At 46.0% G+C, this 72,089-nt stretch overlaps 2 protein-coding genes across 2 annotated transcripts in view; both read left to right on the forward strand.

The window, feature by feature from the left end:
* The window catches only part of LOC311104599 (uncharacterized protein), a 9,403-nt gene extending 5,969 nt beyond the window's left edge, over positions 1-3,434 (forward strand). Inside the window, exons 9-11 of the mRNA XM_084146471.1 lie at positions 39-131; positions 255-408; positions 553-3,434. Of these exons, the coding sequence (XP_084002597.1) occupies positions 39-131; positions 255-408; positions 553-773 (468 nt within the window). The 3' untranslated portion in view covers positions 774-3,434. The remainder of the gene's footprint in view (positions 1-38; positions 132-254; positions 409-552) is intronic.
* Positions 3,435-9,815: 6,381 nt separating this feature from the next.
* LOC311104902 (amyloid beta precursor protein binding family B member 2-like) lies at positions 9,816-49,322 on the forward strand (the record flags this gene model as incomplete). The annotated part of the gene is made up of 13 exons (XM_084146874.1): positions 9,816-11,055; positions 16,201-16,382; positions 16,772-16,909; positions 17,478-17,563; positions 17,822-17,879; positions 21,845-21,991; positions 22,066-22,193; positions 42,202-42,316; positions 43,533-43,608; positions 46,826-46,915; positions 47,034-47,149; positions 47,348-47,530; positions 47,764-49,322. The coding sequence occupies 13 exons, from the start codon at positions 9,816-9,818 to the stop codon at positions 47,935-47,937; spliced, it is 2,733 nt and encodes a 910-aa protein (XP_084003000.1). The 3' UTR covers positions 47,938-49,322.
* Positions 49,323-72,089: the final 22,767 nt, after the last annotated feature.

A 72,089-nucleotide genomic window follows, 5' to 3' on the forward strand; every position in this document is an offset into this window, starting at 1 on the left:
CTTCAAACTTTCTTCGTTCTTCTTTCTCTCTCTCTCAGGCCCAAGTGTACCTGGGGTCTCTGTTCTCACAGGAGCCAGTCAGAGATGGCCGTAAGTCAGTGCACTACCTGAAGATGGCAGCAGAGAGCGGAGTGAGTGACTTCCACTACACTTAAACTCTACAACTGTAATTATAGTCCACGGTCTCAATCATAACCTGGTCTCAGTTCAGTGTAATGTGATGCTGATGTGTGTTTCTCTGTCTGTATGTGTAGGACAGTGAGGCCCTGCTGTTCCTGGGCCAGTGTTATGAGACTGGGTTCGGGGTGTCCCGGTGCTTCAGAACAGCAGTAGGGTTCTATCAGAGGGCAGCCCAGGCAGGAAACAGCCAGGCCAAGACCTTACTGGCGCCGCCCTTTGGACTGGAGGGTAAGGACACAGTCCAATACACACACACTTCAGATCTACACTTAAGCCTATTTGCACTGATACATGTTATTTACACAAATCTGAATGAAATACAGAGATGGCCTTAGTCCTATATTATAATGATCTTCTTCTCTCTCCCTCTAGAAGATGCCGTCCTGCGCTCTATCCGTTCTTCCCCATGTTTCTCCGTAGCTGACCATCTGCGTAGACCTCTCTCTACCCTCACCTCCCCTGTCCCTCCCTCCAGTCGCCCCACCCTCCCCCACTCCTGGAGCACAGGGAGCATGGGCCCCCCACCCATGCTGTCCTCCCTCACCCCCAGCTCTGAGAGGAACGCCGTGAGGTGGACTATAGGAGTGGGATAGTTGGCGCCACAATCATGACTCATGAATAATATAATGATAATATATGCCTTTTAGCAGTCACTTTTATCCAAAGCCACTTAGTCATGTGTGCATACATTTTACATACAGGTGGTCCCGGGAATTGAACCCACTATCCTTGCGTTGTAAGCACCATGCTCTACCAACTGAGCTACAGAGGACCAATGTGGTTATCTATTGCATAAGGGTGAAGAGGGATTGCATGGTCACATGTTTAAACACTGGGTTACTGTCCCTCTTTCAGCACTTCTAACTAGATTTGTATGTATGTGTGTATATTTGAGCACAGGTCAATTTTTTGAGGAAGTATGGGAGATAGCAATATGTCTGAAAGGCAGGCATGTCAAAGGTTTTGTATGGCTTTAACTGTTAGCTTGATGCAGTCTGGGATCTTAAGCACTTACAAATTCTTAACATATTGTACGAATTGCAAAAAAATGTTTGCAGGACGTAACATCATGCGAAATGGTTGACGTTACACAATTTTCAGGGACCCATTTTGGCTCGTGAGCGCTACTTTAAAAACTACTGGCTGAAATTCTGCAAAAGCTCTGGTGCATGACTTTAATAACTTTAGTATTGTTCCTACAAAATGTTCTCATGGCACAATCTTGGCCAGTTTTTGTACAACAAACTGCCCTATGGGTAGAAAGATGGTATTGCGATATAATATGTGCCTTACTAAGTCATTGTAAGTACAGGATCTCTGGTATTTACTTGATCCTCTTGATGTGAGTATGTTTCATCTTAACTTCATTCGTTTGCTATTTCAGTTATGTCTTTGTATGTGTGAGCTGTTCTTGTCTACCCATGGCATCCAGTGAGGTTAAAGAATGTCAATGGAAAAAACGCAAGTACCTTTATTTTTGTTTATCATGAACTATCGACAAAGTCGTCATTATTATCAGAGCTGAACTATCCAACCCTGTCCAATGATGCATAAAAGCAAGCGATACATAACATCTTTACAATAGGTATCTTTACCCATGTGGTGGTGCATTCGGAAACTATTCAGACCCCTTGACTTTTTTCACATTTTGTTACGTTACAGCCTTAATCAAAAAATGATTAATACATTTTTCCCTCATCAATCTACACACAATACCCCATAATGACAAAGCAAAAATGTTTTTATTTTTTTTATTTTTTGTGCAAATGTATAAAAAATTAATGACAGAAATACCTTATGTAAATAAGTATTCAGACCCTTTGCTATGAGACTGGAAATTGAGCACAGGTGCATCCTGTTTCCATTGATCAACCTTGAGATGTATTTACAAATTGACTGGAGTCCACCTGTGGTGAATTCAATTGATTGGACATGATTTGGAAAGGCACACACCGGTCTATATAAGGTCCCACAGTTGACAGTGCATGTCAAAGCTAAAACCAAGCCATGAGGTCGAAGGAATTGTCTGTAGAGCGCTGAGACAGGATTGTGTCGAGGCACAGATTGGGGGAAGGGTACCAAAACATTTCTGCAGCATTGAAGGTCCCCAAGAACACAGTAGCCTCCATCATTCTTAAATGGAAGAAGTTTGGAACCACCAAGACTCTTCCTAGAGCTGGCCGCCCAGCCAAACTGAGCAATTGGGAGACAACCTCCTTGGTCAGGGAGGTGACCAAGAATTCCATAGCTCCAGAGTTCCCCTGTGGAGATTGGAGAACCTTCCAGAAGGACAACCATCTCTGCAGCACTCCACCAATCAGGCCTTTATGGTAGAGTGGCCAGACGGAAGCCACTCCTCAGGAAAAGGAACATGACAGCCCGCTTGGAGTTTGCCAAAAGGCACCTAAAGACTCTCAGACCATGAGAAAAGATTCTCTAGTCAGATGAAACCAATATTGATCTCTTTGGCCTGAATGCCAAGCATCATGTCTGGAGAAAACCTGGCACCATCCCAACGGTGAAGCATGGTTGTGGCAACGTCATGCTGTGGGGATGTTTTTCAGAGGCAGGGGCTGGCTCTGGGAAAGGATCGAGGGGAAAGATGAACGGAGCAAAGTACAGAGAGATCCTTGATGAAAACCTGCTCCAGAGCGCTCAGGACCTCCGATGGCCAAAGGTTCACCTTCCAGCAGGACAATGACCCTAAGCACACAGCCAAGACAATGCAGGAGTGGCTTTGGGACAAGTCTCTGAATGTCCTTGAGTGACCCAGCCAGAGCCTGGACTTGAACCCGATCTAACATCTCTGGAGAGACCTGAAAATAGCTGTGCAGCGACGCTCCCCATCCAACCTGACAGAGCTTGAGAGGATCTGCAGAGAAGAATGAGAGAAACTCCCCAAATACAGGTGTGCCAAGCTTGTAGTGTCATACCCAAGAAGACTTGAGGCTGTAATCGCTGCCAAAGGTGCTTCAACAAAGTACTGAGTAAAGGGTCTGAATACTTATAGAAATGTGATATTTCAGTTCTTTTTATACATTTGCTGAAATTTCTATTTGTAAAAAAACAAACCGTTTTTGCTTTGTCATTATGGGGTATTGTGTGTAGATTGATGAGGGTGGAAAAAACAATTCAATCCATTTTAGAATAAGGCTGTAACCTAACAAAATGTGGAAAAAGTCAAGAGGTCTGAATACTTTCCGAATGCACTATGTAATGCACAAGGTGTCTAACACCAATAAAAAAATGAAGCTCTTTTCTACAACCCGGCCTGTGTGTCACTGAGATGTGCAGACAATGTATTGAAGTATTTTAAATTGTACATTTTGTCCTAAGCTATGACATAGTCTCTGTCATTGCACCAAGGGAAGAGGCGCTACAGGTCTATTAGGCTATAACGTCATCTGTGTCTAGAGTTAGACAATAGCCTGTGCCACTGCAACAGTTGAAGGTACTGTTTGTTATGCCGGATTATGAATGGTTTATTGGAATCTGTACACTCTTGAGGTGCTGGTTCTGGCTGAAATTATATACACAAATCACTTCTTCGATCAATCACTTTTTACATAGACGCCAAAATGGTACTCTAGGCAAAAGAGTTGATGAATTGTCAGTGTTTCATTACACCAGTTGAATACCACTATAAACACCAAAATAGCAGATTTATGATGAAGCTCTAGCTCTGCGTCTCTTCTGAACCTCTGCGCACACAGCGTCCAGCGCTCTGATTGGGTCCTGGGCGCTCGGGAGGCAGTGGCGCAGAGAGACTAGCTGTAGGTACCAGCACCGGAGGAGACCAGAGAGTGATGTGATGTGATCTGATACGGGTAGCTACGGGAGGACTCGCGCTTAAAAAGCCGGCGTCACTTCTCTGTCCTATATCGGTGTCGTCGTTGAAGTGGCATAGAAGCACGATTGTCAAACGCGGTGAGTGAATGAATGTAAATAAACTGTGTGTGCGGTGCGCGTTCGCCTTCCAGTGCGGTGACGTGATGGGGAGAATCTTGGGTGGGAGAGAGACGTCAGAAGATTAACTGCGTCTGATATCGATAGCCTACTGCCTTTCTAGCTTGTTTCCAGAATTCGCAACAGATTGGTGTTCTCTTTGCAATATAGGACATTTCTGCTTGATTTACTGGAATAGGTGAGGCTGCAGAACGGATCATAAGGTTAGAAAGGTATAGGCTAATGTAAGGCACGAGAAGAGGATGCAAACACTCCACCCATTTAGTGACATCATCTCCTTTTATAAGTTGAAATGTTCTAGCATTTTAGTTGAAGCTTTATGTTGGTGGCATATGTATGAAATGTGTAGTATCATGTATTATTAAACTCCAGTTATTAGCCTACCACACCGTTTGAAAAATAGTTAGGTCTACCTTCGAGGCCTACACAAATTCAAGAAAATTATTTCTTAATATTCCTTAACTGGAGTAGGCCCAAGCCTGTTTCAGCAGTATAGGCTACAGTACAGATATATTTGAGGTGACTATTTTAAATATTCATATCGATGCTATAGCAGCATCTGTTCACCACAGTGTGTGAAAGACATAAAACAACCCACCTCTCCTATTGCTATTGAGATGTGCTGTTTATGTGTGCTCTTCGATCACACTGATCAAGCTATGAGAACTCACCGTCAATGTTCCCTCTAAGCTGTGGGCGGTCGCGCACCTCCTCCGGGACTGCGGCGCAGAAGAAATGCCATGCCGCGCAGAGACGCAAGAGATTGAACTTCACTGAGTAAGACCCATTAGTTTTCACTATATAGATGAACTTTTTTTCTGTGATCGAATCAACATTATATCAGCCCTTTTTCAATGCAACAAACCTAAACAATGCTAACTTTGCCAGATTGAGTCTGTGATTTTGTTGTAGGAAGAGCCAGAGCGCAACGGAGTAGAATTCTATTGGCGGGGGTAGCCCACAAGCGGTCTTTCAATCAACCGCGAGTGAATGCGCTTTTCTGATCAGTTCAGATTAGAGCGCAGAGCCGCGCGTGTGCACATTTGTTGATATTCTTTGTTAGTTATTAGCCCAGTTATAGATAAGTATAGGTCAGAAATGGGGAGTTACTGATTCCTACAAGAGCACAAACGTGTAGGCTACATTTTAATATGTATTTGAAAAGCCAGTCAGGTAAAAAGCTATGTCTTAATTAAAGGGGCAGTGTTTTATTTGGAGACGGGCTTGAATATGCAAGTAAGCCAATAGGCAGAGGGATAGCTTACATGGTCTAATTCTCTTTATGGTAATAATAATTAATTTTATTTTGTAAAGTGGTTTCTGCCATCATACAATGCAATTTACAGTCACCAATCTGGCCCATGGTGTTAAAGACCAAGTAAAAAAATCATGAATTAATGTAAAAACGTATTTAGAAGTCTCATGCAATGCAGGCCTGCATTGAACACCCACATATAGGCTACTGTAGGCTATATCATAGAAATCAAAAGCTATTTCCATTTGAAAATGTTATGGGATTTGCTCCATTGGTTTTGTTGGTAGACTTACATTATGCTCAAATAGCCACAATAGCCTATTGGCTACTGTCTAAAACTGTAATGGTACAGCCTCAGTGTTCACTGTAAACGCAAAATTCTCACAACTTTCAAGTTTCCGCTCGCAAGACCTAACATTTGCTCAGTGCCCCAAACAATTAGAAGGAACATTTCTCGCATTCGGAACTAACTTCTAACCTGTGTGAGTCGTGAGTTCTGCTCTGACACCTGTCCCACCTACAGTACATAGAAGGCTGTATCTCATGCCTGACTGTATGTTATCTACAGGAGTCTATGATTATTCTTTCAACGCCAGCTCCTTATTCCTGCAGTAACTCTGAGGGCTGGTTTCCCAGACACAGATTAAGCCTAATCCTGGACTAAAAAGCATGCTCAATTGAGAATCTCCATTGAAAAAGCTATTTAGTCCAGGACTAAGTCGAAGATGAACCTGTGGCCAGGAAACAGTCTTCTAGACATTTCTCAGCTGTAAATGACAACACTGATAGTTGACGTCCTCTAATATGGGTCGTGGTACCATGTTTGGTAAGGTCTCATGAATGACCTAAAGTGATGGGAATACAATGTGTGTGTAGTAAGACAACAGCTGAGCTGAGTGGTGATGTGAACTCAATGTCCCTGCTGAAAACTGCTGTGTCATTGTCCTATCTCACTCTGTCTCTAATATCTATCTCTCTTGTATTTGTCTCATGCCCTTCTGCTAACTGAGGTTTGCAGAGTCAGAGGAAAAACACACTATCTCAGTCTGGATCTAGCAGCTCTCTCTCCAGCTCTGAGATTTATGCAAAGAAAGCAGGCATTTGTGCATTTGCATATTGCACAGTTACTACCTTATCAATTGCTTCCTCCGTTTTGGTGTTTTCCCAGGCCAGGGTATTTATTATGTGAGAGGATAGTGAGGATAATGAGGGTAATGCAAAGTGAGAGAAATGTCAAAAACGGTCTTGAAATCAGTAGCAGAAGGTATAATGTCACTTCGTATAGAGAGCCAAAATATCCTTATGAGTCATGTTTTGTGTTAAATATCTGGTAACATTTTAGTCTATCATAGGTGTAGGCTGATTGACCTTGTTTGACATTATTTGTGTTACAGAAGCTCTACAGGTTAGTTCCTGAGTGCTCTCTGACACCACAACACCACCCAGAGAAGGATGAAGGGCCCTCATGAAAAAGTGCATTGTGTGGAGATATTTTGTCTTAAAATGTAATCTCTTGCTTTTTCCAAGGGCTTGTCTTGTTTTCAAATCTGCTGTGTCCATGTTTTCCATCTTTCCATGAAAGAAGTTAGCATTTGTGTTTGTTTACCTGTGTATGTGCATGCTTCCGTGTGTGTGTGTGCAAGTGTCTGTGTGTGTGTGTTCATTTGTTGGAGAGGGGTATGATTGAATTGAAGAACAGAGTATGATAAAAACCAACCACTGAGCCCTAAACTCAAAGCCCTGTCTCTTCCTGATTACATCTGAATTGACAATTTCTCTGGCTGGGTCCAGTTGCCAGCACAAAGCTGATCACCAGGGAGATACAAGGGTCAGCTAGAGAGTAGGATCTGCTCTGCAGCTTGTCAGCATCTGGACCTAGCATTGGTACACCTTCCAACAGCCTGTCTCTAGCCTTGGCATGGTGTATCGGTTGTGGATGAATACATTTACAGCAGTAAGCCTCATGATTGCCAAGCATGTCAAGAAAATAAGACCCAGGTTATAGGTTTGGCACCATGTTTTAAACAGTGTGACATATTCACCAGATGTGAGAAACAAAAAGGGAGAGAGAGGGTGTTACTGTATTGGGACACAGTTACAAAACACACCACAGAGTGCGTCAATAAAACCCTCCGCTATTGGTCGATGGGTTGCCAGAATGTTGAATAGTTGAGGCTTTTCATTTTGTGTGAGTGCCATGGCAACAGATCAATGCCAGAGGAGTGGCTGTGGGCCTGATGGTCTGTAGGACTTTATAGAGCCATACGGAGTATCTTTATTCATACAGTGGGGAAAAAAAGTATTTAGTCAGCCACCAATTGTGCAAGTTCTCCCACTTAAAAAGATGAGAGAGGCCTGTAATTTTCATCATAGGTACACGTCAACTATGACAGACAAAATGAGATTTTTTTTCTCCAGAAAATCACATTGTAGGATTTTTAATGAATTTATTTGCAAATTATGGTGGAAAATAAGTATTTGGTCAATAACAAAAGTTTCTCAATACTTTGTTATATACCCTTTGTTGGCAATGACACAGGTCAAACGTTTTCTGTAAGTCTTCACTAGGTTTTCACACACTGTTGCTGGTATTTTGGCCCATTCCTCCATGCAGATCTCCTCTAGAGCAGTGATGTTTTGGGGCTGTCGCTGGGCAACACAGACTTTCAATTCCCTCCAAAGATTTTCTATGGGGTTGAGATCTGGAGACTGGCTAGGCCACTCCAGCACCTTGAAATGCTTCTTACGAAGCCACTCCTTCGTTGCCCGGGCGGTGTGTTTGGGATCATTGTCATGCTGAAAGACCCAGCCACGTTTCATCTTCAATGCCCTTGCTGATGGAAGGAGATTTTCACTCAAAATCTCACGGTACATGGCTCCATTCATTCTTTCCTTTACACGGATCAGTCGTCCTGGTCCCTTTGCAGAAAAACAGCCCCAAAGCATGATGTTTCCACCCCCATGCTTCACAGTAGGTATGGTGTTCTTTGGATGCAACTCAGCATTCTTTGTCCTCCAAACACGACGAGTTGAGTTTTTACCAAAAAGTTATATTTTGGTTTCATCTGACCATATGACATTCTCCCAATCCTCTTCTGGATCATCCAAATGCACTCTAGCAAACTTCAGATGGGCCTGGACATGTACTGGCTTAAGCAGGGGGACACGTCTGGCACTGCAGGATTTGAGTCCCTGGCGGCATAGTGTGTTACTGATGGTAGGCTTTGTTACTTTGGTCCCAGCTCTCTGCAGGTCATTCACTAGGTCCCCCCGTGTGGTTCTGGGATTTTTGCTCACCGTTCTTGTGATCATTTTGACCCCACGGGGTGAGATCTTGCGTGGAGCCCCAGATCGAGGGAAATTATCAGTGGTCTTGTATGTCTTCCATTTCCTAATAATTGCTCCCACAGTTGATTTCTTCAAACCAAGCTGCTTACCTATTGCAGATTCAGTCTTCCCAGCCTGGTGCAGGTCTACAATTTTGTTTCTGGTGTCCTTTGACAGCTTTTTGTTCTTGGCCATAGTGGAGTTTGGAGTGTGACTGTTTGAGGTTGTGGACAGGTGTCTTTTATACTGATAACAAGTTCAAACAGGTGCCATTAATACAGGTAACGAGTGGAGGACAGAGGAGCCTCTTAAAGAAGAAGTTACAGGTCTGTGAGAGCCAGAAATCTTGCTTGTTTGTAGGTGACCAAATACTTATTTTCCACCATAATTTGCAAATAAATTCATTAAAAATCCTACAATGTGATTTTCTGGATTTTTTTCTTCTCAATTTGTCTGTCATTGTTGACGTGTACCTATGATGAAAATTACAGGTCTCTCTCATCTTTTTAAGTGGGAGAACTTGCACAATTGGTGGCTGACTAAATACTTTTTTTCCCCACTGTATGTGCTTCTCATTTAGACTGCCTTAGTCATACAGACGTGGGATATTAATTTGATCACCCTGCAGGAAATTTAAACTTGAGGTGTATTTGAGGTTTAATAAGTCTTCTGAAAGTAGAATGTGAAAGTTCAGACTTGATTTTTCCCTTAAGAAAAATGTATCAACCCATACAATAATCCACATAATAATTCACATTTTCTGTTGCAGCAAACTGGCTCAAATTAAGATCCTACATCTGTTTGCTGACATTTCTTGTGTTTCTGCCTCATACCACCAACCCAGTCCTGTAATCCTCCTAACTCATCACACATGGAGAAGACGTGACTCAGGCCAAGTTTCCTTCAAGTACTGTGGTGGATAATGGGCGCCGTCACCAGTATCAGATGTTGAATTCCTATGAGAGCTTGGAGCTGGTGTGTGTGTGTGTGTGTGCTGCATGTGCATGTGTGTTTTGTTGTACTCCTAGTGAGCCCTTTCTCCTCTTTTCTCTCCCTCTCCAGTTGACCTCTTGACCTCTCGTCAGTCATGACATCCGTCCACACCCCCCCTCTCTCCCGCAGTGGCTCCTCCCCTTCCTCTGTCGGCCTGGCCAATCACAGCGGTCCCCCTGCCGCCCCTCCCACCTCCCTCAGCCTGCGCTCCTCCTACAACCAACTCCTGGGTCGTGATGTCATAAAGGAGTCCCCTACTGCCATGGAAACGGGGAGTTCTGCCACTTTACCAAAGAGTCGCCATAGATATGCCATGACCAGCGTACGCAGTGCCATGGGGCTGAGCGACACCCTCGCCCCTCCCACCCGAAACCAGCCCCCCACCGGTGGTAAGCGCCTCCCCACCAAGTCCTCTTCATCCTCTGCTCTCTACTCCTCCTCCTCTTCCTCATTCTTCTCCACCAACCCCAAGCTGGCGAAGAACGGTGCCAACCTGCAGAGGAAGGCTGAGACCCAGCAACAGGAGCAGAGTAAGACCAACACAGAGGTCAAAGAGCAGGATGACATCATCACTCCCATACACAGCACTGATTGGCTGGAGGGGGAGAAAGACAACTCCCAGGGCCCACCCCCATTCTGTCGGAGGACCAAGAGTTTTCTGGAGTTCCATGAGAAGGAAGAGGACCCTCCTAGGGTAGAAAACAAGAAAGAAGAACTTCCCAGCAAGGAAGGGGAGGAAGAGGATGAGAAGCACCCCTGCCCTGAGAAAGATCAGGTCAGCCCGGATAAAGAGAGAGAGAGACCTGAGGAGGAAAAACAGACCCCAAAACAGGAGGATTACATGGAGTGGCACCCTCTTCCTCTAACTGCTAATCAGTCTTTTCTACAGGGGGCCCAATCTCCCCCCATCTCCCCCCAAAACAACCTCAACTGGGCCCAAGAGAACAAGATTCAGAGTTTTCCCCCTCCCCAGGGCAGAAAGGAGGCCTTAAACCAGGGCCAGGGTCAACCACACGGGTTTGAGACGCCCCCCAAACCCTCCCGGAGCGCCCAGGCCCCCCCCCCCAGAGTGATCAAGGTGGAGCTGCACCCCAGCAATGAGAACCCGTACCTCCACCGCCCCCCCTCTTCACCCCCTAAGCAGCCCAGGGGGGAGGAGAATACCCCTCTCCTGCTCCAGACCCCCCCTGCATCCTTTGGCCCGGACCCAGAGAAAGGAGCTCCTAAACTGGGTACTCTGAGGACGAAGGTGGAGTCTCCCCTGGAGGATGAGGATTCCAGCTGGACCACCCTGTCCCAGGAGAGTCCCTCCCCTCAGACCCCACAGGAGATAGGTGAGACAATGATATGATATACCTTCTGGCTGGCTTTATGTCTGTTTGTCTGAGTGACTGGCTGGTTGTCTGTCTGTCTGTCTGTCTGTCTGTTGGTCTGTCTGGTGGGAGATATACTTTCTGTATGTCTGTCTGTATGTCTGCCTGTCGGTCTATCGTCCTGTCTGGTTGGAAATACAGTTGAAGTCTGAAGTTTACATACTCCTTAGCCAAATACATTTAAAACTCAGTTTTTCACAATTCCTGATATTTAATCCTAGTAAAAATTCCCTGTCTTAGGTCAGTTAGGATCACCACGTTATTTTAAGAATGTGAAATGTCAGAATAATAGTAGAGAGAATGATTTATTTAAGCTTTTATTTCTTTCATCACATTCCCAGTAGGTCAGAAGTTTACATACACTCAATTACTATTTGGTAGCATTGCCTTTAAATGGTTTAACTTGGGTCAAACGTTTCGGGTAGCCTTCCACAAGCTTCCCACAATAAGTTGGGTGAATTTTGGCCCATTCCTCCTAATGGAGCTGCTTCTGCCCACACATTTTCTATAGGATTGATGTCGGGGCTTTGTGATGGCCACTCCAATACCTTGACTTTGTTGTCCTTAAGCCATTTTGCTACAACTTTGGAAGTATGCTTAGGGTCATTGTCCATTTGGAAGACCCATTTGCGACCAAGCTTTAACTTCCTGACTGATGTCTTGAGATGTTGCTTCAATATATCCACATAATTTTCCTTCCTCATGATGCCATCTATTTTGTGAAGTGCACCAGTCCCTCCTGCAGCAAAGCACCCCCACAGCATGATGCTGCCACCTCCGTGCTTCACGGTTGGGATGGTGTTCTTCGGCTTGCAAGAATCCCCCCTTTTCCTCCAAACATAACGTTTCATCAGACCAGAGGACATTTCTCCAAAAAGTACGATCTTTGTCCCCATGTGCAGTTGCAAACCGTAGTCTGGCTTCTTTATGGCGGTTTTGGAGCAGTGGCTTCTTCCTTGCTGAGCGGCCTTTCAGGCTATGTCGATATAGGACTCGTTTTACTGTGGATATAGATACTTTTGTACCTGTTTCCTCCAGCATCTTCACAAGGTCCTTTGCTGTTGTTCTGGGATTGATTTGCACTTTTTGCACCAAAGTACGTTCATCTATAGGAGACAGAACATGTCTCCTTCCTGAGCGGTATGATGGCTGCGTGGTCCCATGGTGTTTATACTTGCGTACTATTGTTTGTACAGATGAACATGGTACCTTCAGGCGTTTGGAAATTGCTCCCAAGGATGAACCAGACTTACATTTACATTTTCGTCATTTAGCAGACGCTCTTATCCAGAACGACTTACAAATTGGTGCATTCACCTTATGCTAGCCAGTTTTTTTTTTTTTTGGGGGGGGGTAGAAGGATTACTTTATCCTTTTCAGGTATTCCTTAAAGAGGTGGGGTTTCAAGTGTCTCCGGAAGGTGGTGAGTGACTCCGCTGTCATGGCGTCGTGAGGGAGCTTGTTCCACCATTGGGTTGCCAGAGCAGTGAACAGTTTTGACTGGGCTGAGCGGGAACTGTGCTTCCGCAGAGGTAGGGGAGCCAGCAGGCCAGAGGTGGATGAACGTAGTGCCCTCGTTTGGGTATAGGGACTGATCAGAGCCTGAAGGTACGGAGGTGCCGTTCCCCTCACAGCTCCGTAGGCAAGCACCATGGTCTTGTAGCAGATGCGAGCTTCAACTGGAAGCCAGTGGAGTGTGCGGAGGAGAGGGGTGACTTGAGAGAACTTGGGAAGGTTGAACACCAGACGGGCTGCGGCGTTCTGGATGAGTTGTAGGGTTTTAATGGCACAGGCAGGGAGCCCAGCCAACAGCGAGTTGCAGTAATCCAGACGGGAGATGACAAGTGCCTGGATTAGGACCTGTGCCGCTTCCTGTGTAAGGCAGGGTCGTACTCTGCGAATGTCGTAGAGCATGAACCTACAGGATCGGGTCACCGCCTTGATGTTAGCGGAGAACGACAGGGTGTTGTCCAGGGTCACGCCATGGCTCTTTGCACTCTGGGAGGAGGACACAACGGAGTTGTCAACCGTGATGGCAAGATCATGGAACGGGCAGTCCTTCCCCCGGAGGAAGAGCAGCTCCGTCTTGCCGAGGTTCAGATTGAGGTGGTGATCCGTCATCCACACTGATATGTCTGCCAGACATGCAGAGATGCGATTCGCCACCTGGTTATCAGAAGGGGGAAAGGAGAAGTTTAATTGTGTGTCGTCTGCGTAGCAATGATAGGAGAGGCCATGTGAGGATATGACAGAGCCAAGTGACTTGGTGTATAGCGAGAATAGGAGAGGGCCTAGAACTGAGCCCTGAGGGACACCAGTGGTGAGAGCACGTGGCGCGGAGACAGATTCTCGCCACGCCACCTGGTAGGAGCGACCTGTCAGGAAGGACGCAATCCAAGAGTGAGCCGCGCCATAGATGCCCAACTCGGAGAGGGTGGAGAGGAGGATCTGATGGTTCACAGTATCAAAGGCAGCAGATCGGTCTAGAAGGACGAGAGCAGAGGAGAGAGAGTTAGCTTTAGCAGTGTGGAGAGCCTCCGTGACACAGAGAAGAGCAGTCTCAGTTGAATGACCAGTCTTGAAACCTGACTGGTTTGGATCAAGAAGGTCATTCTGAGAGAGATAGCAAGAGAGTTGGCTAAAGACGGCACGCTCAAGAGTTTTGGAGAGAAAAGAAAGAAGGGATACTGGTCTGTAGTGACATCGGAGGGATCGAGTGTAGGTTTTTCGAGAAGGGGTGCAACTCTCGCTCTCTTTAAGATGGAAGGGACATAGCCAGCGGTCAAGGATGAGTTGATGAGCGAGGTGAGGTAAGGGAGAAGGTCTCCGGAAATGGTCTGGAGAAGAGAGGAGGGGATAGGGTCAAGCGGGCAGGTTGTTGGGCGGCCGGCCGTCACAAGTCGCAAGATTTCATCTGGAGAGAGAGGAGAGAAAGAAGTCAAAGCATAGGGTAGGGCAGTGTGAGCAGGACCAGCGGTGTCATTTGACTTAACAAACGAGGATCGGATGTCGTCAACCTTCTTTTCAAAATGGTTGACGAAGTCATCCACAGAGACGGAGGGGGGGGGGGGGGGGGGGGATTCAGCAGGGAGGAGAATGTGGCAAAGAGCTTCCTAGGGTTAGAGGCAGATTCTTGGAATTTAGAGTGGTAGAAAGTGGCTTTAGCAGCAGAAACAGAGGAAGAAAATGTAGAGAGGAGGGAGTGAAAAGATGCCAGGTCTGCAGGGAGTCTAGTTTTCATCCATTTCCGCTCAGCTGCCCGGAGCTCTGTTCTGTGAGCTCGCAATGAGTCATCAAGCCACGGAGCTGGAGGGGAGGACCGGGCCGGCCGGGAGGATAGGGGACATAGAGAGTCAAAGGATGCAGAAAGGGAGGAGAGGAGGGTTGAGGAGGCAGAATCAGGAGATTGGAGGGAGCAGAGGGAAGAGATGATAGGATGGAAGAGGAGAGAGTAGCGGGAGAGAGAGAGCGAAGGTTGCGACGGCGCATTACCATCTGAGTAGGGGCAGAGTGAGTAGTGTTGGAGGAGAGCGAGAGATAAAAGGATACAAAGTAGTGGTCAGAGACTTGGAGGGGAGTTGCAGTGAGATTAGTAGAAGAACAGTATCTAGTAAAGATGAGGTCAAGCGTATTACCTGCCTTGTGAGTAGGGGGGGACGGTGAGAGGGTGAGGTCAAAAGAGGAGAGGAGTGGAAAGAAGGAGGCAGAGAGAAATGAGTCAAAGGTAGACGTAGGGAGGTTAAAGTCACCCAGAACTGTGAGGGGTGAGCCATCCTCAGGAAAGGAACTTATCAAGGCGTCAAGCTCATTGATGAACTCTCCAAGGGAACCTGGAGGGCGATAAATGATAAGGATGTTAAGCTTGAATGGGCTAGTGACTGTGACAGCATGGAATTCAAATGAGGAGATAGACAGATGGGTCAGGGGAGAAAGAGAGAATGTCCACTTGGGAGAGATGAGGATTCCTGTGCCACCACCCACGCTGACCAGATGCTCTCGGGGTATGCGAAAACACATGGTCAGACGAGGAGAGAGCAGTAGGAGTAGCAGTGTTTTCTGTGGTAATCCATGTTTCCGTCAGCGCTAAGAAGTCGAGGGACTGGAGGGTAGCATAGGCTGAGATGTACTCTGCCTTGTTGGCTGCAGAACGGCAGTTCCATAGGCTGCCGGAGACCTGGAACTCCACGTGGGTCATGCACAAAGTAGATGTCCTAAACGACTTGCCAAAACGATAGTTTGTTAACAAGAAATTAATGGAGTGGTTGAAAAACGAGTTTTAATGACTCCAACCCAAGTTTATGTAAACTTCTGACTTCAACTGTATACTGTTGAATAACACCTTATTCCCTATAGTGTACTGCTTTAGAGCCACAGAGCACTCTGGTCATATAGTATTGCCTGTAGGTATGCCCCTCTCTCTCTCTCTCTCTCTCTCTCTCTCTGTCTCTCTGTCTCTCTTTCTCAGGTTAGTCTCTCACTCTCTCACTCAGTCTCTCAATCTCGCTCTCTCTCGTTTTCTGTTAGAAGTCTTTTAGAACACTCAGTCTTGATTGAAAATGTAGCACGTCTCTCCTTGATGACTATGACTTCAGCGAAACTGCAGAATCCTTAATGACCCCTGTGAGCCACCGTACTCTGCAGGCATTGGAGGAAGAGAGGGAGAGAGATAGGATAGAAGGGGAGAGAAACCAAGAAGAAAGTTAAAAATAGGAGAGGAAGAGAGAGAGATAAAGAGAGAGAGAGGTAAAACAAAAATAGAGAGGGGAGACAGAGAGGCCTGTGTCCTCTGAGTGCTACTTCAGGAGTTGAGCCCAAGGGTTGCTATGACAACAGAACAGGATGACCATCTCAGAATTGACCTAGACCACTGTCTGTGTATCTGAGTGTCTGAGTTGTGTGTGTGCACTTTAGTATGTGTGTGTGTTTGTCTGTGTGTGTATTTCTGTGTGTGTATTTGCGTGTGTGCGTGTATTTGTGTGTGTGTGTCTAAGTCAGTCTCTCTACATACACGTATATCTGTGTCTGCATATGAGTGTGTGTTTATGTCAGTGTTTGTGTGTATGTGATCTGTGTGTAGTTAATGTGTGTTGTTGTGTGGTACATCAGATGTGTGGGTTGAGGGGGACCTTCCCCCAGGCTGGCGTGAGGTCACAGACCAATCAGAGATCTATTTCTGGCATGTCCCCACTGGCACCACCCAGTACAACCGCCCTGTCGCCACGACACACCTCGACCCACACCCTGGCTCACAGCAGGGCGACACAGTCACCCTGAGACCCCCCAGCGAGGTGAGGCCTGACACACACACATAATGTACACACACACACACACACACACTCAAAGGCTGTGTTTAGACAGGCAGTCCAATTCTGGTCTTTTTTTAACAAATTGGTCTTTTGACCAATCAGATCAGCTCTGAAAAAGATCTGATGTGAGAAAAATATCAGAATTGCGCTGCCTGTCTAAACGCAGCCAAACTCGCACACATGCACGCACACTCACACATACTCACGCACACTCACTCACACTCACACACACACTCACACACACACTCTGTGTACACTGAGTCCTGCCGCTAGAGTTCCTTTGATAATGTAATATCTCTCTCTCTCTCTCTCACTCTCTCGCTCTCTCTCGGTCGTTCTCTCTTCCCTCCGCTTTCTACCTCTCTCTGCAGCGTCCTAGCAGTTTGGTATCAGACAGTTCATTGGAGCCTGTGCCCTCTCCCTCCGGCTCCTCTCCCTCCTCCTCCACCCCTCCCTCTGATCTCCCTCTGCCTGACAGAGGCTTTGACAACACCAGCTACACTGTCAGTGTAAGACTACACACTACTAACGGCACCATGTACACAGGCTCAGAAACAACTGAAATCACATATGTGCACCTTAAAAATTTGGATATGTAAGAGATAGTAAAAATTATCAATATATATAAAATATGAAAGGGATGTGGTCCTCTGTAGCTGAATTGGTAGAGCATGGCGCTTGTAACGCCAGGGTAGTGGATTCGATCCCCGGGACCACCCATACGTAAAAATGTATGCACACATGACTGTAAGTCGCTTTGGATAAAAGCGTCTGCTAAATGTCATATTATTATTATTATTATTATTAGATATTAATGTATCTCTCTCTCTTTTCTTTCTCTCTCGCTCTCTTTCTCTCTCTCTCTCTTTCTCTCTCTCTCTCTTCTCTCTCTCTCTCTCTCTCTCTCTATCGCTCTCTCTCTCTCTCTCTCTCTCTCTCTCTTTTCTCTCTCTCTCTCTTTTCTCTCTCTCTCTCTCTCTCTATCGCTCTCTCTCTCTCTCTCTCTCTATCGCTCTCTATCTCTCTCTCGTTCTCTCTTCCCCCTCTCTCTTTCTCTTTGATCCCCTTTCTATCTAGGAGCTGAAGGACTACCCAGTCTATCCTGACCCCAGCCTGAAAGCTTTTGAAGGAGCTACTCTTCGTTACGCCTCACTGAGACTGCAGTAAGACGCACACAGACACACACCATAAAACACACAGACAGTCGATTAAGGCAGCCCTTAATGCATTCAGTTGTGCAACTGACTAGGTATCCCCCTTTCCCTTTCCCAGTATTCAACAACATTGCTTACCAGACATTCAGCATAGCCTGGATTTCTGATTAGCACATTCGTCACATTTCTCCTGACCATTTCTCATTATTATTCAGTCATTCACACACACTTTAATGTCTTTGCTCATGGTTATCTCTCCGTCTGTAGCCCTGCCCAGTTAGAGACAGTGGACCTCAACAGTGCCTACACTGACCCAGAGGGACAGGTGAGACCTCCTTAATCACTGATTTTACAAGGTTGGATAGAGGACAACAATGGAATACTAACCATGCTGTCACCTATCCAGAGGAAGGGGAGGGATGGAATGATGTAATGTGCTGTCCATTGAGATTCTGTAGCAGTACCACCTAGTGGTAGTTTAGTGAACTACTGCCTTGTACCAAGGCTCTGCTACTAAATGGCAGGTTTAAGTGCCCCCTGCTGGATAATTGGTTAATGTACATGCTCCCCAACAGAGGTGGTGGGGGGTGATGTCATAGCAAGGTTATTATAGTAAACTAAAACTGAAACTAAAACGAATCATGAAAAATATATTTAATAAACTGAAATAAAATAATTAAGAAATGTTTTAACTATACTGAAACTATTATCTTTGACTCCAAAATGACCTAAAATAAAATAAAAGTCATCATAAATTATGTTCAGTTTTTTTTTCTCATAGGGCAAAAATAAAATAAAAAATTCAAGCAGGTAAATGCTGCTCGGAGATGGCGATGTTTCAAATAGGCCTAGCTTGTGCATCACTATCACTAGCTACATAGTCTGTAGACAGATGGGTTGCCTCGCACAGTGTAACAATGTTTCAGCATACACATCTGTACAAGTACCTGCATCGCTTGGGACAGAGAGGAGGAGTTGGAACAAGGAAGACCGTACCTTATCTGGTGACGTCATTGCCTTATCCGGTAGTTGCCCTAGCAGAGGTGGAACTCAGTCGGGGTCTCAACTTACTGTTGAGAGTTAGAATAGTAGAATGCACAAGGTGCAATTTCGAAATGTGGTTTTGCATCAGCAGTTTTTCTCTTATGTCAGTCACTGACAGTAACTCAGTTAGTCCATGTCAGCTAACATGTTATAGATTTTTTAGGCCGGCTATGACTGCATGTGTGGGTATGGATGTGGGTACGAAGCAGACCCACGAGCCACTGCTGCCCTGGAACAAGCTCCCCCACGACACGCCAGGACAGCGGAGTCACTGACCACCTTCCGGAGACACTTCAAACCCTACCTCTTTAAGGAATACCTGGAATAGTATAGAAGTTATCCTTCCCCCCCCCCCCCCAAAAAAAAAAAGTCCCACTGGCTATCATAAGTTGAATGCACCAATTTGTAAGTCGCTCTGGATAAGAGCGTCTGCTAAATGACGTAAATGTAAATGATGAGTTCAGAATTTTTGTGGCCCCCATCAAAGTTGTCCATCCCTGCCCTAGCGTAAACATCCCCACTGGACACAAGGTTGTAGCTTGCTAGCTAGCAGGATGTAGAATGTGGAGGTTATTTTTTATGAGAGCATTTTGCTAGATTGTACATCTACATTCACTAAAACCACGGCGAAGGTTTTGGTTTCGAATGGCAACGTTCTTAGACTGTATGTCTCCCTACAGGCTACTGAAAGAGTTAGATTTTCAGGCTTTGCCCGCCTACCCGTGATTTGTTGGGAGTGTTGTCTGTCTGAAGAGGACCGATCCTTCCTGGAATTTTTTTTTTATGTCCAAGAGAATCTGAGATCCTCCCCAGACCTAGTGCTGTTTCTCTAGGTCTGGGATTCCATAGCCATCACTAGCTAACACCAGCCATCACCAGCCATCACTAGTCATCACTAGCTAACACTAGCCATCACTAGCCAACACTAGCCAACACTAGCTAACACTAGCTAACACTAGCCAACACTAGCTAACACTAGCCATCACTAGCCATCACTAGCTAACACTAGCTAATACTAGCCATCACTAGCCATCACTAGCCAACACTAGCTAACACTAGCCAACACTAGCTAACACTAGCTAACAGGAAATAGAACCTACAACACACATGGGTACTGGCCTCTCATATATAGGCTACTTTCTGTCCCTAATACTAAAACTAAAACTGAAACTAAATGATATAAAAACGAAATAGAAAGGTTTTTATCAAACTAAAACTGGATAAAAACTAGTAAATCAAGTAGGGAAAATAAGTGAAACTAAACTGAATTTTGAGAAAAACGAATAGAAATGAAAGCTAATATCAAAACAAAACAAAACTATAATAGCATCATAGTTTGATGAGGTTGTTGTTGTTGTTGATGTTGATACGGTTTCTGAGTGAGAATGACCAGAAGGTAAAGAGAGGGAGAAGAAAAAGAGGAGGAAGGATTTAGAGAGCAAACAGTTAGGCCTAATGTACCTGGAAACATTCAGATGGAGAACTGCTGTTGAACGTTTCACACGTTAACGGATAATGTGTTCATGTGTGTATGTCCATGCGTGTGTGTGTGCGGTGCATGAGTGCGTTCATGCTTGCTTGCTTGTATGCATTTCTGTGTGTTCATACACACCTGTTTGTGTGTCAGTCTGTGTGCATGTTTGTCCATGTGTGTGTGAGAGTGAGAACAAAAGCCTGGGGTCTGTCCCTAAAGAGAAGAAGAATACATTGTGGTGCTCTGTAGAGGGAGGGCTGGCTCTGGGCTTTCTATCTCTCTCTCTCTCTCTCTCTCTCTCTCACTCTCTCTGTCTCTCCCTCTCCCTCTGTCTCTGTGTCTCTCTCTCTCTCTCTCACTCTCTCACTCCCTCTCTCTCTCTGTCTCTGTCTCTGTCAAAGCCCTGGGATGCACTGAACCACAGCCTTTATATTTTATAAACTGTCGCTTGCGCATGCACCAAAAATGTTTAGGGGCCTAATCATAGAATTACATATAGAATCTCTATGAATTCAATAGGATCTCTGTGGGCCTAGTCGTAAACATTTGTCATATAACTTTCAACACAACCATTTGTCATTTAACTTTTAACACAACCAGTCATGATGTTTTCATCTGATTGTCAAACAATCACATAATAATAATAATAATAATATGCCATTTAGCAGACGCTTTTATCCAAAGCGACTTACAGTCATGTGTGCATACATTTTTACGTATGGGTGGTCCCGGGGATCGAACCCACTACCCTGGCGTTACAAGCACCATGCTCTACCAATTGAGCTACAGAGGACAACATCAAAGGGCTCTTTAACTAGGCTACCCACACGTTCAGCCACTCGCAACATATTTCCAGCCTTAAAACAGTGATGAATGGAAAGAGACATCTGTTACACCAAAAAAAAGTGTAATGACATTTGGCGATTGTCATTAGGCCAGAATGTATGCCTCCACTGCTGTCCTCGCGCATCTCGGGTGTCGGCCACTACTGTCCTCGCGCATCTCGGGTGTCGGCCACTGCTGTCCTCGCGCATCTCGGGTGTCGGCCACTACTGTCCTCCCGCATCTCGGGTGTCGGCCACTACTGTCCTCCCGCGTCTCGGTGTCGGCCACTGCTGTCCGTGCGCGTCTCGGTGTTGGCCACTGCTGTCCGCGCGCGTCGGTGTCGGCCACTGCTGTCCTCGCGCGTCTCGGGTGTCGGCCACTACTGTCCTCCCGCGTTTCGGTGTTGGCCACTACTGTCCTCCCGCGTTTCGGTTTTGGCCACTCATCTCTCTGCCTTGACAAAATGTATATGTTTTCATCTAACCACATCGCATTTTAGAGCGTAGGCTATACCACCCGTTTTCAAGTCCATTCGCTCATTTTTCATGCCTCGGACATGCTGTAATGATAAAAAAGTGTTTTTCTTGACATTTTGTTTTAATTATTGTGATAGCCTCATGTTTGACCGGTACTGCGTACCCCCACTATTTATTTTGCCGGGATGCCATACCAGACCATACCGCCTTACTTTCACCTCTTGAACGCACACCCATGGTATCTGCTGCATTATAGCCTACCACTGTTAAAAGGCCTCTCTTCACACATTTGACCAGAGATCTACAGATTCACTTACCAGACTGGACCGTTTTACTTTCACCCCTACTAATGAGTATAAGTGTGTTTATTAATCAGTGTGTGTGTGTGTGTGTGTGTGTGGGCGGGGGTACTGGCTAGGAGTCTGTATATATTATATTAAATGTATATGAATCCATCTATGTGTGTTGTAGTCGTTCCCGGTGCGTTCTCTGGGCTGGGTGGAGATGGCAGAGAGGGACCTGACAGAGGGAAGGAGCAGTGTGGCTGTCCACCACTGTATCAGACAGCTGTCCTACTGTAGGAGGGACATACAAGACTCCGCTGGGGTCTGGGGAGAGGTGAGGACACTGTGTGCGTGTGTGCGTGTGTGGGCGCATTGATTGATGTATTGACGTATTGATCGTCCCATCAGGGTAAGGGCATGCTGCTGGTGCTGCAGGACCGTGATCTGACCCTGGTTGACCCTGACGACCACAGCCTGCTCCACTCTCAGCCAATCAGCAGTATCCGTGTGTGGGGTGTTGGCCGAGACCACGACAGGTGAGGAGGACGGGAGGGGGGGTCTTATAAAGGGAGATACATCATACTCCTGTATTACAGCCGTATTACACCTAGTACCACACCTAGTGAATATCCTGTATTACAGCCGTATTACATCTAGTACCATGCCTAGTGAATATCCTTTATTACTGCCGTATTACACCTAGTAGCACACCTAGTGAATATCCTTTATTACAACCGTATTACACCTAGTACCACGCCTAGTGAATATCCTGTATTACAGCCTTATTACACCTGGTACCACACCTAGTGAAAATCCTATATTACAGCCGTATTACACCTAGTAGCACACCTAGTGAATATTCTGTATTACAGCCATATTAGACCTAGTACCATATTACAACCATATTACACCTAGTACCACACCTAGAGAATATTCTGTATTACAGCCGTATTACACCTAGTAGCACACCTAGTGAATATCCTGTATTACAGCCGTATTACACCTAGTAGCACACCTAGTGAATATTCTGTATTACAGCCATATTACACCTAGTACCACACCTAGTGAATATACTGTATTACAGATGTATTACACCTAGTAGCGCACCTAGTGAATATCCTGAATATCTGGCACACGTTAGGTCCCTTGATACCAATTGACCAACGTTTCCATGCCCAAAGAATTCAGGTTGTTCTGGAGGCAAAGGGGGGTCCGACTCGGAACTAGATAAGCTGGCCACTGAGTGTATTTGTATAGGATTGTGTGTATAGACATTATGGACAGCATATGAATAGAAAAGGTGTGTACAACAGTTATATAGGATGAACCTTGACTAGAATACAGTATATACATATGAAGTGAGTAAAACAGTATGTAAACATTATTAAAGTGACCCGTATTAAATGACTATGTACATAGGGCAGCAGTCTCTAAGGTGCAGGGTTGAGTACCTGGTGGTAACCAGCTTGTAACAGTGACTAAAGTTTAGGGCAGGGTACTGGGCGGAGGCTGGCTAGTGGTGACTATTTAACAGTCTGATGGCCTGGAGATAGAAACAGTTTTTCAGTCTCTCGGTCCCAGCTTTGATGCACCTGTACTTCTAGATAGTAGCGGGGTGAGCAAGCCGTGGCTCGGGTGACTGAGGTCCTTGATGACCTTCTTGGCCTTCATGTGACACCGGGTGCTGTAGATGTCCTGGAGGGCAGGCAGTGTGCCCCCAGTGATGCGTTGGGCTGACAGCACCTACTGAATATCCTGTAAAGCAGGGGGTTGTGGGAGTGTCTGGAGAGCATTGAGATAAATATTGCCTCTATGTTGCTATTGTGTAATACATACACCTCTATTCCAGCTATATTACACTTGTAATAGTTACTCCGAGGGTATGTTTTAAAGAGAATAAAAAACTGTACAAGGACAGAGTGTTTCCACCGACATGTATTGGCTGGTTTATCCACATTGGGGAGATGGGGACCTCTCCATCATTCTATGGTGTGACATGGTCTTAACCTGTCCATATTGAGCTGGTATTGTTGCTGACTCAGGCAGACTTGGTAATTGTGGTTGGACAGAGAAACCTGGTTCCTTCAATGATATTCACACCCCAGGGCTCAGTCTTGGTTAAGGTAGCGTTCTGTAGGAGTGTGCACATTTTGACCCTCCAGAGATATGTTGAAAGGTTTTGGTTCTGGTACGGTGGTTTTCTGTGGCTATGAATGTCTGGTTGTTTTATTAAGAAGCAGTAGTGGTACGGTATGTATTGATTCTTTGGATTAACTGTGTTGCATTTGCTGGACATTTGTCATGTGGAGAATGTGCAGTTGTGTTCCATGGGAAAAGTATATTTCTACATGCTAGCTTTTCTCACCTCTCTGTCTTTTCTCCTTTTCCACGCTCTTCTCTCTCTCCCTCCTTTCTCTCTCTCTCTCTCCCTCCTTTCTCTCTCTCTCTCTCCCTCCTTTCTCTCTCTCCCTCCCTCCTTTCTCTCTCTCTCTCTCTCTCTCTCTCTCTCTCTCTCTCTCTCCCTCCTTTCTCTCTCCCCCTCCTTTCTCTCTCTCCCTCTGTTCTCTCTCTCTCACGCCTTTCTCTCTCTCTCGCTCTCTTACCTTATACGTTCCCCCGCTCTCTCCACACCCCCTCTTTCGCCCCTCCCCCTCTCTCCCTCTGGGTTATCAAGCTTCCAGAGGCTGTCTGTAGGTAATGGGAAAAGTGTGTAGTAGAGGAGGGATGTGAGGGTCAGCCCTGGCAACCTCGCACCATGTCACCACTCTCCTATTTCTCTCCTTCCTCTCTACAACTCTGCCTTCCTTGCCATTCTCTCTGTCTGTCTCTCCCTCCATCTCTCTTCTTCCCCACATATATTGTATCTCTCCCTCCATCTCTCTTCTTCCCCACATCTATTGTATCTCTCCCTCCATATCTCTTCTTCCCCACATCTATTGTATCTCTCCCTCCATCTCTCTTCTTCCCCACATCTATTGTATCTCTCCCTCCATCTCTCTTCTTCCCCACATCTATTGTATCTCTCCCTCCATCTCTCTTCTTCCCCACATCTATTGTATCTCTCCCTCCATCTCTCTTCTTCCCCACATCTATTGTATCTCTCCCTCCATCTCTCTTCTTCCCCACATCTATTGTATCTCTCCCTCCATCTCTCCTCTTCCCCACATCTATTGTATCTCTCCCTCCATCTCTCTTCTTCCCCACATCTATTGTATCTCTCCCTCCATCTCGTTCTCTTCCTGTACATGATTACACCTGCTTTTGCTAAATCATAACACTATTCAATGCATCTACAAGTTTTGTTCATGATGCTTGTTTTTATGCCCTTGGTTGTATTCAATGCTATAGGAATGCATGGGAAATTAAAGTGGAGAAGGTATTCACTGCATATTATGCAAGCTGACATCTCTATATGGAGGAAACGTTTGTTACAACGTTCTCTGACTAGCATCGTCCTAGCATTTTCTCTGTGGATATGACTAAGTTATGCTGTTTTAATGTTATCTTTATGCTGCTTGGTGAGAGAGGGAGAGAGAGAGAATGGGGAAGGTGGGAGTGGAAAATGGAGTACACTGAGAGTGTATCTGTTATGCATGTAAGGGACAGAGTGCACTTTGCACAAATGCTCCCGTCACGCCACAGCTGCAGTACAGAGAGTGGTCACCAGAGTGCACTGTAAGCAAGGCTCTGCTGTATTTATCCTTCAGTTCTATTAAGCCAATGTGATGTGTCACTTCCAGGCAGACAGTCAATCAAGCAGCTCCAGCCGTCTCCTACACTAGCCGTGGCTGTGGAGCTGACGGTGTGAGGACTGTGATGTAGCTGTGTGTGTATGGAGTGTCTTGGCCAGAGCATGGGCAGGGGGAGAGAGAGAGAGAGAGAGAGAGGAGAGAGAGAGAGAGAGAGAGAGAGAGAGAGAGAGAGAGAGAGAGAGAGAGAGAGAGAGAGAGAGAGAGAGAGAGAGAGAGAGAGAGAGAGAGAGAGAGAGAGAGAGAGAGAGAGAGAGAGAGAGAGAGAGAGAGAGAGAGAGAGAGAGAGAGAGAGAGAGAGAGAGAGAGAGAGAGAGAGAGAGAGAGAGAGAGAGAGAGAGAGAGAGAGAGAGAGAGAGAGAGAGAGAGAGAGAGAGAGAGAGAGAGAGAGAGAGAGAGAGAGAGAGAGAGAGAGAGAGAGAGAGAGAGAGAGAGAGAGAGAGAGAGAGAGAGAGAGAGAGAGAGAGAGAGAGAGAGAGAGAGAGAGAGAGAGAGAGAGAGAGAGAGAGAGAGAGAGAGAGAGAGAGAGAGAGAGAGAGAACCCTGCTCTGAGGAAACTGGACTGGATTGGAATGGACCTCCCAGTGACTCTCCCTCTGTGTGTACGTGCGTGCATATGCTCTCCAAAAATGCTTTACAGCCACAGGAATATCCCCAGTTCTGTACTGAACGTTCTCTCACTCACTTCCCATCTCACTCTCTTTCTCTCTCCCCCCCCCCCCCCCCCTTTCTCTGATTCAATATGAACGAGCCCCCGTCTCTGAAAGGGGGGTTAGATGGTCGATGAAGTCATGGGTCTATATCTGGAGCACTCAGCAAGTCTCTGCGTGTGCACGTACATGTGCATGTATGTATGTGTCTGCACATGACGTGGGTCTGAATTGATGAAGTCATAGGTCTCTGTGTGGGGTTGTGTGTCTCTGGCCCTATCTCCATCTCTCCGGGGTCTATTTCTACCCTTTGTTTCTAGCGCTCCTCCACTCTCTCGCTATTGGCTACAGCTCTCTCCCTCTTCCTCTCTATCGCTCTTATTTTGTCACCCCGTCTCTGACTTTGTGGGTGTGAGAGTGTGTGTGGTGTGTCTACTGCAGTGAGAGAGAAAGTGAAAGGGTGGAAGACCAGGAGGCAACAAAAAAAAGAGTGGTGAAAGAGTAACGGAAAGAGATTGGGATACAGCAGAAGGAGAGCAAGTCCTAGAGCTTGAAAGCCAGCGAGAGAGAGATGGATAGCGAATGAGCGAGGGAGAAAGGGAGGGAGAGAAGGCATGCTTCACCGACAGTGAAAGACAGAGTAAGACCTTGCAGAGGACTCTCCCATCAAGCGTGCGTGAAAGAGAGAGAGAGAGAGAGAAGCAGAGGTAGGGGGAGGGAGTGGAGAAGGAACAGAGAAAAGGAAAGAGAGTGGAGGACAAGTAGTGGAACGACAGCGGCAGGCAGTAAAAGCACAAGCCAAACCCTGCTTACCCCTGGGTGCCATGGTGAAACGGCTGTAGCAATGTCACCGAAGCGATGAAGCTAACGACCCAGGGAACTACTCAGCGATAACAGGGAGGATGTCTGACGCTGTGAGTACCTCCTATGTCTCTGTCCCTCTATCTCTCTCTCTCTTCTTCTCTCCATCTATCCCTCCCCATCTCTCTCTCTTCTTCTCTGCTTTCTCTCTATACATCTGTCATTGATTATTTTTGTCCTGTTCTGTTCTACAACTGATTTCTATGACTCTACACCTCTAGTGTGTTCATGTCCCCTTTCCCTATTCCTCTCTCCTCTCCCGCTCTCTCTCTTTTCTTTCTCTCTCTCTCTCTCTCTCTCTCTCTCTCTCTCTCTCTCTCTCTCTCTCTCTCTCTCTCTATCTTCCTCTCGCTCTCTCTCTCTCTCTTTCTCTCTCTCTCTCTCTCCCACTCTCTCCCACCACTCAATTCAATTTTCATTTTCAATTTAAGGGCTTTATTGGCATGGGAAACGTATGTTAACATTGCCAAAGCAAGTGAAGTAGATTGTAAACAAAAGTGAAATGAACAATAAAAATGAACAGTAATCATTACACTCAAAAGTTCCAAAAGAATAAAGACATTTCAAATGTCATATTATGTATATATACAGTGTCTCTCTCTCTCTCTCTCTCTCTCTCTCTCTCTCTCTCTCTCTCTCTCTCTCTCTCTCTCTCTCTCTCTCTCTCTTCCTCTCTGGTTTAGCGGCTGTAGCTGTGAGGTAACTGTGTTGGATGCTGGTTTAGCGGCTGTAGTTGTGAGGTGACTGTGTTGGATGCTGGTTTAGCGGCTGTAGTTGTGAGGTGACTGTGTCGGATGCTGGTTTAGCGGCTGTAGTTGTGAGGTGACTGTGTCGGATGCTGGTTTAGCGGCTGTAGTTGTGAGGTGACTGTGTTGGATGCTGGTTTAGCGGCTGTAGTTGTGAGGTGACTGTGTTGGATGCTGGTTTAGCGGCTGTAGCTGTGAGGTAACTGTGTTGGATGCTGGTTTAGCGGCTGTAGCTGTGAGGTGACTGTGTTGGATGCTGGTTTAGCGGCTGTAGCTGTGAGGTGACTGTTGGATGCTGGTTTAGCGGCTGTAGTTGTGAGGTGACTGTGTTGGATGCTGGTTTAGCGGCTGTAGTTGTGAGGTGACTGTCAGATGCTGGTTTAGCGGCTGTAGTTGTGAGGTGACTGTGTCGGATGCTGGTTTAGCGGCTGTAGTTGTGAGGTGACTGTGTCGGATGCTGGTTTAGCGGCTGTAGCTGTGAGGTTACTGTGTTGGATGCTGGTCTAGCGGCTGTAGCTGTGAGGTTACTGTGTTGGATGCTGGTCTAGCGGCTGTAGCTGTGAGGTGACTGTGTTGGATGCTGGTCTAGCGGCTGTAGCTGTGAGGTGACTGTTGGATGCTGGTTTAGCGGCTGTAGTTGTGAGGTGACTGTGTTGGATGCTGGTTTAGCGGCTGTAGTTGTGAGGTGACTGTCAGATGCTGGTTTAGCGGCTGTAGTTGTGAGGTGACTGTGTCGGATGCTGGTTTAGCGGCTGTAGTTGTGAGGTGACTGTGTCGGATGCTGGTTTAGCGGCTGTAGCTGTGAGGTTACTGTGTTGGATGCTGGTCTAGCGGCTGTAGCTGTGAGGTTACTGTGTTGGATGCTGGTCTAGCGGCTGTAGCTGTGAGGTTACTGTGTTGGATGCTGGTCTAGCGGCTGTAGCTGTGAGGTGACTGTGTTGGATGCTGGTCTAGCGGCTGTAGCTGTGAGGTGACTGTGTTGGATGCTGGTCTAGCGGCTGTAGTTGTGAGGTGACTGTGTTGGATGCTGGTCTAGCGGCTGTAGTTGTGAGGTGACTGTGTTGGATGCTGGCTGTGCCTGCTAGCCTGGGGATGTAGAGACAGAACAGGAGGAGGCTCTGAAATGAAAGGGTAGAGGGGAATGAAACATGACAAAATGAATGAAAGGGGTGATGTAAGCAACAGAATGGATGAGAGAGAAAGGATTATGAAGAAATATGCTGGATGCTTTGAGAGGTTTTTACAGTCTGCATTCTCTTTGGGTATTTAGTAGAGATAAGGGTGTGTGTCTGTGTGTGTGTGTGTGTTCGTGTGTTTTGCAGAACGGGGTGTGTGAAGTGTGTTTTCAGAACGGGGTGTGTGAAGTGTGTTTTCAGAACGGGGTGTGTTCGTGTGTTTTCAGAACGGGGTGTGTTCGTGTGTTTTCAGAACGGGGTGTGTTCGTGTGTTTTCAGAACGGGGTGTGTTCGTGTGTTTTGCAGAACAGGGTGTGTTCGTGTGTTTTGCAGAACGGGGTGTGTTCGTGTGTTTTCAGAACGGGGTGTGTGAAGTGTGTTTTGCAGAACGGGGTGTGTGAAGTGTGTTTTGCAGAACGGGGTGTGTGAAGTGTGTTTTCAGAACGGGGTGTGTGAAGTGTGTTTTGCTGGGTGCTTTACTGTACCACGTGTGTTCTAAAAGGAGTGGAGGAGGAAGAGAGAGAACACGCTGCTCTCTTTCCCTCCCTTTCTCTTTCTGTCTCTCTCTCAAAATGAGGGGGGAGAAAGGAAATGGAGGAAAGGAAAGATTGGGAGAGAGGAGAGGAAGGGTTTGTGACATCAGAAGGGTTTGTGACATCTCAGTGTATGATGTGTGGAATGAAACAGCAGAGGTAAAAAAACAAACCGATTTGATAAATTATGTCATCCTCTGAATATACGCAATGTTTACATTACGACTGACCCCATTTAGTCGACTGGTTGATTGTTTGGTCGAGCAGTTGCAATTTTTTCATTTTTTTTCATGGTGCACAAGACACCTGTCTGATTCACGCCTGTCTCCATTGCGGAGGCCACAGGGATGGCACAGTCCATCACTCTAAGACGTGATGCTGAAATTGTATATGGTTATATTAATTAAAAAGAATGGTGCAACACTAATAAATCTAATATTATTTTATAATAAAATGTGCTTTCTCCCGCGTTGGATACGGTCTCTGAAACATAATCTTCAATGTGCCGTATAATTGCTGCCTTTCCCTATGTTGCTATGTGCATAATAGCAAAGTTAACCAGCATATTGGGATTGAGAACAATGCGGCGGAGGCAGCAGCAGAGATGAGGAAACAGCCCTTGCCTTAGCCTAATTGTCTAAGAAAATTGAGGAGAGAGGAAACCCCAACTTAATTAGGTCTATAATCAATAGCTTAACTGTTAAATGAGCCTGGCTTTATAAATCATCCAGATATATCTGCAGAAATAAGACAGATCTTGCTTCTGTTGCCTGTTTGAGTGTTTGTTTAATAGCCTACTGATTCCGTGAGCACCAAGCCTCATAAAACGGCAAAATGTCAGATAAAGCAATTTCACAGATTTGGCTGTTTTTAATCTTTGCTATGCTGTAATAATGGCTTTACAATTTGTTTTCGTTAGAACAGACTGGTATTACTTTTAATTAATTTAGTGTTGTTTACACTGTTCCAAACTGGCAGAAAAATAATATTGTAATCTAACAGCACCTGTTTGTCACACATAATCCTATACCCTCTTTTTTCTAGATCTCCTTCTTATTGTTATTATTACAATTATTATTATGATCATTATAATAATAAGTAATGTCGTTATCATTAGTAGGCTTTATATATTATAATTTTTCGTTAGAACAGACTCTCTGGTACACTTATTTATTTAGTGTTGTTTACACTGTTCCAAATGGTTAAAAAAAAAATAATAATATTGTAATCTAAAAGCAACTGTTTGGCACACATAATACTCACGCAACGCTTGCTCCTATACCCTCCTTTTTCTTGATCTCCAATAGTTTCCACAACTAAGTCAAATGTCTTCCACAGATCTGACTTTCCCTTTCCCTCCTGAGCAACCAGTAAACATTCGCCCGTTTCAAGTTTATTTTTCATGCCCTCAACATCCATTTTGCTGTCACGTGTTACTGTGTCCGGAGTTTGTTCTAACCAATGTATTGATGTGATTATGATAGGCTATAGGTCAGGCCCTATTAGTCACATGCACGCGATGCTTACATGTTTCACTTAAAGAGAGCAAGGGTTGAGGGAATAGGGAAGGTTTTTCCTTAAAACATTTGGGATTTCGGTAACAGAACTTTTCAGTCAGAAACAAGTAAAAAACTAAATGACTGAAATGATGTTGCAGCTTCAGCACGGACAGCGTAATAAACACTTGCTGTGCTATGGTGCCTTTTCGCTGCAGTAGGGAGGAGAGTGAGACAACGTGCGCCAGTCATATAGGCACTCACTGTCATTTTTTTTAACACAGTGTGACCATCGGGCTCTTTCTTGAATAATTTGTGTGTGTTAATTATTTAATCAAACAGTGTGCTTAAAGCATCAGACAAGCTCGGTGCATATGTAGTTGATTCTATTCAAACACATAGGGTGTGTCTGTCTATATATGGAAAAATACGGTCAACCAATCTTTTTTTTTAGTCGGGGACAGCCATAGTTCACGTTTGCATGAATGTCTATGTAACAAGCCATAACGCTGTTTACCTCTGTTTCTAATGACTGATCAGCTTGTTTGCTGGCCCCTTGAACACAAGTCATTCATATTCATTAAGAGGCAGCAGAGCAGAGGAACCTACATGTATCTCTTGTTTATTCCTCCCCTCCCCCTGTTGACCTTCTGTGGACAGGTTTGGCATGAAGAAAAGGAGGAGGAGAGGAAGGAGGCATTAGTTGTAAATGTGTCTCCACCACACATCATTCATCTTTTACTATATACAAGTCCTACTCCTTTCCTCAAGAGATACATCATTTTGTGTTTGTGTGTATTTGTATGTACTGGTGTGTGTGTGTATGTACTGGTGGGTGTGTATTTGTATGTACTGGTGGGTGTGTATTTGTATGCACTGACGGGTGTGTATTTGTATGTACTGGTGTGTGTATGTTCAGTATGTGTGTGTGTGTATGTACTGGTAGGTGTGTATTTGTATGTACTGGTGTGTGTGTGTATGTACAGGACAGTACGTGTCTGTGTATGTACTGGTGGGTGTGTGTTTGTACTGGTGGGTGTGTATGTACAGTACGTGTGTGTATTGGTGGGGGCATGCGTATATATGCATAGTTTAGCGCTTGTGTGTGTCTCTGCCACAGTGATGTAATGGCAGTTATGTCACCCCCATTTCCCAGCAGCCCTTGTACCTGCGCTGATGTCCCAATTGGCCATAGCTCATTGGCTGCTCACGTCCCCTTACCTTAATTAACATGCGTGTGCTTTAAACAGTCCACAGGGACGATGGTGGAACACCCAGGCCCACTCAATAAATGCCAGAGTGATTGATGCCTTTTCCTTCCCACTCCTGGTCTGATCAGGGCCCATTACAATGTCTCTCTTTACCCACGAGTCATCACTCTTATACTATAGCTCACTCCATCTTCCCACAATTCGTCTGTCTGTCCGCTCAGAACCATTTTTCTCTAAAGACTCATTATGGGAAGGACACTCGCTCTCCACCCTGGAATCATCACTCACACACACTATCTATCCATCCATACAACAGTTACTCTCCTTCATTTTCTCTCTCTCTTCTTCCTTCCATCTCTCTCCCCCTTCTCTTCTCCTGTCCCCTGTCCCCTTCTCTTCTCCTGTACCCTGTCCCCCTTCTCTTCTCCTGTCCCCTGACCCCCTTCTCTTCTCCTGTCCCCTGACCCCCTTCTCTTCTCCTGTCCCCTGACCCCTTCTCTTCTCCTGTCCCCTGTCCCCCTTCCTGTCCCCTGTCCCCCTTCCTGTCCCCTGTCCCCCTTCTCTTCTCCTGTCCCCTGACCCCTTCTCTTCTCCTGTCCCCTGACCCCTTCTCTTCTCCTGTCCCCTGACCCCTTCTCTTCTCCTGTCCCCTGACCCCTTCTCTTCTCCTGTCCCCTGACCCCTTCTCTTCTCCTGTCCCCTGTCCCCCTTCCTGTCCCCTGTCCCCCTTCTCTTCTCCTGTCCCCTGTCCCCCTTATCTTCTCCTGTCCCCTGTCCCCCTTCTCTTCTCCTGTCCCCCTTCTCTTCTCCTGTCCCCTGGCCCCTCCCACTTCACCGCCCTTTCCCTCATATCGCCCTCTCTCTCTCTCTCTCTCATTAACATGGTTAGGCACACCTGCTCTAATCCCAGATTACAGCCCCTGTTCCTCCTATATATTCCTCTCTCTGTCCCTCCCTCCATCCCTCCCTCCCTCCCCAGCAACCAATACATCTCTACCTACCTACTCCTCACAGCAATGCCCAGTGAGTAAGTTCACCCCTTAGACAGACTGGCTTTACATTCACAATGCTGAATATGTTCAGTCTGTCCACTCTCTGTATATACAGTCGTGGTCAAAAGTTTTGAGAATGACACAAAGATTTTCACAAAGTCTGCTGCCTCTTTGTCCCTCTTTGCCATGAGTCCCTCTTTGCCATGAAAATGAACTTAATCCCAAAAAACATTTCCACTGCATTTCAGCCCTGCCACAAAAGGACCAGCTGACATCATGTCAGTGATTCTCTCGTTAACACAGGTGAGAGTGTTGACGAGGACAAGGCTGGAGATCACTCTGTCATGCTGATTGAGTTAGAATAACAGACTGGAAGCTTTAAAAGGAGGGTGTTGCTTGAAATAATTGTTTTGCCTCTGTTAACCAAACACGTGCCGTCATCATTGCTTTGCACAAAAAGGGCTTCACAGGCAAGGATATTGCTGCTAGTAAGATTGCACCTAAATCAACCATTTATCGGATCATCAAGAACTTATAGGAGAGAGGTTCAATTGTTGTGAAGAAGGCTTCAGGGCGCCCAAGAAAGTCCAGCAAGCGCCAGGACCGTCTCCTAAAGTTGATTCAGCCAGGGGATCGGGGCACCACCAGTGCAGAGCTTGCTCAGGAATGGCAGCAGGCAGGTGTGAGTGCATCTGCACACACAGTGAGGCAAAGACTTTTGGAGGATGGCTTGGTGTCAATAAGGGCAGCGAGGAAGCCACTTCTCTCCAGGAAAAACATCAGGAACAGACTGATATTCTGCAAAAGGTACAGGGATTGGACTGCTGAGGACTGGGGTAAAGTCATTTTCTCTACTGAATCCCCTTTCCGATTGTTTGGGGCATCCGGAAAAAAGCTTGTCCGGAGAAGACAAGGTGAGCGCTACCATCAGTCCTGTTTCATGCCAACAGTAAAGAATCCTGAGACCATTCATGTGTGGGGTTACTTCTCAGCCAAGGGAGTGGGCTCACTCACAATTTTGCCTAAGAACACAGCCATGAATAAAGAATGGTACCAACACATCCTCCGAGAGCAACTTCTCCCAACCATCCAACAACAGTTTGGTGACGAACAATGCCTTTTCCAGCATGATGGAGCACCTTGCCATAAGGCAAAAGTGATAACTAAGTGGCTCGGGGAACAAAACATCGACATTTTGGGTCCATGGCCAGGAAACTCCCCAGACCTTAATCCCATTGAGAACTTGTGGTCAATCCTCAAGAGGCGGGTGGACAAACAAAAACCCACAAATTCTGACAAACTCCAAGCATTGATTATGCAAGAATGGGCTGCCATCAGTCAGGATGTGGCCCAGAAGTTAATTGACAGCATGCCAGGGCGGATTGCAGAGGTCTTGAAAAAGAAGGGTCAACACTGCAAATATTGACTCTTTGCATAAACTTAATGTAATTGTCAATAAAAGCCTTTGACACTTATGGAATGCTTGTAATTATAATTCAGTATACCATAGTAACGTCTGACAAAAATATCTAAAAACACTGAAGCAGCGAACTTTGTGAAGACCAATACTTGTGTCATTCTCAAACCTTTTGACCACGACTGTACAACCTGTTATGGCACATAGCACTTTGTAGTGCAGACAGAACTGCAGTTGTTGTTTTATGCTGTGGTTGGGTTGACCTGGATCTCAGGGGTCGTAGGTAGTACAGCATGATGTAGAGCTCTGTAGCACTGTAGTAGTCTCTACACTAGGAGGAAGCTGTAGTAGTCTACAGTAGGAGGAAGCTGTAGTAGTCTACAGTAGAAGGAAGCTGTAGTAGTCTCTACAGCAGGGTTCTTCAATTCCGGTCCTGGAGGGCCGAAACACTTCTGTTTTTTATTTCTACCTGGTAGTTAATTGCACTCACTTGGTGTCCCAGGTCTGAATTAGCCCCTGATTAGAAGGAGAGGATGAAAAACAGAGGTGTTTCGGCCCTCCAGGACCAGAATTGAAGAACCCTGCTCTACAGTAAGAGGAAGCTGTAGTAGTCTCTACAATAGGAGGAAGCTGTAGTAGTCTCTACAGTAGGAGGAAGCTGTAGTAGTCTCTACAGTAGTAGGAAGCTGTAGTAGTCTCTACAGTAGGAAGATGTAGTAGTATCTACAGTAGGAAGCTGTAGTAGTCTCTATAGTAGGAGGAAGCTGTAGTAGTCTCTACAGTAGGAAGCTGTAGTAGTCTATAGTAGGAGGAAACTGTAGTAGTCTCTATAGTAGGAATATGTAGTAGTCTCTACAGTAGGAAGATGTAGTAGTCTCTATAGTAGTAGGAAGTTGTAGTAGTCTCTACAGTAGGAAGATGTAGTAGTCTCTACAGTAGGAAGATGTAGTAGTCTCTACAGTAGGAGGAAGCTGTAGTAGTCTCTATAGTAGTAGGAAGTTGTAGTAGTCTCTACAGTAGGAAGATGTAGTAGTCTCTATAGTAGGAGGAAGCTGTAGTAGTCTCTACAGTAGGAAGCTGTAGTAGTCTCTACAGTAGGAAGATGTAGTAGTCTCTATAGTAGGAATATGTAGTAGTCTCTACAGTAGGAAGATGTAGTAGTCTCTACAGTAGGAAGATGTAGTAGTCTCTATAGTAGGAGGAAGCTGTAGTAGTCTCTATAGTAGGAATATGTAGTAGTCTCTACAGTAGGAAGATGTAGTAGTCTCTATAGTAGGAGGAAGCTGTAGTAGTCTCTATAGTAGGAAGATGTAGTAGTCTCTACAGTAGGAAGCTGTAGTAGTCTCTATAGTAGTAGGAAGTTGTAGTAGTCTCTACAGTAGGAAGATGTAGTAGTCTCTACAGTAGGAAGATGTAGTAGTCTCTATAGTAGGAGGAAGCTGTAGTAGTCTCTACAGTAGGAAGATGTAGTAGTCTCTACAGTAGGAGGAAGCTGTAGTAGTCTCTATAGTAGGAATATGTAGTAGTCTCTACAGTAGGAAGATGTAGTAGTCTCTATAGTAGTAGGAAGTTGTAGTAGTCTCTACAGTAGGAAGATGTAGTAGTCTCTATAGTAGTAGGAAGTTGTAGTAGTCTCTACAGTAGGAAGATGTAGTAGTCTCTATAGTAGTAGGAAGCTGTAGTAGTCTCTACAGTAGGAAGCTGTAGTAGTCTCTACAGTAGGAAGATGTAGTAGTCTCTATAGTAGGAATATGTAGTAGTCTCTACAGTAGGAAGATGTAGTAGTCTCTACAGTAGGAAGATGTAGTAGTCTCTATAGTAGGAGGAAGCTGTAGTAGTCTCTATAGTAGGAATATGTAGTAGTCTCTACATTAGGAAGATGTAGTAGTCTCTATAGTAGGAGGAAGCTGTAGTAGTCTCTATAGTAGGAGGAAGCTGTAGTAGTCTCTACAGTAGGAAGATGTAGTAGTCTCTACAGTAGGAAGATGTAGTAGTCTCTATAGTAGGAGGAAGCTGTAGTAGTCTCTATAGTAGGAATATGTAGTAGTCTCTACAGTAGGAAGATGTAGTAGTCTCTATAGTAGGAAGCTGTAGTAGTCTACAGTAGGAGGAAGTTGTAGTAGTCTCTACAGTAGGAGGAAGCTGTAGTAGTCTCTACAGTAGGAGGAAGCTGTAGTAGTCTCTACAGTAGGAAGATGTAGTAGTATCTACAGTAGGAAGATGTAGTAGTCTCTACAGTAGGAAGCTGTAGTAGTCTCTATAGTAGGAGGAAGCTGTAGTAGTCTCTACAGTAGGAAGATGTAGTAGTCTCTACAGTACACTTGTAAAAGACCCAACAGCACTGTATAGTCTACTATCACACCCTCTGCTGCATAGACCACTGCATTGGCCATAAAACATCTCTCCACTTTACAGACGGTAGTCATACACTGGTGTGGGCTATACTCAATTTAATACACCATAGACGTTTTTATTTTTACATCGACTTAACTTTGCCCCAGTTCTGTGCTGCCTCTGGCTGTATCGATGATGGAGTACGGGTACGTGTGTGTGCCGTGCATTCCGTTCATGCCGTGTGTGTGAGTATGTGTATATGCGTCTGTTTGTGTTGTCTCCCAGTGATTTAGTATAGTATATGCCCCCCCCCCCCCCCCCTCCCTGGCCTGGGTGTTGAGGGAGAGCTCGTTTGGGTGTGTGTAACAATGTGTATTGCTGCTGTAAACAACTTGATGGTGCAGGGAGGTAATTAAGGCCAGACATTAGCACTAATGGCTGTGGGCTGTGACTAATTCACCACACTGCACAGGGCTTTCCTCTATCTCGCTCTCTCTGCCTGTCACTGAGATGCACAATACATGCTTTATGACCACAACACATACTGGATTCCAGAACTTCTGCCATAATATAATATTTATAGTTCCTAGCAGTGGTTTAGTATTCTCTTTATATTGTGAAGTATATGCTTTATCAGTGGGAAATATATTGTAGGGGCGGGGGCAGTGTAGCGATGCTCTCTAATGAGCTGGTCCCTCCATTAGCTATAATATATTCTAATTATTAATAGAATAAATCAACAGAATCCATACTTGTAGATTGGAGAACACATCATCAGAATGCAGTATGGTATTCCAGTTTGTGGGGAGACACACAGCGTTTGGACTTTGGCGATAACATTGTAGGAGAGAAAACATACTTCCACCCACTCAGCCATATTTCCACAGTGGTTTAGTATTCTTTTTATACTGACTATAAAGGACATGATTGGGACTGTGTTAAAAGGGTCAAATAACTAATTTAGAGACCAATGATTTATTCACTCTTGTTGCTAGACTACAGTGTTAGTCCATTCACTAAAACTGGACCATAGTTGGTGTGAAACTGGGCTCAACCTGAATAAATGTGAAACTGGGCTCAACCTTAATCAAATTAGATTGAAACCAGAGTCAAACCAGATTGAAAGCAGAGTCAAACCAGATTGAAAGCAGGTGTCTATGCACTAACTCTCCTCATCCCTCTGACCCTCACACCTTTGTGTACATGACTGTGTCACAGTCAGAACACTTATTCAGTCATTTACATAAACGATTAGCATATGTAACAACATTTGCATAGGGGCTGGCACTTTTGGATACAGTCTGTAAAGCTGTTTGATAATTGCAGTCTGTGTGAAGTGTGTGTAATGGTGCGGTGCGTGTAGTGTGTGTGTGTGTGTCTGTTTGTGTGTGTGTGTGTGTGACAGATGGTGGAGAGGACAGACAGGCTCTTGTGAATAATACCAGGGATTAGGGAGCAGTAGAGAAACTACAGTAAGCCAAAGTTACAACAGGTTAGGGAGTTATAGTCGTAATTATACAATGACACGTTTATGGTTATGGTAACCGTTGACTACCTCCTCCTGGTCTCCTCAATTCATTCAAACTTCACCTCTCCACCCTTACCTCCATCCTAATCACCACATCCTACTACCCCCCCACTCTCCACCTCACCTACTACTCTTACCCCTTGCCATACACCCCTATCACCCCAACTTCACCCAAATCCTCCCACCTTTCCCTAGCTATACTACTCCTACCTCAGGGGACCTCTCCCCTCTCCTTCTCCTTGCTCCAGAGCCTCTATTCCTCTCCCTCCTACCCACCTGGTTCCTCCCTGGTTCCTCCAGCCCGGCCCTATCCATTAAAGCAGCAGGGGAGCTCAGTGAGACCTCCAATACCTGAATGCCTCTCTCTCTCTCTCTCTCTGATCTCTGCTGTGTCACTGGGGGTCACAGCTAACTGATCCTTAATGATAGTGACTGACTGGGGAGGGATAAAACCCCTCTCTCTAACCGAAGGGTGTTATCTCACTCAAATAGGGTCAGTGTGACACTGGTAAAATGATTGTTCTTCAGTCAGGTGTATCTGTAAACTGTAATGGGGTTTCACAACTGTGTCGCCTCAACACTTTACCAAATTAAATGGAGGTTTGTGTGTGCACGCACCGGTGCTGCCTGTGTGTCTGTGTGTGTGTTGGCCACCTGCTGTGAGGAGATGTGGTAGAAACACCAGTAGTGATGTCTGTGTCTGTACACCCCTGTTTGAACCAGGGAGCAGCTGTTTCTCCTGCTGCCTATCTCACTAGCTCTCTCTGGTTTCTACTAATACTGTCTATCTCTCTGGTTTCTACTAATACTGGGGAGATAGAGAGAGGGGGTAGGAGAGAGAGGGGGTAGGAGAGAGAGGGGTTAGGAGAGAGAGGGAGGAGGTAGGAGAGAGAGGGAGGAGGTAGGAGAGAGAGGGAGGGGGTAGGGGAGAGAGGTGGAAAGTACAGTGATGAAGGAGCGGGAAAGAAGATTAAAGGGGGAATGGATAGATGGAGGATGAAAGAGAAAAAACTGAGTGCCAGAGAGAGAGATTCAGTTGCATATAATGATAGGTTTAGTGTGTTGGCATGTCAAACAGCAGAGGTGTGATGTGTCATAATGGAGCAGAACACTAAGCTATGCCGCTGAAATGAAAAGTACACAGAGGCTGACAGAGCTGAAGCTTCCACACACACACACACACTGCTCAGGGAATGGAGACACCTTCTGATTGGGGCCAAAGAGCATCCTCTGTGATACAACTTCTATAGACTTAAGTCTGAGTCACTCTGCTCCCCAGAATATTCAATGTACTAACAGTGTCTTTTTCCCATCTGCATCTCTCTCTCTCTCTCTCTCTCTCTCTCTTCTCTCTCTCTCTCTCTCTCTTCTCTCTCTCTCTCTCTCTATCTCTCTCTCTCTCTTCTCTCTCTCTCTCTCTCTCTCTCTCTCTCTCTCTCTCTCTCTCTCTCTCTCTCTCTCTCTCTCTCTCTCTCTCTCTCTCTCTCTCTCTCTCTCTCTCTCTCTCACTCTCTCTCTCCTCCTCTCTCTCTCTCTCTCTCTCTCTCTCTCTCTCTCTCTCTCTCTCTCTCTCCTCTGCTTCCCTGGACCTAGAGAAAGGTAAATGGTTTGTGTGCTACATGTATAGCCTCTGTCTTCTCTGTAATCATTGTGTGAAGTCTCCATTTTACCTGCAGTCACAAGCCTATTCAGCTGCCTGGGAGTGACAGACAGACAGCCTGGGATTAGCTCTGCTCTTTAGATAGAACACAGTACTACAAGCTGACAGACAGACAGACAGACAGGCAGACAACAGCCTGGAAGTTAGCTCCTCTCTTTAGATAGAACACAGTACTCAGACAGACAGACAGACAGCAGACTGGGGAGTTAGCTCCTCTCTTTAGATAGAACACAGTGCTCAGACTGACTGACAGACTGACAGCCTGGGAGTTAGCTCCTCTCTTTAGATAGAACACATTACTCAGACAGACAGACAGACAGCCTGGGCGTTAGCTCCTCTCTTTAGATAGAACACATTCACTGACTGACTGACTGACAGACAGCAGACAGCCTGGGAGTTAGCTCCTCTCTTTAAAACACAGTACTCAGACTGACAGACAGACAGACTGACAGCAAACAGCCTGGGAGTTAGCTCCTCTCTTTAGATAGAACACTGTACTCAGACAGACAGACAGACAGCCTGGGCGTTAGCTCCTCTCTTTAGACAGAACACATTCACTGACTGACTGACTGACAGACAGCAGACAGCCTGGGAGTTAGCTCCTCTCTTTAAAACACAGTACTCAGACTGACAGACAGACAGACTGACAGCAGACAGCCTGGGAGTTAGCTCCTCTCTTTAGATAGAACACTGTACTCAGACTGACGCTCACTCAGTCACCACAGGCTGTTATTATCTCAATACTGCATCTCTGTTTCTGCTCTCAAAAGACTTTAAACACAACATGAGACATTTGTCATATAGACTCAAGGCCACTGTACTCTGCAGCTTGTGTGACAGAATGCTGAAATGTCCTGCAGCTTGTGTGACAGAATGCTGAAATGTCCTGCAGCTTGTGTGACAGAATGCTTAGATGTCCACACGCACCTACTCACACAGTCATACACACACCCCTCCCCTTTCCGTTCTCTCCGCTGGCCAGGAGCAGAGTATTATCCACCCAAAGTGTGTGAGCACACAATTTAGCAGGGAGACAGGGCTGGTAATGGACTCATAAACAGAGACGTACCGCTGTGATAAACGCTGAGTGTGTGTGTGTGTCACAGCTGCACCTGTGGCTCTGCTCAGTTACCCTGCATGGCCCCTCAGCATGGTTCCACTCCCAAGTGCTCTCTCCTTTATCTGACATTCTTCCTTTATCACTCTGTTTTTCTGTCCATGGTTTTCCAGATTCCCTCTCTACTCTCTACTCTGTGATGATTATTTGTTGATGGTGTATGTATGACAGGTGTTGTATTTCATCCCCATCCAACTCTCTCTCTCTCTCTACCTCTCTCTCTCTCTCTCTCTCTCTCTCTCTCTCTCTCTCTCTCTCCTCTCTCTCTCTCTCTCTCTCTCTCTCTCTCTCTCTCTACCTCTCTCTCTCTCTCTCTCTACCTCTCTCTCTCTCTCTCTACCTCTCTCTCTCTGGCATGTGGCAACTGTCTGATGTTCTCAGCATGGCATTTCCTTTTCCCTATGCGTGTGTGTGTGTGTGTGCACCCTAGAGAAGACACAGTTATATTCCTGAGGCAGTGAATGATAATCCAGTATGATAATAACTGTGCACTAAGGATAGGGAAGCACTCATCATCGTTCATCTATGGAAACACAAGTAAACAAAGTAGCTTCTATTTATAGTTCAACCATACATTGCATGTCAAGGTATATATATATATTGGCCTATTACTAATTCAGAGTAGAGATTTCATAGTAGTGGAAGCCTCTGTATTCTACCCCATGCCTTTCAAAAAATATATTAAATTGTAAAATATACAGGCACTAATTGACTGAATTATCTGCCATATACTTAAGCATTAAGGCCTGAGGGGGTGTGGTATATGACCAATATACCACGGCTAAGGGCTGTTCTTAAGCATGACGCAACGTGGAGTGCCTGGATACAGCCCTTAGCCGTGGTATATTGGCCTATATACCACAAACCCTTGAGGTGCCTTATTGCTATTATAAATTGGTCACCAACGTAATTAGAGCAGTAAAAAAAAAGTTTTGTCATACCCATGGTATATTGTCTGATATACCACGGCTGTCAGCCAATCAGCATTCAGGGCTCAAACCACCCAGTTTATACATGCATGTAAATATGATATAGGTATTGATATCTCATATGATATCTTCTGTGTATCCTATAGGGACTTTGCCTATGTGGCGAGAGACAAAACCACGCGGGTGTTGAAATGCCATGTGTTTCGATGTGATACCCCTGCAGAAGCTATAGCAACGAGTCTCCACGAAATCTGTTCCAAGGTGAGTGGGCCTGCGGTTCCAGACAGAGAGGAAGTAGACACAGACAGACAGTACACTCTCAGGGAAATGCACTGTCTATTTACAGAAGTCTAAATTCACAGTGAAATGTTACTGACGTTGAATTAGCCTATTCAAGTCGAATAAATAGAAAGAAGCAGTCCTGCTTACAGTATGTGTACCCCTACCAACACCACTATCTGGCCCAGGGCGGGTGTGCAGTTTTGAATGTGAGGGGAGGTGGGAGTGTGTTAATCCTCTCAGGGTTAGGGAGGTGCTAGCCCTGAAAGGTGTCAAACTGAGACCCAGGTGTGAAACTGAGTCCCAGGTGTCAAACAGAGTCCCAGGTATGAAACTGAGTCCCAGTCACGAATGTCCTGTTCCTTTATCATACTACCAAACAATCCCCTGACTACTGTTTCAGACATTGACAACTCAGGTAGGGTCTGCAGGGTTTAGACCAGACATGACCTTGAGAAGGACAATTGACTCAACAAAATAAAGAATATTTGTCTGGTGAGTATGATCTACAGTCTGATAGAGAGATGGTGACCCACTTTGAAAAGACACACCACGTCTTTTCTCAGTGTTTCTCAGCTCTTAATCAATAATTTGTTGGTTTAGCAGTCCCAGACAGAATGAAAAGAATAATCCGGGCCCCCAAACAAAGTGAATGACTCATTTGCGGGTGTGGGTCAGTAAATGAGTGTCTCACTCCACATTGTCTATTTAAACGCAGTTCTGCAGAGGGGAAAATAACTGACCTCGGACTCTGCTGTTGTGCAATGCAACGAGTGTGTGTATTTGAGCGCGTGTGTGTGTTCACCTGTGAGCAGAGAGTTGCAGACTCACCATAGACTTTGATTAATGACACCTACAATGAATCAAGTATCTGGAGCAGGGAGTGCGCCACACTGCAGTGCCCTCCACACTATTGTTAAGGAGGGATGCTGCTCTACGTCAGTTAGAAAGGAGGAAGAGATGGAGACGACAAAACGAAGAGATTCATTTATTTTGGAAATATTTCTACATTTTAGTTCAAAGAACACGTAATGACTTGTGCTTCTTAGTTTGAAGTTTAAACGCTTTGAAGGTTCTTTAACTTTACAACCTTATCCCCCCCCCCACTCTTTAACCCTCTCTTACCCTGTCTCTGACTCTCCCTCTCTCCCCCTCCTATTTTGTGCTCTCGCTCTCCTCCATTCCTCTCCTCCTCTAGATCATGGCTGAGAGGAAGAGTGCCAAAGCTGCTGCCGGCAGCTCATCCCAAACAGGCTCCGATGTTCCTCTCCAGGGTAGGAGTTTGTTGACCCACACACATACATTAGTACTGTTGTCTGTTTAGGGAATTGGAGTTAAGCATCAAAGGGATACTTCAGGATTTTGGCAATTAGGCCCTTTATCTACTTCTGCAGAGTCAGATGAACTCGTGGATACTATTTGTATGTCTCTGTGTCCAGTATGAAGGAAGTAAGAGGTAGTTTTGCGAGCCAATGCTAACTATCTTTAGCGCAATGACTGGAAGTCTATGGGTATCTGCTAGCATGCTTTTCAATGACATCATCACACTCCTTGACTTTTTCCACATTTTGTTACGTTACAGGCTTATTCTAAAATGGATGGAATTGTTTTTTAATGACAAAGCAAAAACAGGTTTTGATACATTTTTGCCAATTTATTAAAAAATAAAAAACAGAAATATCACATTTACATAGTATTCAGACCCTTTACTCAGTACTTTGTTGAAGCGCCTTTGGCAGTGATTACAGCCTCAAGTCTTCTTGGGTATGACGCTACAAGCTTGGCACACCTGTATTTGGGGAGTTTCTCCCATTCTTCTCTGCAGATCCTCTCAAGCTCTGTCAGGTTGGATGGGGAGCATCGCTGCACAGCTATTTTCAGGTCTCTCCAGAGATGTTCGATCGGGTTCAAGTCCGGGCTCTGGCTGGGCCACTCAAGGACATTGAGAGACTTGTCCCGACGCCACTCCTGCGTTGTCTTGGCTGTGTGCTTAGGGTCGTTGTCCTGTGGGAAGGTGAACCTTCGCCCCAGTCTGAGGTCCTGAGCGTTCTGGAGCAGGTTTTCATCAAGGATCTCTCTGTACTTTGCTCCGTTCATCTTTCCCTCGATCCTAACTAGTTTCCCTGTCACTGCCGCTGAAAAACATCCCCACAGCATGATGCTGCCACCATGCTTCACCGTAGGGATGGTGCCAGGATTCCTCCAGATGTGACGCTTGGCATTCAGCCCAAAGAGTTCAATCTTGGTTTCATCAGAGCAGAGAATCTTGTTTCTCATGGTCTGAGAGTCTTTAGGTGCCTTTTGGCAAACTCCAAGTGGGCTGTCATGTACCTTTTACTGAGGAATGGCTTCCGTCTGGCCACTCTACCATAAAGGCCTGATTGTTGGAGTGCTGCAGAGATGGTTGTCTTTCTGGAAGGTTCTCCCATCTCCACAGAGGAACTCTAGAGCTCTGTCAGAGTGACCATCGGGTTCTTGGTCACCTCCCTGACCAAGGCCCTTCTCCCCCAATTGCTCAGTTTGGCCAGGCGGCCAGCTCTAGGAAGAGTCTTGGTGGTTTCAAACTTCTTCCATTTAAGAGTGATGGAGGCCGCTGTTCTTGGGGACCTGCAATGCTGCAGAAATGTTTTGGTACCCTTCCCCAGATCTGTGCCTCTACACAATCCTGTCTCGGAGCTCTACGGACAATTCCTTCGACCTCATGGCTTGGTTTTTGCTCTGACATGCACTGTCAACTGTGTGACCTTATAGAGACAGGTGTGTGCCTTTCCAAATCATGTCCAATCAATTGAATTTACCACAGGTGGACTCAAATCAAGTTGTAGAAAAATCTCAAGGATGATCAATGGAAACAGGGTGCACCTGAGCTCAATTTCGAGTCTCATAGCAAAGGTTCTGAATACTTATGTAAATAAGGTATTTCTGTAAACCTGTTTTCACTTTGTCATTATGGGGTATTGTGTGTAGATTGATGAGAAAAAAAATAGTTCATCAATTTTAGAATAAGACTGTAACGTAACAAAATGTGGAAAAAGTCAAGAGGTCTGAATACTTTCCGAATGCACTGTATATACATAAGTATGTGGACACCCCTTCAAATGAGTGGATTCGGCTATTTAATAATAATAATATGCCATTTAGCAGACGCTTTTATCCAAAGCGACTTACAGTCATGTGTGCATAAATGTTTACGTATGGGTGGTCCCAGGGATCGAACCCACTACCGTGCCGTTACAAGCGCCATGCTCTACCAATTGAGCTACATGCAATCTCCATAGACAAACATTGGCAGTAGAATGGCCTTACTGAAGAGCTCAGTGACTTTGGAATGAGATGTTCGACGAGCAGGAGTCCACATACTTTTGGTCATGTAGTATATCTGCTAGCACAGTCATTGCACTAACGCTAGTTAGCAATTGCGCTAGCGCTACTCAGCAACTTCCTTCAAACTGCACGCAGCTCATTGCCAAAATCCCCAAGTATCCCTCTAACTCCCTCTCTATATTTCATGAGTGTGTTTCACTGCAAATTAAAAAATACCCCTTATGAATCCAGAACTGACTGCAAACACATGTTAATGAAAAAGATAGCCGTGTTGTGTTCACTTACTGAATTATGCTGACAACAGTACAACGTCTCATAATACAGGACCAAACCATTCTCACATCGTGGCGTTAATGCTATTCCACATTTTCCATTCCACTACGCCGCAACACATATCCATCCTCCTTTTCATCCGAAGTTAATTCATGATGGATAATAAAAAAACAATTCATCCCATAACTTTGGCTTTGAGGCAGGATCTGCTGACTGTGGGGGAAATACCTTTATTCTATGCATAGAATAAAAGTCCTACATTGGCTTTGAGCTCGCGGGAGCAGCTGAGCTCATTAAAAGCCAATTAGTGTTGCGTAGCAAGCCCTAACTCTCAGCAACCCCTATTGAGAGATCAAAGCACACATTGGATTAACATTGCTCACTCACTACCACGACCAAACCGTCTGTGCACTCCACTCGCCAGATCCCTCCACTGTCTCTCCCGTCCTTTAATTCCATCCCTCGTTTCTCCTGACCCTCAGGCAGAGTGTAATAGGAAGTAGGCTAACTCCTTTTCTGTTATTTTTCGGGGGAGTTGGTATTCAAACCATCTTATCCTCTTCTCTGTGTTAGAGGGAGGGAAGTCCTCCTGCCCCTCAGGCCATCCTGTAAATAGACATATCTTTTTTTTTTCAGCCGAGCCCCTCTGAAGTTCATATGGCCTACTTAATTAGATGCAACAGCATCTGAAATATTCCAGTATTCACACAAGTATCTGTTTATTTTTGCATTTTAGACTAATAAGCCTGTTTGGACATTTCTTTGCCGGAGTCTTTGCTCAGATGTGCTTTGTACTGTGTATTCCCTGCAGTGTGTGTGTGTGTGTGTGTGTGTGTGTGTGTGTGTGTGTGTGTGTGTGTATCTTTGGTGTCTGATGTGTGTATTCTCCCACAGAGTTTCCCATGCCAAAGACTGAGCTGGTGCAGAAGTTCCATGTGCACTACCTGGGGATGACGTCTGTGTCTCGCCCAATAGGTAAGAGAAGTAAGGAAACAACGAACACAGCCGTGCCTACTCACCTGCACCTGTCCCATCAAACATGCTCCATACTACGTGCCTTCTCCAACTAACTCGGGTTTCACCTCTCTCTCCCTCTCTCCAGGTATGGACATCATCAACGGGGCTATAGAGAGCTTGGTGTCCTCCATAGGGAAAGAGGACTGGACCCCTGTTACTCTGAGTGTAGCTGACGCCACTGTGGCTGTCATCAAGGAGAAGGCACGTAGCATCTTTTCTCCACTTAACTACAGATTATTAGTGACTTCACCACAGCATCCATTCATGATTTTATTTGTTATCCAATAGATTCACCTGTGATCCACATGGACGGAGAGCGCTGGTTCTTCCCTCATCATGACAAAAAATCTAAATGTATATCTGAGTGTTCTTTAACAATTATATTGGTCCCCTGGACAGGAAGAGGAGGAGGAAGTGCTGGTGGAGTGCCGCGTGCGTTTCCTGTCCTTCATGGGCGTGGGCCGGGATATCCACACCTTCGCCTTCGTCATGGACTCTGGGAACCAGCACTTCCAGTGCCACGTGTTCTGGTGTGACCCCAACGCTGGCAGCGTGTCTGAGGCCGTCCAGGCAGCCTGTGTGGTGAGCTCACACACATAGCTATACACACACGTACTGTATATATAAAGACAGACATAGACAGACATAGACAGACAGACAATCTAAACCAGGATGTGGACATGACGGTAGGGTTAGGACTGTGGTTATAGCTAGGGTTAGGGTTGAGCCAGGATGTGGACATGACGGTAGGGTTAGTGTTAGGGTTGTGGTAGAGGTAGACTCTGATGTACTTTCCTCCTCTTCCTCCTCCTCAGCTGCGGTACCAGAAGTGTCTGGTGGCCCGCCCCCCCTCCCAGAGAGCTGGCTCCTCCTCCCCGCCACCCGACTCAGTGACACGCCGGGTGACTACCAGCGTGAAGCGTGGAGTCCAGTCTCTCATAGACACTCTGAAAACAAAGAAACCACCCTCAGAACTGCCCCAGCAATGACAGACAGCTCGCTGACCACACCCCCAACCCCAGCCCCTGGCTCTGTCATTCACACTATCGCCCGACTATGACCTACAACCACGCCTAACCAATACGAGCCATGGTAACCAACAATGTACATACATGTTAACTTATTACCACTGGGCAGACCAAAGGAGGAATGGAACTGGAAATTGACGTCTGCTCAAAATAATAAAAAGTGAAATAATCTGCAGAAGAAGAGGAGGAGGAGGAAGTCCAAGCTTCAGCATGATGAGGTGCTGGTGATTTGTGTCTCTAATGGAACTTTCCATTGACTTTTTGAACTCTGCTGTGTCATAGCGAAACTGTCCTACTTTAGCCAGGCCACACCTGTCTTCACCGGGCATCGCCCCAGTCTTGTGGAGTATTATAACTACTGAGCTCTATGGAGTATTAGACTACTACTGAACAACACTAGACATACCTGAGAAAAAGAACCAATCCCCATTGAGTGCTGGCTTAGTTATATCAGGAGGGCCATTGAATGACTGTTTTTGGTCTCCTTTATCTGCCCCCTGTTTTCTACTTCTTGGGCACAGTGAGTGTAACCCTGTTCCCATCGCAGTGCCAAACTGAGTAGCATTCCAGAACGGGACACACACGTGTCTCTTTAAGACGTCTGTCTCGTTAATGTGGAAACGGGACATGCTTATGGGAAAAGCCAACCATCACGGACAAGGCCACTGACCAATCAGCACCATCCAGCTGCTCTACCCGACCTAGTAACCTTTGACCCCCAGACTGCAACAGAAACGTGTCATGTGATGGACTATACAGGCATGATGTCATAGCAGAGACAAGAAGTGAACAGAACATGGGAACCAATGTATTCCATTCCCTGGCTAGGAATTCCATCTGGCTCACAAAACAGACTGAACCAATGTCTCCCTTGAGGAGGGGTGCGCGATTGTACTATAATTACCCCTCTGATTGTAAAGTAATGATTGTATCCCCGGTTGGAGAGGAGATGGTAGAGATGAGAAGGAGGAATGGGGTGGTGTTGGTGTTGCATGTGTCTGTAATCTGAATGTGAGGAGATAGATAGATAGATTATTATGGGGGAGAGAGGTTACTGAGGAGGGTGTCAATATGGACATAGATGCTCTGCACAAAACCCCAACCCCACCAGACTATCTATACCCGTCCACACACACACACACACACACACACACGTTCACCCAGCTATGGAGGACTGACTCCTATTGGACCCAGGGACACCTCTCTCCACTCTAACTCAACTCTGTGAATGCAATCCAATCCAACGTAAAAACACAAAAATATAGACGTGAAAATACTGTCATTCATGTGCTGTTCTTCACTCATCTCTACACCATGTAAATGTAATCTGTTGTGAAAATAAATGCATTACCAATAAAAGGGAAGGTCTTCAAAGTGCAGGTTTATTTTCTCATGTTCAAGTCAATGCAACTACACTCCCATCCATATTGGACAGTAAAGCTAGCATTTAAAATGTGGCTCTATACTCCAGCCTGTTGGATTTGAGATCAAATGTCTCATATGAGGCGACAGTACAGAATGTCACCTTTTATTTCAGGGTATTGTCATACATAAACTCAGCAAAAAAAGAAACGTCCTCTCACTGTCAACTGCGTTTATTTTCAGCAAACTAAACATGTGTAAATATTTGTATGAACATAACAAGATTCAACAACTGAGACATAAACTGAACAAGTTCCACAGACATGTGACTAACAGAAATTGAATAATGTGTCCCTTAACAAAGGGGGGGTCAAAATCAAAAGTAACAGTCAGTATCTGGTGTGGCCACCAGCTTAATTAATTACTGCAGTGCATCTCCTCCTCATGGACTGCACCAGATTTGCCAGTTCTTGCTGTGAGCTGTTACCCCACTCTTCCACCAAGGCACCTACAAGTTCCCGGACATTTCTGGGGGGAATGGCCCCAGCCCTCACCCTCCGATCCAACAGGTCCCAGACGTGCTCAATGGGATTGAGATCCGGGCTCTTCGCTGGCCATGGCAGAACACTGACATTCCTGTATTGCAGGAAATCACGCACAGAACGAGCAGTATGGCTGGTGGCATTGTCATGCTGGAGGGTCATGTCAGGATGAGCCTGCAGGAAGGGTACCACATGAGGGAGGAAGATGTCTTCCCTGTAACGCACAGTGTTGAGATTGCCTGCAATGACAACAAGCTCAGTCCGACGATGCTGTGACACACCGCCCCAGACCATGACGGACCCTCCACCTCCAAATCGATCCCGCTCCAAAGTACAGGCCTCGGTGTAACGCTCATTCCTTTGACAATAAACGCGAATCCGACCATCACCCCTGGTGAGACAAAACCGCGACTCGTCAGTGAAGAGCACTTTTTGCCAGTCCTGTCTGGTCCAGCGACGGTGGGTTTGTGCCCATAGGCGACGTTGTTGCCGGTGATGTCTGGTGAGGACCTGCCTTACAACAGGCCTACAAGCCCTCAGTCCAGCCTCTCTCAGCCTATTGTGGACAGTCTGAGCACTGATTGAGGGATTGTGCGTTCCTGGTGTAACTCTGGCAGTTGTTGTTGCCATCCTGTACCTGTCCCGCAGGTGTGATGTTCGGATGTACCGGTCCTGTGCAGGTGTTGTTACACGTGGTCTGCCACTGCGAGGACGATCAGCTGTCCGTCCTGTCTCCCTGTAGCGCTGTCTTAGGCGTCTCACAGTACAGACATTGCAAATTATTGCCCTGGCCACATCTGCAGTCCTCATGCCTCCTTGCAGCATGCCTAAGGCACGTTCATGCAGATGAGCAGGGACCCTGGGCATCTTTCTTTTGGTGTTTTTCAGAGTCAGTAGAAAGGCCTCTTTAGTGTCCTAAGTTTTCATAACTGTGACCTTAATTGCTTACAGTCTGTAAGCTGTTAGTGTCTTAACGACCGTTCCACAGGTGCATGTTCATTAATTGTTTATGGTTCATTGAACAAGCATAGGAAACGGTGTTTAAACCCTTTACAATGAAGATCTGTGAAGTTATTTTGATTTTTACTAATTAACTTTGAAAGACAGGGTCCTGAAAAAGGGACGTTTTCTTTTTTTGCTGAGTTTGTGTTTTACCATTTAGAAATGAAAGCACTTTATAGATCTAGTCCCACCATTTGAAGATGTCATAAGTATTTGGACAAATTCACTTAGTGTTTTAAAGCAGTCAAAAGTTTAGTATTTGGTCCCATCTTCCTAGCAAGCAATGACTACATCAAAAAACTAGTTGGATGCATTTGCAGTTTGTTTTGGTTGTGTTTGGGATATGTTTTGCCTAATCGGAACTGAATGGTGAATGATGACTGGAATCATTTTCTTTCTAAGTGAGTAGATAATGTTTCTGAACACTTCCAAATCAATCCTGATAATACCATGATTAAGAAAATGATGAACCATGAATATTGATGACTGAGAAAGTTAGAGGCTGCAACAAAACATGCTAACCTTTCACCATTACCAATATCAGGGGAGGTTAGCATTTTGGGGAGTTTATGATCTTTGCGCCTTTCTCAATCATCACTTTTCACAATTCATTCATGATTATCCATAATCATGGTAGCATCCACATTAATTGTGTTCAGAGACATATTCTATTCTTATTTACAATAAAAGTGATTCCAAAATGACACAATACATTATTCACCATGCAGTTCCTATTGGGCAAAATGTAATCCGTACACCAGCTTCAAACAGCTGAAAATACAATCTTTTTGGTTATGGAAAATATATTTCACAGCGGTTTAGATGGTACAATGATTCTCTACACAATGACTACTTGTTTTGTCACATAAACTGAAATAAACTGAAACTATTAGAATTTGAGCACCCAGGAAATGGGGAGTGATTTCTGCATAGTGCACCTTTAAAACATTATTAAACACAGTACATTATTCACCATTCCGTTCCTATTGGGCAAAATATAATCCAAAACAAAACAATAAAACGTATTCTAAACGGCAAAACAGATATGTATGAAAATACCCTAAAAATAAAAGGTGACATGCTGAACTGTTGCCTCATACGAAACATTTGATCTCAATTCCAAAATGCTGGAGTATAGAGCCAAATTAAACGTTTTAGCGTCACTGTCCAAATGACAGGGGACAGGGTCAGGGCCATGGGGCGCAGCACCTCCTGACGACCCTTAGGGGGGCCGGGGAGACTAGGGGGGCAGAGGGGGTTGTGGTGAGAGGGGCAGCAGGGGGGTTGGGGGCTGTGGGGGTGGGCGAGCAGCGGTCGTTGTATGTGGCTTCAGCGTTGATGAGGTGGGTCAGGCTCTTCTTGGAGGGGCTGGAGGCGGTACAGGAACACAGAGAGAGTAAGGAGGACATACTGAAGTTAAAACCATCTGGTCATTTTACAGCAAAAGAGGATGTACTGTAAACAGAGTCTATGCAATGTACTGTAAACAGTCTATGCAATGTACCGTAAACAGAGTCTATGCAATGTAAAGATGAGTGTTTTAAGAGAGCCAGGTAAGATGTAAATAGTGAGTACGACTGTATGACGAGTGCAGCGGTGGCTATAGAGAGGAGAGGAGAGGAGAGAGAGAGACATGCTCAACGTGAGCTCCTGATTTATTAGTTTTTTTGTTTTTAGAATGAGATAAGCACTCGAATCTAAAAATAATTCAAGACAATAAGTTATGAACAACAACTCTATTCAATCAGAATATTTTAAATAATAATAATAAAATAATATGCCATTTAGCAGACGCTTTTATCAAAAGCGACTTACAGTCATGCGTGCATACATTTTTTTTGTGTATGGGTGGTCCCGGGGATCGAACCCACTACCTTGGCGTTACAAGCGCCGTGCTCTACAAGCTGAGCTACAGAGGACCAAATAACTTTGCGCCTCAAATTAAGAAGTTTTGACTCTCGCTAGCTAGCTACACCACAAAAACCTAGCCAGCAGGCTAACAAGCCAGCCAGAAAAATTGAGCTAGAACAAACCTAGCAAGGGGAGTTAATACTGTAGTGTATTAAGATTATGTCTTTGTTAAATGTTTTTCATGAAGAAAGGAATGTTGTTTATGGTAGTATCAAAAGGGAATGTTTTAGGGTGACGCCCCCGGGGAGACTGGTGATTGGCCAGAAGAGGGAGCATCAGTGTTTATAAATAGGGGGGAAAACTAAGGAGAGGGCAGAACGAGCAGCCATTCTGAGGCGTCACTCTCCGGGTGTCATGTCACCTGTCACTCATGCTGAAGCTTCTGATCTGAATAAACCTTATGATCAACGTTCAGTATGAGCAGACTCCTTTTGTTCATCAGCAATAATTGCCACCACTCACTCGATACGACAAATGGCGAGCTTGCCAGGAGGGGTCTGCAATCCTCCTCTGCTGCATTTGCAGCCGCCGAGCTAACTCAAGCTAACTTCGGTCTGGAGTCATGACCCGACCAAACACAGCTAAGTTGTTAGTTTTGTTACTGCTTGTGTACACTGGAGGAGTGTACCATTACGACCGTGCCTCTGGTGGCGTTAGTGTTGTTGACTGGGAGTCTGAAAAATATTCTAAATTTGGTTGATGGGTAAACGGTAAATAATCTAGAACCATGGATTGGTAGTGAATAAAGGCAGATATACGTATACATATTTAGGGCATTGTGAATCTGGAAAGACCCCCAGGGGGGGCGACTCGCAGGAGTGGGCTACAAATCCGGGGCGAAGTATTAGACTTTGTCAGGTTGGTTCTGGGAACCATGAATTGAACGATTGTATTTATGTTATACTCCTCCTATAAGCCGACGGGAGATAGGCTGGGGGTAACCTCTCGATATGATATTCATCATTCAAGGCAGCATAAAGTTAGGCGGAGATATGGATAATGATGGATAATGATTTGGGCACAATGCAGGATATTTATTGGCGTAGTAGGCCGCAGTTAGCTAAATGCTAATGCTAATGCTAAATGCTGGGTTGTGTTCACGTGGTACATAGCGGCTAAGGCTAATTCTGAATGCTGAAGTGTGGGTCATGCTACATTCTACATAGCTGCTAAGGCTAATGCTAAATGCTAAATGTGTGTTGTGTCACATTGTACCTAAAGCTAAGGCTAATGCTAAATGCTAAATGCTAATTGTGTTGTGTGCTACATGCTAACGGATATCCTTAGAGACGCCATTGCGATGGATTAAAGTCTCTTAAACTTGTCTCTGTGTTTGTAAGTCAGGTTATATGTTTTGTGAGCGCTGTTAAATGTTGTTTGACTAGGAGGGGGAAACGGGAGGTACAGCTGGACTGTTATTCTGTCTGTTTGGGGAGGGAGTAGAAAATTTCCCTTCCACGGTGAAGTATTTTTGAATGGATGTGCGCATGCGCTTGATTTTACGGGGCTAAAACTACGACATGCGGTTGTGCTAAGCCTACAAAACAAAATGGTGGGTACAGGTCATAGGTCCCATCTGGGAGCTGCAGGGGGAGACAGAGAAACACACAGACAAAGAGATATTTGGACACAAGTATTCTAGTTGTTACATCGGCGATGGTTAAAGATGAAACTTGTTTTGTGACCTATTGAATTTATAAATTAGATATATGGTGACGGAGTATAATGAATTGAATTAAGTGACGGATTAAAATAAAATAAAAATGTTTTTGAGCGATCTATTTAGTTCTGGGTTAGTCTTAGAGTGAATAATATGAACGAAGGAATATTGAATATGGTTGAAATAACTCAGTGATTGCATTGACTACTAAAATGTGATTCTGTGTCTCTGTTTTTCTGACATGAGAGGAGCAATACGATACGACAGGAGAGAGAGGGGGGCTAACGTGTGACTGACGTGCGTGACGTGACGTGACAAGGTGTGACGAGGCAGACGATCGGATCAGATATCAGGCTAGTTCGCAAAATCATCCTTTACAAAATATGTGATGTTATGACGATTTTACATAGGCTTGGCAAATGTTTCATTAAAAATTGCATTTTGGAGTCTCTGTGTGTCACTGGGGTTTGATTGGAATTGTGTTGGAAATCAAGGACTGACATTATTCTGTAAATTTAGGATAATTAGGTGCTGATAGAGCAAGGGGTTTATGGGAATTGTAGTAATGATAGGGTTAGAGGTTTTGTTTTTGGGATTGCTTTGAAGTTGACTAACTTACATTTACTTGGGTGCATGGAGTTTATGGTTACATTTACTTTCCTGATGGATTGTGGTAAGATAGCCATTAAATTGATAAATTGGTGACATAGAATATAGAAATAAAAATTGGTTTTAAATTATTCATAATTTTTAATTGAGTTTTTAATTGGTTTTTTATTTTTAATTAAATGGTTTTTGAATAAGGCATTTAATTGAATTTTTTAATATTCATATTTTGATTGATTTTTTTTTTTTTTTGGAGTTGTTAAATTATATTAATAATTACAGGGGGGAAGCCATAGGCTATATAGGCTAAAATAAAATAGTTCACAATAAAGGAATATAAAAGGGTTAATATAGGGGGAAAATAGTAATCCTTTAACTAAAGTAGTCTTAGAAGAACTAATGGCAGAAGTTGGTACACCTTTATCACATACGGATTCAGCAAAAAGTAGAGCTTAGGGATGTTTATCCTCAGCTTTCGGTGATCATCCAGGAGGGTGATTGTTGCATCAGAGATGAAGATGAATAATAGATAGAGGACAAGCAGAAACGACGATGAAGATGAATCAAAACTCCAGAAGGAAGAAAATGTGATGTCTGGAAGAAAAGAGGGAGGTTAAGGAGGATGGAACTTAAAGAAGATGAGGATGATGAAGATGAGTGATGATGAAGAGGTCATGGGTGGATATGACTCTGTGATCAGAAGGAAGTTGGCAAGAGAGGAAATAAGAAGGATACACGAGATTTGATCTCTGATGGAAGTTGAAGATGAAGAAAGCGATGAAGATTTGGAGATTAAAGGTGCTTTATGTTCAAGAGGATTTTATCCTACAATGACTAGCAAAGAAGAAATAGAGATATAGACCGATGTTTATCATGCCTGGATAAAGCAAATAGTGTAGAAGAAGTAACACAGCTGAAGATACAGAAGAGGAGAAACTGCTGAGAGGATCCCAAGAATTGGAGAAGAAGAAAGAACAGGACGAAGAAACTTTGAGAACTCAATCATACAACGGGTGGAGAAGAGAAGCTTTGGTTATGAAGAATCAGAATGAACCAAATCAACAATCACTGCTACAGCTTCAACTGAACAATATTAAATGCAATTGTACCAGCCAAGGGGGGTACCAGAGGTTCCATATCCACAGCCAGTTTCTGGACAGACACAGAATTGGAGAGGAAGAGGACGAGAAGAAATAGAAGGAGGAGGAAGATTTCAGCTACACTTCCAGCAACTTTCAGAAGACTGTTATAATTATGGACAGATTGGGTACTTTACCTGTGATGGAAATGCGTCAGGAGAAAACAACAGAGGAAGATAAAGGAGCAAGTGAAGATCACCTGTTAGTGCCTAGAAGATCCGGAAGGGGGGTGTCAGCTGAGAGCATCGATTAGAGAAGAAGAGAAAATAGCTAACAATTGAAGTAAAAAAAAACGACCATTAGAAGTGATGGTGAATAGTGGAAAAACTTATCTGGGTTCAGCCTAAAGAGGTTAAACATCTCACTAATTGATAACTAATTAGGATAGGGATTTGAGGTAGTAAAACAGTTAATTACTCTTAAGATACTAATATTAGAAGATACTGTTATTGCAGTGTTGGGAAGAGATGCATTGTTTAAATTGAATTGTACAATAAGATGTACACTAGACGACTGTCTATTAGACAATCTGTCTGAAAAGTTAAAAGAGATGCATTGTTTATTCTGGGTTACATTCTTACACTAAGAGATTTCAGGCTAGGCTAAAAGGTGTTTAGTCGTTTGCCAAGTCTGTGTGTAAAGAAGTCAAAAGCAGGTGGGAACCTTCCCAATCACATATTCTAAAAATTTGGTGGTAAAGGGATTTTGTGAATAAATCAGTGGAAAAAGTTTTTAAATGTTATGAGAGTGCTGTCAATGATAGCAAGACGAATAGGGTTAAAATAGGAGAACAGATAGTAGTAGAGAGAATATAGATTCATCATTGAGGACAGGATGAGGTCTTTGATTTTAATGACAGACAAGGAGAGGTATCTGATCAGTACCGCTCGTTAGGGAAGAGAGAAACTAAAGGGAGTGGTTTGATTCTTCTGTTGTGAAAATTAGAGATAGAGGGGAAGGTTCCAGCAGCTCATTCTGTAATATCAGTGAGGAATCTTGAGGGTCCATGTCTGGTTAGAATTCCAGTCAAACATGTTAGAGACGGTCGTTCGACCTTTATCAAGGGTGTGTCAGTATTATGCGTTGTCATGACTGTGGTATCAGCAACAGTCAGTAACAGATAAAATAAGGTCGTTGTCAAAACATTTGTTTAAGTCTAGGGTTAGGTGGTATTGGGTTAAGTGAATTAACTTGGGTGCATTTGTTAGATGGAAAGTAAAATCAGGTAACAGCGTAACTGAAGCATTTGAGGTGTAACCATGGAGGGCTAAAAGTTGTTTTTGTTCTAATAAAACATATGAGGTAAGGGGTATGTTTATGGGAATATCAGATTGTGATGATTATATGATGACTTTGGATAAGCATGAACATAAGGTTAGAGATGACAAATATAATGTAATTTTTATGTACCAGTTAGTAGGAACAGCAGGACTTTGATGGTTAAAAGATTAGCTTTTGCCTGACAATGTGACTATGGGGAATTTTAGAGATATTTGGAGGGTTTGTGGTGATAAAGCATATATATTCTTACATTATGGATGGACAGGATTTTGTTACACGTCAACGTTGAAGCTTCCATATGAGGTTTCTACCATTATAAGAGGGGTAGCACCGGACACAGAAATCTGAAGCTATATTTGAAATTGGATGAAAAGAAACATTGCTACATGTCATAGTCTTCAAGCCTATCATTGAAGTATAAATCTAAGGGAGAAGGGGGGACTTTCTCCATGGTATGGGGTAACATTTGGGAAGATCCTATTGATGATAATAGTTATACTTTTAGTTCAGATAGTTATATATGCATTGAAGAATATAAGGGATGCATTTGGGAGATTTGAGAAGACTTGGTTGCAAGGTCAGGTAGGCCAGTAGGGGCAGTGATGGGTTACATTTAATGGCAGCTTTGATAACACTGTGTGATGTTTGTAATTTGTTACTGACCTTTGAGAAAGCTATGATATTGAGCTAGGTTGGAGAGTGATTCCTGGAGACAACACTCAGATGCCGGTGTTGACTGTTCCTGATCTGGATAAAGATGGACAAGTGGAACTGATGGATAAATATCATTTTTGATTATTTGATGATTTTTCAAAAATAAATTCATATTGGGGTGATGTTGGTATGATTTATGAATCAAAGGGGGGAATGGTTAATGTGATTCATGCATCATTTATATATCATTTTTATATTCTTAGTTGATATTGATGGTCAATTTGAAAGTGTTGTTTTGCAAAGGATACTGTTTGGTCTTTTTCTTTTCTTCCAGAAGCATTTGGGGGACATGTGGAGATTGAAATACTCAAACAAAGACAATATGAAGGGACAATATGACTGGAGGAGATGAAACAAGGAGGGTGTGGCCGATTCCATCATCAACAGTCCATTGGAAGAGGAGACTACAGGGAGATGAAGTGTAGTGGACTACATTCCAGTGTCTGCAATGAAATATAGACATGTGTAATACATAATTTGTGTCATATTCTTATGTATTAATTTTTGTAGAATGATGTTTGATGTTATTGAATACATGTGAGGATCTTAGATGTTTTTGTTTATTTCGGTGATGCTTAGGGACAGGAATTTAGGCAGGGAGAGTTCCACTGTACAGTCCAATGGGTTGACCAGCCTTACAAGTGGATATTTATTGGATAGGATTTTGTTTGCAGGGGCTTACATGTGTATTTAATTGCATCATAGTTTCAAATGCATTTACATGGGTTATGAGTTTATCTGGAGTACCGAAGGTGGTTGCCTGGGGCAGAGGGACCGTGAGAGAATTTTACTGTCTTGATTGATGGATGGAAGGTTGCCGGACAGTTTTTCGCTCTTACACTCCATAGAGATTTGTTCATATGTCATAGTAATGTATTCACACTTTATAAACAGTTATTTCATAGAAAGGTATTTACACTCTAGAGGAGAATGTTTTTGGTTTAATGTTAAACCTACTCAATAAGATAAATTGTTACTAGTCATAATCCTATTCTGTTTGTTTTCGAGACTTTTAGTTTGTCTCAAAGGGGGGAAATATGTAGTGTATTAAGATTATGTCTTTGTTAAATGTTTTTCATGAAGAAAGGAATGTTGTTTATGGTAGTATCAAAAGGGAATGTTTTAGGGTGACGCCCCCGGGGAGACTGGTGATTGGCCAGAAGAGGGAGCATCAGTGTTTATAAATAGGGGGGAAAACTAAGGAGAGGGCAGAACGAGCAGCCATTCTGAGGCGTCACTCTCCGGGTGTCATGTCACCTGTCAATCATGCTGAAGCTTCTGATCTGAATAAACCTTATGATCAACGTTCAGTATGAGCAGACTCCTTTTGTTCATCAGCAATAATTGCCACCACTCACTCGATACGACAATACAACTACATCAAATGACCAAACTGAGTGAGTAAATCAAAAAGGAGCACGGACTCTAACTTTAAACATATCTTCTGTTTTCGTGTGTGAAGATTTTTCACTCTTTTTGCTGGTTTTTGAGGTAAATTAGATCTAGCTAGCTAGCAACAGCAGCAGACAAACTAAACGGGTTGCCATGGCAACGGTGCAGCAGAACAGAGCAGCAGCAGTAGCAGAGCCCACAGGCACCATGTCCCCACTCCCCCTCAGCGCTAGGTCCATTCTCTACCCTCCAGAGGCCAAAAATGACACAACGAGGAAAGCTTTTAAACAGAAACCACTAAAGGGGAGGCCAGAAACCTTTTTCGCAGACCTCTACAAAAACGGTGATGTGAGTAATCTCATCTTTCTCACTGACCAGCCAAATGCATGGCACTCAGCAGTCTGCTTTCACTACCCATCCATAAAGAAAGAGGGAATCTGTAATTGATGGAAGCTGAAAGTCAAAGAGACAGACGACCCTGACAGCACCATGATAACAATCAACCTCTACAAGACTGGGACTGTCATGGTGCAAGGTAACCTTAGGCTGTTTGAAACAGACTTTCAGACCATTAAGGAGAGAGCAGAGAGAGAGAAGGATACCACCAGTGACATGCCCTCCCACAAGACAAACTCCACCAGTACCACCCTCACCCCCACTATCCCCACACAAAAAGGAACATCCAGCACCTCTCTTCCCACCATAGTGGAGGAGAGCGACTCGCTCAGTGCAGAGCAGGCTCAGGCCCTTCTCACCACCATGGCTGCCATGAGGGATGAGTTCACCAAACTGGATGGGGAGGTGGTCCTGCTCAGGGAGAGTGTGAGCAAACAGCAACCAGACATCCACACCTTAGAGGAGCTCCTAACCAAGGTGCGGACAGAGCAGGACAGCAGCCTTGCAACACAGCTGAAAGAAGTTCAGCAAGAGAGAGAGGGACTCAACAGAGAGCTGGCTGATCTAACAAAGAAAGTGAGAGAGCTCCAAAAAGACAGGCAGAGCAGTAATAACGAGCTGACCGCACTAAGAGAGGAGCTGCAGGAGAGAAAGAGAACAGAGGACAGGCTGCAGGAGCAGCTAGATCACCACTCTATGACCTGCCCTCACAGCAGAGGAGCCCACCTCAACCAGGCAGGCCTCCCCAGCCCTGCCTGCTGCATGCCTTCCCCCCAGCCCACAGAACAGCCTCCCACTGACAGTGGCACCGGCACAGACCAGCCACACCCCAGCTCCAACACCCACCAGCCCCCACTCTAACCCCTCCAGTCCAGAAGAAACACTGGCTGAGATCATCCTGTTGATGGACTCAAATGGGAAGTTTGTTCAGGAGAATAAACTTTTCCCTAGACACAAAATGAAAAAGGTGTGGTGCCCAACAACGCAGAGTGCCATGGAGCTGCTTGATAAGGCCCAGCTCGGGTCACCAAGCCACATAATCATACACACCGGAAGCAACGACCTGCGTACTCAGCAGGAGAGGGTGGCGACTTCACTACGGGGAGTGATTGAGAAGGCCTCCGCAATCTTCCCCAACTCAAGGATCATAGTGTCAACCCTTCTACAGAGGAAGGACTTCCACCCTGCCACAATCCAAAGAATAAACGCCAGCCTCTCCCGGGACTGTGCCCTGTGACCCAATGTACACCTGGCCCACCATCCCACCCTCGATCTGGACTGTCTCTATGACCATGTTCACCTGTACAGGGAGACAGTCCCCATCCTTGCCAAGACTCTCAAGGGACGTCGCTTTAAACTGCAGCCCGACCTCTCCACCCAGGAACAGCGGCGCTATCTCCACCACCCCAGATCACCAAGACAACACCCCGGACCAGCACCCTGGATCCCTCAGCCACGGCCACAGCACCACCAACCTCAATGCCCACCACAGCCAGCGCAGCACAGACCACCCCAGCCCAGCTTCAGACCCACCCAAACGAGGCCTACCACCCCCCTCCCCAAACCCACACCTGGAGGAGCCACAGCCAGGCAGGCAGAGCTACGCACAGGCTGTGAGAGGAGCAACTGGCCCAGTCCCCACCAACGAAATGAGTGACATTAAACAAATGCTGCTTCTACTATGCTCACATGTGATAGGCTGAGGGTCATGGTAAGATGAGCACAATAACGCCACCATCCTCACACTACATCCACCCAAGTGGCATGACACATGCTATCTTAAATGATAAACTAATCACATTTGCATTATAAGAGTTTACATCAATTGAAAAATCCTATTTTAATAGTTATTGTTGGATTGTTCATGTTTATCTAATTTTGAAGGTAAAGAAAAAACAGTTATGAAATCTTTTTACATTGCATGTTGGAATTTACAAGGATTGAAGTCCTCTGCTTTTGGGCTAAAGAGCAGAAACCCAGACTTCCTTAAAGAAATTGATGATGTTGATATTGTAGTACTACAGGAAACATGGTGCAGAGGTGATGTTTCCACTGGCTGTCCACTAGGTTATAGGGAGATAATCGTACCATCCACCAAATTAAAAGGAATCACACAGGGCAGAGACTCAGGGGAAATGCTAATATGGTATAAATCTGAACTAACTAATTCAATCGAATTGATCAAAACAGGAGAATTCTTTATCTGGTTAAAAATCAACAAGGAGGCTATCTTAACAGATAATAACGTCTTCCTGTGCCACATACATTCCCCCCTCAGAGTCACCCTACTTCAATGAAGAGAGTTTCTCCATTCTAGAGGGGGAGATTAGTCACTTTCAAGCCCAAGGCAACGTACTGGTCTGTGAAGACCTGAATGCTAGAACAGCAAAAGAACTAGACACTATTAACAGTCATGGGGACAAACACTTACATGGGAAGCAACAACCTTTCCCTCCCCACATACCCCCCCCCCCAGAAACAACTATGACAAAGTGAAAAACAAAAGTACAGCTCCTGCAACTCTGTCGAACACTGGGTCTGTACATAGTCAATGGAAGGCTAAGAGGGGACACTTTTGGTAGGTACACATACAGCTCATCCCTTGGCAGCAGTACTGTAGACTACTTCATCACCGACCTCAACCCAGAGTCTCTCAGAGCCTTCACAGTCAGCCCACTAACACCTCTCTCAGACCACAGTAAAATCACAGTGTATCTGAGAAGAGCAGAACCCATCCATCCCAATAAATTACATGGTACTAAACAGGCCTATAGATGGAGTGCAAACAATACAGATATCTACCAAAAAGAAATTAGTAGCCAAAAAATACAATCTCTCCTGGACAACTTTTGAACCTTAACATTCTCTTACAGCAATGAAGGTGTAAATTTGGCCATTTGTAACATAAACTTTATATTTGACAAATTAGCCTCCTTGGCTAATCTAAAGAAACATAAGAGCAAACCAAAAATAATAGATAATGAAAAGTGGTTTGATAATGATTGCAAAAATCTTAGAAAGTAATTGAAAATTATATCTAATCAAAAACACAGAGACCCAGACAACAAAAATATACGCCTTCAATATGGGGAAACACTGAAGCAATACAAACACACCCTAAGAACAAAAAAGGAACAGCATTTTAGAAATCAGCTGGATGTAATTGAGGAATCCATAGAATCAAACCACTTCTGGGAGAATTGGAATAAATTAAACAAACCTAATCAATTTGGCTATCAAAAAATGGATATGTGGAGAAATCACTTTGCAAACCTCTACAGCAATATAACAAAGAGCACAGAACAACAAGATATACAAGAAAAAATACAAATCCTTGAATCAGCAGTCAAAGACTATCAGAATCCTGTGGATACCCCAATTACAGAACAGTAATTATTGGAAAACATTGCACTCTCCAACCCAAAAAGGCCTGTGGTGCTGATGGTATTTTAAATGAAATGATCAAATATACAGACCACAAATTCAAATTGGCTATACTCAAACTCTTCAACATTATCCTAACAGCAGGTATTTTCCCCGATATTTGTAACCAAGTAACCAATCCCCTCCCCTCCTCTCTCTCTCCTCTCCCCTCCTCTCTCTCCTCCACAACCGCCTCCCTTCTCTTCCCTCCTCTCCTCTCTCTACTCTCCACTCCCCTCCTCTCTCTCCTCCCCCTCCCCTCCTCTCTATCCTCACCTCCTCTCTCGTCTCTCACCTCCCCTCGTCTCTCTTCTCCCCTCCTCTCCTCTCTCCTACCTCCTCTCTTCACTCTCCTCCTCTCCTATCTCTTCTATCCCATCCCCTATTCTCCTCTCCTCTCTCTTTTCTCCCCTCCCCTCCCCTCCCTTCCCCTCTCTTCTCCCCTCCCCTCCCCTCTCTTCTCCCACCTCCCCTCCTCTCTCTTCTCTCACCTCCTCTCCTCTCTTCTCTCCCCTCCCCTCCCCTCCTCTCTTTTCTCTCTCCTCCTCTCCTATCTCTTCTCTCACATCCCCTACTCTCCTCTCCTCTCTCTTTTCTCCCCTCCCCTCTCCTTTCCTCTCCTCTCCCCTCTGTCCCCTCCCCTCCCCTCCCCTCCTCTCTCCCCTCACTTCCTCTCTCTTCTCTCCCCTCCCCTCCTCGCTCTCCTCTCCTCCTCTCCTCTCTCTCCCTCTACTCTCCCCTCCTCCCCACTCCACTCTCTTCTCTCCCCTCCCCTCCTCTCTCTCCCTCTTCTCTCCCCTCCCCTTTCTTCCATCTCCTCTCTCTTATCTCCCCTCCTCTCTCTTATCTCCCCTCCCCTCCTCTCTCTCCTCTCCCCTCCTCTCTTTTCTCTCTTCTCTTCTCTCCGCTCCTCTATCTTCTCTCCCCTCCCCTCCTCGCTCTCCCCTCCTCGCTCCGCTCTCCCCTCACCTCCTCGCTCTCGCCTCCTCTCTCCGCTCTCCTCTCGCATCTCCTCTCCTCTCCCCTCCCCTCCTCTCTGTCCTCCCCATTCCCCTCCTCAATCTTACCTCCCCTCCCCTCCTCTCTCTTCCCTCCCCTCCCCTCTCTTCCTCTCCTCGCACCTCCTCTTTTCTCCACACCTCTCCTCCTCCTCTCTCCTCCTCCCATCCTCTTCTCTCTTCTCTCCCCTCCCCTCCTCTGTCCTCCACTCCTCTTCTCTCCCCTCCCCTCCCCTCCTCTTCTCTTCTCTTCTCTCCCCTTTCTTCTCTCCCATCTTCTTTTCTTTTTTCATCTCCTCTCTCCCTCCCTACCATCCTCCCTCCCTCCACTCCCCTCCTCTCGTCTCCACTTTTCTCTTTCCCCTCCTCTCTCTCCTCTCTCTTCTCTCCCCTACTCTCTCTTCACTCTCCTCCCATCTTCTCCTCTCTCTTCTCACCCCTCCCCTCCCCTTTCCTCCTCTGTCCTCCCCTCACCTCCTCTGTCCTCCCCTCCTCTTCTCTCCCCTCTCTTCCCTACACTCCTCTCCTCTCTCTTCACTCCCCTCCTCTTCTCTCTCCTCCCATCCTCTCCTCTCCCTTCTCTTCTCTCCCCTCCCCTCCTCTGTCCTCCACTCCTCTTCTCTCCCCTCCTCTTCTCTCCCCTCTCTTCTCTCCCCTCCTCTCCTCCCTCCTCTCTTCTCTCTTCTTCTCTCCCCTCCTCTCACTTCTCTCCCCTCCCCTCCTCTCCCCTCCTTTCTTTTCTCTTCAATCCCCTCCGCTCCCATCCTCTCCTCCCCTCCGCTCCACTCCTCTCCTCTCTCATCTCTCCTCCCCTCTCCTCTCTCTTCTCTCCCCTCCACTTCTTTCTCTCCTCCTCTCCCTCTCTCTTCTCTCCCCTCCCCTTTTCTCTCTCCTCCTCTCTTCTCTCTTCTCTCCCCTCCTGTACTCTCTCTCTGCCCCCTACCTTCCTCTTTTCTTTTCTCACTACTCCTCTCCCAGCTCCTCTCCTCTCCTCTCCTTTCTCTACTCTTCTCTCCCCTCCTCTTCTCTCCCCTCTCTTCCCTACCCTCCTCTCCTCTCTCTCCTCTCTCTTCTCTTCACTCCCCTCCTCTCCTCTCTCTTCTCTCTCCTCCCATCCTCTCATCTCTCTTCTTTCCCCTCCCCTCCTCTGTCCTCCACTCCTCTTCACTCCCCTCCCCTTCTCTTCTCTTCTCCCCCCTCCCCTCCCCTCCCTTCCCCTTCTCTTCTCTTCTCTCCTCTCCCCTCTCTTCTCTCCCCTCCTCTCCTACCTCCTCTCCTCTCTCTTCTCTCCCCTCCTCTCACTTCTCTCCCCTCCCCTCCCTTCCTTTCTTTTCTCTTCAATCCCCTCCTCTCCCATCCTCTCCTCCCCTCCTCTCCCCTCCTCTCCTCCCCTCTCCCCTCCTCTCCTCCCCTCTCCTCTCTCTTCTCTCCCCTCCACTTAATTCTCTCCTCCTCTCCTCTCCCTCTCTCTTCTCTCCCCTCCCCTTTTCTCTCTCCTCCTCTCCTCTCTCTTCTCTCCGCTCCTCTCTCTACTCTCTCCTCTCCTCCCTCCCTCCCCTCCTCTTTTCTCCTCTCCTCTCTCTTCTCTCCCCTCCCCTCCCTTCCTCTGTCCTCCCCTGCTCTCCCCTCCCCTCTCCCTCTCCCTCTCTATCTTCTCTCCCCTCCCCTTCTTTCTCCCCTCCTCTCCCTCTCTCTTCTCTCCCCTCCCCTTTTCTCTCCCCTCCTCTTCTCTCTCTCCTCCTCTCCTCTCTCTTCTCTCCCCTCCTGTCCTCTCTTTTCTCCCCCTCCCCTCTCTTTTCTCCCCTCCCCTCCCTCCTTTGTATCCTCTCCCCTCCCCCCTCCTCTCCTCTCACTCTCTCTTCTCTCCCTTCCCCTTTTCTCTCCCCTCCTGTCCTCTCTCCTCCCCTCCCCTCCTCTCTCTCTTCTCCCCTCCCCTCCCTCCTTTGTATCCTCTCCCCTCCCCCACCTCTCCCCTTACAAACTCTCTCTTATTTTCTCACCACTCCTCTCCCCTCTCCTCTACTTTCTCCTCTCCTCTACTCTCCTCGCCTTTCTCTTCTCTCCTTCTCTCCCATCTTCTCTCCCCTCCCCTCCTCTCTCTTCTCTTTTCTCCCCTCCTCCCTTTTCTCTCTTCTCTCCCCTCCCCTCTCTCCTCTCCTCTCTCATCTCACCCCCTCTCTTCTCTCTCCTCCCCTCTCCTCTCTCTTCTCTACCCCCTCATCTCCTCTCCCAATCCCTCTCTCCTCTCCTCTCCTCTCTCCCCTCCTCTCCTCTCTCATCTCTATCCTCCCCTCTCCTCTCTCTTCTCTCCCTTCCCCTCCTCTCCACTCACCTCCACTCCTCTCCTCTCCTCCACTCCTCTCGCCCCTCCCCTCCTCCTCTCTTCCCTATCTTCTCTTCTCTCCCCTTCTCTCTCCCCTCCTCTCCTCTCCTCTCGCCCCTCCCCTCTCTCTCCCCTCCCATCCCCTCACTTCTCTCCCCTCCCCTCTAATCCAATCGCCTCTCATCTCCCCTCCCGTCCCCTCTCTTCTCTCCCATCCCCTCTCTCCTCTCCCATCCCCTCTCTCCTCTCCTCTCCTCTCCTCTCCTCTCCTCTCCTCTCCTCTCCTCTCCTCTCCTCTCCTCTCCTCTCCTCTCCTCTCCTCTCCTCTCCCTCTCTCTTCTCTCTCCTCTCTCCTTACTCGCCCCCCCTACTCTCTCTTCTCTCCTCTACTCTCTCTTCTCCTGTCCTCTCTTCCCTCCCCTCCTCTCCTCACATCCTCCCTTCTCTCCCCTCCCCTGCGCTCTCTCTCACCTCCCCCTTTCCTCCTCTCTATTCTCTGCCCTCCCCTTCCCCCTCCCCTCCTCTCTATTCTCTGCCCTCCGCTCCTCTCTCTTCACTCACCTCCCCTCCTCTCTCTTCTCTCCTCTCCTCTCTAATCTCCCGTCCTTTCCTCTACCTCCTCCTCCCCCTCCCCTCTCTGTTTTCTCCCTTCCCCTCTCTCCCCTCCCCTCCCGTCCCCTCCCATCTCTTCTCTTCTTTCCCATCCCCTCTTCTCTCTCCACTCCTCTCCTCTCCCCCTCTCTTCTCTCCCCTCTCCTCTCTATGTCCTCCCCTCCCCTTTTCTATTCTCTTCTCTTCTCTTCCCTCTCTTCCTCTCCTCTCTTCTCATCTCCTTTCCCCTCTTCTCTCTCCACTCCTCTCCCTCTCTCTTCTCTCATCTACTCTCTCTTCTCCTGTCCTCTCTCCCCTCCCATCCTCTCCTCACATCCTCTCTTCTCTCCCCTCCCCTCCTCTCTCTCCTCACCCCTCCCCTCTTCTCTATTCTCTGCCCTCCACTCCTCTCTCTTCACTCACCTCCCCTCCTCTCTCTTCTCTCCTGTCCTCTCTATTCTCTCCCCTCCTCTCTAATCTCCCATCCTGTCCTCTACCTCCTCCTCCCCCTCCCCTCCTCTCTCTTTTCTCCCCTCCCCTCCCCTCTCCCCTCTCCTCTCCCCTCTCTCCTCTTTTCTCCCCTCCCCTTCTCTTCTCTCTCTCTCCTCTCCCCTCCTCTCTCTCTCCTCTCTCTTCTCTCTCTTCCCATCCTCTCTCTGTCCTCTCCTCTCCTCTTCTCTCTTTTCTCTCCCCTCCCCTCCTCGCCTCCCTCCACTCTCTCTTCTCTCTCCTCGCCTCCCTCTCCTCTCTCTTCTCTCCCCTCCTCTCCTCTCTCTCCCCTCATCTCCTCCTCTCTTATCTTCCCTCACCCCTCACCTCACCTCTCCTCTCCTCTTCTCTCCCTCCTCCTCTCCTCTCTCTCCCCCTCCTCTCCTCTCTCCTCTCCTCTCTCTTCTTCTCTCCCCTCCTCTCTCTTCCCTCCCCTCCCCTTCTTTCTCCCCTCCTCTCTCTTCTCTCATCTCCCCTCCTCTCTCTTCTCTCCTCTCCTCTCTATTCTCCCCCCTCCTCTACCTCCTCCTCCCCCCTCCCCTCCTCTCTCTTTTCTCCCCTCCTCTCTCCTCTCCTCTCTCTTCTCTCCCCTCTCTTCCTCTCCTCTCCTCTCCTCTCCCCTCCCCTCTTCTCTCTCCACTCCTCTCCTCTCCCTCTCTCTTCTCTCCTCTACTCTCTCTTTCCTGTCCTCTCTCCCCTCCCATCCTCTCCTCACATCATATCTTCTCTCCCCTCCCCTCCCCTCCTCTCTCTCCTCACCCCTCCCCTCTTCTCTATTCTCTGCCCTCCACTCCTCTCTCTTCACTCACCTCCCCTCCTCTCTCTTCTCTCACCTCCTCTCCTCTCTAATCTCCCGTCCTGTCCTCTACCTCCTCCTCCCCCCTCCCCTCCTCTCTCTTTTCTCCCCTCCCCTCCCCTCTCTTCCTCTCCTCTCTTTTCTCTCCCCTCCCCTCCCCTCCTCACCTCCCTCCACTCTCTCTTCTCTCTCCTCGCCTCCCTCCACTCTCTCTTCTCTCTCCTCGCCTCCCTCTCCTCTCTCTTCTCTCCCCTCCTCTCCTCTCTCTCCCCTCCCCTCCTCCTCTCTTATCTTCCCTCACCCCTCACCTCTCCGCTCCTCTTCTCTCCCTCCTCCTCTCCTCTCTCTCCCCCTCCTCTCCTCTCTCCTCTCTCTTCCCTCCCCTCCCCTCCCCTTCTCTCCCCCCTCCTCTCTCTTCTCTCTTCTCTCCCCTCCCCTCTCTTCTCTTCTCTCTCCTCCCCTCCTCTGTCCTCCCCTCCGCTCTTCGCTCCTCTCCCCACCAACTGAATTATTCACACTTACTGAGCGAAGGGGGGAGAATGTGTGTGTGTACATTTGAGATGCTGTGCAGATGTGTACGTGAGGGTGTGTTTATGTGTGAGCATCCGTGCAAGCTTGTGTGTGAGTCTGTGTGTGTGTGTCATCTGAGCGGGGTCTTTGGGGATTGCCCTCACGGTGTTGATGCTAACTCACACAGACAGGGGGCGCTGAATTATTCAACAGATTCTCTCCCTTTCTCCTGTCCCTCCTTCTCTCCTCTCCCTCCTTCTCCTCCTCTTCCTCCTCACCCATTTAAATCTCACATCCTCCTCATCTCCCCTCACTTCTGTTCAAGCCTCTTAAGTCATCCTCTCACCTTAGGCACACTGCTAAACGAGTGTGCAGCAACAAACCCCAAACACCACATATGTCCAAAACAACCTCATTCACTGACTGTACTACATTCTGTTTGATCCAGTTCCGCCATTCTCACTGCACCTCTGATAACTGGGCAGAAATTAAACTACCACCTCTACCATGCAATTCTACTCACCTAACTCCAGGCTGAAAGAAAAACACACATGATTCTGAGTTCTGTCTGTGTAGGAACACCTGACTAACCATCTCTCTATGTGGACATCCCCACTGCAGACAGAGGGTTCCACACATATCGCATATCTCAATACAGTGTTTATTGTCCCTAACTGTTCTTATATGGAAACCTCATAAAGAGTTTTACTGGGCCCGATGTGATGCAAGCTCCCAGTGAGATTGCATTCCCACACTTATCTAATTGCTTTTTTTACTGCGCTTTTCAGAGTGCCACAATAACTTTTGATTAGCTGAGTTTATTGGAGGTGGAAAGGAGCCTGTTTGAGGTGCTATTATGGCGGTTTGATGATCTGTTCATCCCTGTCTGAGGAGGTATAAACATGATGGATGACAGGGGGATGAACAGATGCTGCCGTGAAGGATAGAGAGAGAGAGAAAGAGAGCAGAGAGAGAAAAACAACTCTGTCACACCCTGAGAGAGAGGGAAAATGGCTTAATAATCCATTGTGTCGTAAACAGTAGAGCAGGTTTCATAATGTATAGGAATATCATAAATGTGGCCATGTTTGGGAATTTGGATTATAGGGGCCTGTGTGGCCGACCATGGGTCTGTAAGCAGCCAAGTGTCCAGCTAGGTGGGCAGGCAGGAAGCTAGGCTAGCGGTACGGTGGCTGTGACTCAGTGAAAGTAGCTTCCCCATCATCATTACGCCACTGCACCACACTTAGCATCTAAAGCCCAGTGAAGCACAGCAAAGCTGCTGTGACTGAAGTCTCACTTAAAACCCACCTACAGAAAGAGACAGAGACAGAAACTGTAGGAGAGAGGGTGATGAAGAGAAACAAATGAGAGAGAGGGAGAGAGGAATGCGTGAAAGTTTGTAAGAGTCGTTAGTGTGAGATAGATAGACTTTACAAAAGAGATTACATGAGAGAGAGAAAGTCAGAGAAAAATAGATACTCTAGAAGACATTGATGTGAGAGAAGACAGGAACCACAGTGAGGGAATGGTAGTCAGAGAAAATACCTAAAACGGTAGTCAAACTGGTAGTCAAAATTCCAGACCTAAAACCTTGATTTAGGACAAAATGACCTGAATGGACTATTACTACCAAGGACTATGAAGAAAAAACTTCTAACAAACCAAAACCTGCAGAAGAAACACAGCGGAACCTGGAAATACCATCCAACACAAAACTGAGTGAGTAATGTTCAGTCTGAAGCTACTTCTGAAGCCAAAAAGTAAAAGACAATAATCTCTAGGTAATTTTGTTATATAAATCTAAGTAAATAAGTCTAATAAGCTACCAAGGTGCTAGGACAAAACAGACCTGGCTGCAACTTCAATTAGCACTGAAGTGTGAAGTCAGATGTGTGACAACTCCCCAACAATGGCAGGAGAAATTCACCTCAACACCACAATGGGACAGACAACACAGGACCCACCAACCCAACAGACCCCATCCCCTCCTAATAACTCCCACGATAGCCCTCCTGACAACCCCCACACATCCACTGAGGACACACAAAAACCAGAGATTGTGCTCCTCATTGACTCAAGTGGCAAATACATTAAAGAGGATAAGCTTTTTGAGTGAATAAACTCTGGTGCCCAAACACTAGGCATGCCCTGGAGCTGTTGTCAGAGGACAGACTAGGGTCCCCCAGCCACATCATAATTCACACGGGCACAAATGACCTGAGGGCCCAGCAGGAAAGGGTGGCCATACACTCAAGGGAGTGATTGAAAAAGCTGCTTCCACTTTCCACAACACACAAGTGGTTATCTCCACCCTGCTACCACGAAAATACTTTCACCCTGCCACCATACAGCGGGTGAATGCAAGCATTTCACTAGACTGTGCCTCAAAACCTAATGTCTAACTGGCCCACCACTCTAACCTGGACTTGAACAGCCTTCACGACCAGGTCCACCTCTACAAGGCAGCAATACCAACTTTTGCCAGGACCCTGAAGGACGTCACCCTCAACCGTAGCCCCAGCACCTCACACAGGAGCAACAGAGCAACGGACACCCCGCCCAGACCAGCGAGACACCCTCCCAGACCTGCAAGACCCCCTCCCGAAGGACCTGCACTGAAAGAACCCACGCCAAGAGGACCTACACCCAGACCACAGCATCACCAGTCACACCCCAACCAGCTAAGACCACCCCAAGCAAACCCTGGCCACACCCTATATAGGCCCCACCATTTCAGACCTATTCCCCTTCTGCCCACCCCATGCCCCCCGCCCCTGCGGCAAGGACCTCAACATGACAGCAGGACATATGCCCAGGCCGTGAGCAGAGCAACAGGCCCAACCCCCACTATTACACCCGCCCAAGCCCCATCCTGCGACCTAAGAGGTATGCATCAGATGCTCAACAGGCTCTGTTCACACCTACTGTGATGGTCTGGGCCTAAACCACACAAAAACACCACTAGACACTATGGA

This window comes from Coregonus lavaretus (assembly GCF_964263955.1).
Source record: "Coregonus lavaretus genome assembly, chromosome: 29".
Taxonomy (NCBI): Eukaryota; Metazoa; Chordata; class Actinopteri; order Salmoniformes; family Salmonidae; genus Coregonus; species Coregonus lavaretus.